Source organism: Chinchilla lanigera, unplaced genomic scaffold (genome assembly GCF_000276665.1).
Source record: "Chinchilla lanigera isolate Chin_1 unplaced genomic scaffold, ChiLan1.0 scaffold00106, whole genome shotgun sequence".
In the NCBI taxonomy this organism is placed as follows: domain Eukaryota; kingdom Metazoa; phylum Chordata; class Mammalia; order Rodentia; family Chinchillidae; genus Chinchilla; species Chinchilla lanigera.
Genome location: NW_004955507.1, coordinates 6133588 through 6204146, shown reverse-complemented (window position 1 = coordinate 6204146; position 70559 = coordinate 6133588). Strand labels below are relative to the sequence as shown.

At 41.8% G+C, this 70559-nt stretch overlaps 5 protein-coding genes across 15 annotated transcripts in view; 4 read left to right on the top strand and 1 right to left on the bottom strand.

Annotated features, from left to right (window-relative positions):
* LOC102024035 (acyl-CoA desaturase 1-like) overlaps nucleotides 1-10449 on the bottom strand; it is a 15138-nt gene extending 4689 nt beyond the window's left edge. Inside the window, exons 1-5 of one of the 2 annotated variants that reach the window (XM_005407698.2) lie at nucleotides 10039-10443; nucleotides 6428-6558; nucleotides 4865-5070; nucleotides 3040-3272; nucleotides 910-960 (exon numbers count right to left, since the gene is read on the bottom strand). In XM_005407698.2, coding sequence (XP_005407755.1) covers nucleotides 910-960; nucleotides 3040-3272; nucleotides 4865-5070; nucleotides 6428-6558; nucleotides 10039-10414 — 997 coding nt within the window. In that variant the 5' untranslated portion in view covers nucleotides 10415-10443. Of the gene's footprint in view, nucleotides 1-263; nucleotides 961-3039; nucleotides 3273-4864; nucleotides 5071-6427; nucleotides 6559-10038 lie in introns of those variants that run through there. The other variant, XM_005407697.2, reaches the window with a different exon arrangement.
* Nucleotides 10450-24876: 14427 nt separating this feature from the next.
* On the top strand, nucleotides 24877-26899 carry LOC102023724 (zinc finger protein 62-like). Its single transcript, XM_013506147.1, is given in 2 exon segments — nucleotides 24877-26538; nucleotides 26541-26899. Coding segments are annotated over 2 exon segments (1965 nt in total). The 5' UTR covers nucleotides 24877-24932.
* Nucleotides 26900-36994: 10095 nt separating this feature from the next.
* Pkd2l1 (polycystic kidney disease 2-like 1) lies at nucleotides 36995-58166 on the top strand. Of its 6 annotated transcripts, XM_005407692.2 has the most exons (15): nucleotides 36995-37405; nucleotides 37887-38000; nucleotides 48556-48683; nucleotides 49202-49455; nucleotides 50498-50722; nucleotides 50885-51113; nucleotides 51790-51960; nucleotides 52131-52312; nucleotides 52598-52718; nucleotides 53522-53620; nucleotides 53825-53946; nucleotides 55273-55399; nucleotides 56194-56303; nucleotides 56549-56672; nucleotides 57283-58166. In XM_005407692.2, the coding sequence occupies exons 1-15, from the start codon at nucleotides 37102-37104 to the stop codon at nucleotides 57340-57342; spliced, it is 2370 nt and encodes a 789-aa protein (XP_005407749.1). In that variant the 5' UTR covers nucleotides 36995-37101; the 3' UTR covers nucleotides 57343-58166. The 6 variants fall into 6 exon arrangements, with proteins under 6 accessions (XP_005407749.1, XP_005407750.1, XP_005407748.1 ...); XM_005407693.2 differs by lacking the exons at nucleotides 55273-55399; nucleotides 56194-56303; XM_005407691.1 differs by lacking the exon at nucleotides 57283-58166 and having other exon boundaries at nucleotides 56194-56635.
* Nucleotides 58167-59323: 1157 nt separating this feature from the next.
* Bloc1s2 (biogenesis of lysosomal organelles complex-1, subunit 2) lies at nucleotides 59324-65636 on the top strand. Of its 3 annotated transcripts, XR_264384.2 has the most exons (6): nucleotides 59324-59433; nucleotides 59809-59925; nucleotides 62705-62824; nucleotides 63590-63694; nucleotides 64732-64867; nucleotides 65155-65636. XR_264384.2 is itself a non-coding variant. In XM_005407689.2 (5 exons), exons 1-5 carry the CDS (start codon nucleotides 59379-59381, stop codon nucleotides 65184-65186), a joined length of 429 nt encoding a protein of 142 aa, XP_005407746.1. In that variant the 5' UTR covers nucleotides 59324-59378; the 3' UTR covers nucleotides 65187-65636. The 3 variants fall into 3 exon arrangements, 2 of the variants coding, with proteins under 2 accessions (XP_005407746.1, XP_005407747.1); XM_005407689.2 differs by lacking the exon at nucleotides 64732-64867; XM_005407690.2 differs by lacking the exon at nucleotides 64732-64867 and having other exon boundaries at nucleotides 59395-59468.
* A 2205-nt stretch (nucleotides 65637-67841) lies between these two features.
* Cwf19l1 (CWF19-like 1, cell cycle control (S. pombe)) overlaps nucleotides 67842-70559 on the top strand; it is a 30061-nt gene continuing 27343 nt past the window's right edge. For 2 of the 3 annotated variants that reach the window (XM_005407688.1, XM_005407687.1), the window contains exons 1-2: nucleotides 67842-67930; nucleotides 70511-70559. The exon at nucleotides 70511-70559 is cut by the window's right edge and continues 36 nt beyond it. In XM_005407688.1, the coding sequence (XP_005407745.1) occupies nucleotides 67908-67930; nucleotides 70511-70559 (72 nt within the window). In that variant the 5' untranslated portion in view covers nucleotides 67842-67907. The other variant, XM_013506213.1, reaches the window with a different exon arrangement.

The window sequence follows — 70559 nt, the reverse complement described above, 5'->3', positions numbered from 1 at the left end:
TCCTCATGCGTCATCCCGTTCAACACTCTTCTTAGTTATGGATCATATTATGCATGCCACATTCTCCATTCATAATTTATGTACTTTGTAGGTGTTGTGCCAAATAAGTTATTTTGAGCTGGGCATGGTGGTGTACACCTGTAATCCCAGCACTCCGAAGGCTGAGGCAGGAGGATTGTTACAAGTTCGAGACCAGCCGGGGCTACAAAGCAAGTCCAAGGCCAGTCTGAACTGCACAGCAAGACTCTGTCTCAAAAGGACAAAAAAAAAAAAAGCTATTTTTCCCTTCATCTAGCAAATCATGGGCTGCTATATTTAACAGACAGGTTCCCAGAAAATTTTCTAACATCTCTAGCTTGAGCTACCTACTTTGACCTCAGGACATGTCAAAGAAAGAGTTATCTAGGTGAAAGCCTTTACTTTTGGACTCCAGAAATGTTTCTAGGGTTTGAAAGGTGGACACCAACCTATGGGTGACCAATTGCTTGCCTGGAAGGCAGTGAAGGAGAGGAGAAAGGTGATAAGAACATAACAGAGAAAAGGCCAGTGGGATTAGAAGAGAATATCAGCTTGGCATCAAAAAGGAGAAGCATTGCTTTTCAATAGTTGTGCAATACTTGTGAACTTTACAAGAATGCTATACTGGATTGGGCCAATGTCATCATCTGTAGCATATTGGTAGTATTGTTCAGTAGTTAATCAACACACTAAACTTTTGTCCAGCTGGCATTTTGGAATAGGAAACCAGATTACTCAAAGCTCAGCCACTCTTGTAGCTTCCATCTCCAGATCTTTTCATCTTGGCCAAAATTGCAGCCTTGGATACTTTCTTCCGGTCATAAGCCAAACTGAGAGCAGCCATACAATCGATGAAGAATGTGGTAAAGTTGATGTGCCAGCGGTACTCACTGGCAGAGTAGTCATAAGGGAAGGAGTGGTGGTAGTTGTGGAAGCCCTCACCTGGAACAAAAGGAGAGAAGTGATGGAGCTCAGTAGACTGTCTTCCTCAGATCTCCACACCTCGAACTTAGCAGGGTACCTCAAATCTTTCAGAAACCTGCTGTTGTTGAATGAATGGATATTGAATAAATGGGTGAACCCAGTATCTTAGACTCTGAAGCAAACAGATGCTCTCGGAGGTAATTTAAGCAATGAGTCAAGAGGCCCTGGTCATCGCCCATGGCTGTCAGGAGTCTTTGTGGGAAGAAATTTTCTTTCAGAGGAAAAGAAGACAAGAGAAAACCTGCTACTGGCAAAGGACTTTATACTCAAAAAATGCCACAGCTTTAGTAAATTCCAAACTAGGACTCCACTGGCTCTGTGCATATGTGCATATGCTGGGTAGGGATGGCAGAGAAACGTCCAGAGGAAGAACTGTGGCTGTGCTCCTTATAAAGGTGAGTAAGCAGCACACCCTCCCCCACTGCACTGGTACTCTCTGTGAGGATGAACAGTTCCCAACAAATGGGCAGCAGCAGGCAAAAGTCAAAGGAAAGAAGGCCCAGAGAAGGGCTGGCATTTCCTCAGCCACTTCCAGTGCACCCTGGGCTGCTCTGGCTGCAAAGTCTCTGAACTTTGACCCTGGAGTGGGGGAGGTGATAAGCAGAACTACTCTGAGAATGCTTAGAGATTCCCTCTTACATCTGAGATTCTGAGAACTATTGGGATGGGCATTTCACTTTGACAGAAAGGAAAATAAGTTTATTCTGGATCTAGGACAATTTCTATAATGGATAAATGTTTGGAGACTCCACAGGAAGTCTACCAACTCTTAGCAGGACTCTCCCTTACAAAGGCTTCCAGCACCAACAACACTGGCCCTTAGTGGATAAGGTAAAGAACAACAAATAAGAGAAATTTTTAGACCTGTGAGAATAAAAATACCCCAGATAGAGTAGCAACAATATGAATAACAACGAAGTGAAGAAAGTTGTAGCAGGGAAACAACTCCAGCGGAGGCTTCTCTCAGCAGGTACCTTCTCTGTGCACCTGGTTGTCCAGAGTATGAACTGTGTGGGAGGGTAGGATCATGCCAAGTCTAAGATGATGACAGAGAATTGCTAACTTCCACAGGATTTCATAGCTACCTTCTGAGTGAGTGCTCACAGGCCTACAGGTGTGAGATTTAAATGGAATCAGAAATACATAGAGACAAGGAAAGAAAGGGGAGAAGATCCATGGGGTTGCAAGGAGGGCAGCAAGAGACAGCCCAAGGAAGACTGAAGAGAAGGTCAGCAGTGTCAGAGAAGATGAGCATAGGACTGTGCTGGAGGCAATTCAGGATCAAAGAGAAGGCAGAGACAGCTAGAAAGCAAAGAGTGAAGTGAGAGGGAGGAATGAGCAGGTTTGGAGACATGAATGGCAACAGGGATAGAATAAGAGACTGAGAGTCACTTTGAACTGTCAATCATTAAGAGATGTCTCAGTCCAGATTACTCCATTTCTATGAAAACCTCAGAATTATAGGATAGAAATGATTCACTTCACACATGGGTCAAGTTCGGAATATACACAATGGTAGGAAGTGCCAGAAAAGAGGCAGGGGATTCATGAAACTACAACAGAGAGATAGAAAATACTTTCAGAATGGCATACTTGACATTTATGAAACTACATTGTAGTTATTTTTTCTATATTTTATACAGTATGGTTAATTATAAAACAGTAGGCTGACTGTCCTCCTCATTGTGACCCTACCTCTCCATTCACACACAGGTATCTTCTGTCCCAAGCAAAACTGTGGCCCAGACCAGAAAAGCATGGAGAAAGGAAAATGCAGGAGAGTTCAGTATACAAAGTATTTGGAGATGGATTTAGAATCTGAACCAAAGACAGTATCATTTTTTTACACTCTTTTTTTTTTTTTTAACTTAGATCACTGTCTGCCTCTCATGAGGCTTTCCTAAATAGTGTCTCCTAGTTCTATAATGGAAAAAAAGGTACAAAGGAGTCATAAAAACAGACGTGTTTCTGGCTCCTAGTGGATCACACTAACCAAAACACCACTAGATGTGTTCTTACTGTAGACTGCTTACTTACCCATAGTTCCTAGTGAAACCAGGGGACTCTCTCGGGGGTTAATGTTCTTGTCATATGGGCGATAGCCATACAGATGGGCAACACTGTTCACCAGCCAGGTAACATTGAGCACGAGGACATACCGCAGCAAAGTGGCAACATAGAAGCTGTGTAGAAAAGTTTCTCCCCAGCAATACCAGGGGATAAGTGTGGGCAGGATGAAACATAGCAACAGGAGAGCAGGCTTGTAGTACCTGTATGGAGAGATCATACAGAGTCCCTGGAGAGAACATTCACATCTGCCTGTATTGTCCACTGTCACTGGGCTGGGCTGTGTCTGTCCTAGGCTGTGAGTATGGAGGTGGGGGGACAACCAAGAGGAAATGGAGTGGGAAATCTTTTGAGTGTGTAGTATTGGCATGTCACTTTTCCGATGATGCAGTACAGACACATTAACTGATTTTCCTAGAGTCACACAACCAGTAACCAGTGGAGCAACACCATCTCCTGGCTTGAATTCCATTGTTCTTTTCCATGAACACAGAGGCTGTGTTCTTCAAACAGGTCAGGGTCAAATCATAAACTCATAGCTTGGGTTCAGCTGCCTGTGCTCTTGTCTGTCTGTCTTCAGGCTCCTTTCCTTTAATATCATCTCTTTGGCACAATGTGTAGTAATTGTCATGCCTCAACTTCTTGCTGCCACCCCCTAGTGTTTGCATTGTTCTGCTTTACGCTCAGGTGGCACACTAATCCCTGGAGGTGCCCTTGATCACCTCAGGTAACTGTCTCTCCAGAGGCTCTATCCTCCTCATGACTCTCACATAAATCAGACCATTGACATTCCAAGGGAGTGGAGGACTTGCGTCCCTTTAGCAATCACATCTTTGACTTTTATGTCATTAATATTCCCTGCATCCAACTCCTTTGTGTTCCAGCCACTGCTTTCCTAGCCTGGGTCCTCCCTGCTTCCTCCCTTGTGTCCTTGCCTCTTCTCTCTGGCTCCTTTTTCCTTCCCTGTGATGAGTGGCCTCTGTATCACATCTGTGACTGTGCACATTGCTGCTCAAGAAGCCTTCAAAGGTTCCTTCTCACAAAATGAATCAAATCCTAGCCTGCGACCAGGACTCTACATGATGCCCTCAGTCTTTCTTGCAGTCCTTTATCCTGCCAAACTCTATACTTGAGCAGAAAGACTATGTTTCTGAAATCTGCCTGAGGCTTTAGTTCATCCTGATTTTTCTGTCTCGTGGTTTCTATTCAGGCAAACTTGTGAAACTCTGTATCCATGAATGGGTACTTAGTTCAAAACATTTTCTTGGGGCTGGAAATATAGCTCAGTGGTACAGCGCCTGCCTGGCAAGCACAAGGTCCTGAGTTTGATGCCAAAAACAAAAAAACAAAAACCAAAAACACTTTCTAGTGTTCCTCACTGAGCAATTTTCCACTTTTCTGTATATCTCACAGTACAGGAAATTTTCTTCATTGTATTATGGTCTTTGGGTGTTTCACATATTCTTCCACCCTCTAATAGCCTGCAAATACTTTGAAGGGAAGGACTCAGCTACATTCATTAATGTGTGTCTATCACAAGTCAATGAACATTTATTGCATTTGATGGGCTTCATTAAAATAATTTAAAGAGAAAGTAACTGGGTAATAAAGAAGGATTGTGGACCTTCAGGAAATTAATAAAAAAGACCACATCTAGTGGGTCAAAATGATGACTTTGAATGTGCAAACCCAAGAAATCACCAGCTTCTATTTTATAAGTCCTAATTGAAAAAGTGAGGTCCCCAAATCCAGGTACCCAGAGCCACATCCCCATCTCCATCCTGCCTTCACTCACCTCCTCTGGAACATCACCAGTTTCTCAGCTTTTAGATCAGACATGTCGAGCAACCTCCCCTTCTCTTTGACGGCTGGGTGTTTGCGCACAAGCAGCCAGCCCACGTGAGAGAAGAAAAAGCCACGTCGGGAATTGTGAGGGTCAGCGTGTGTTTCTGAGAACTTGTGGTGGGCACGATGGTCTCGGGCCCATTCATACACGTCATTCTGGAGAAGAGAGAAAGGGAATGTAGGTCTAAAGAGAGATATCCTCTTGGGAGAAGTCAATGCCTGGATGTCTCCAAGGGCCCAGGACTCTCAGATCACACTCACAAAGTCCTCAGGATTCTGGCCCCAGTGAAGGGATGGAGAAGCTGCCCTCTTCTGCACACTTGCCCCCAACACTTATGTGGAAAAGCCCCTTATAGACCCAACCCACAAGAATAGCACTGCTGCTTCCTAAAGGGTATATGTGAATGGAGGTAGCTCCCAGCACTCAGACTATTTAATTAGGAAAAAAAAAAAAACAGGCCTTCAAAGAATGTGGGACAGAGTCTCAAAAGGGCGCCTAACGCTCAGGCACAGACTGTGTCAGGGGGCCTTGCATCTTAGTGTGCTAGAGTATGGGTAAAGCTGCAGTGGGCACAATCCTGATGCCACCCCAAGCGACGGCTTACCCAGCCCAGTAACAAGGCCTCACGTAACCCGTGACCATGATCACATTTCCAGAAGACCACAGGGCTTCTCTGGGACTCTTTCCATTCATTGAAAAATGTACCACTATATTTCTTCCTACCACTTGCCCCCCAAAAAAATAACATCACAAGCTTCCAACTGAACGTTGCTAGGGCAGAAATGATTATGCAAAGGTAGTAAGCACTTCAGTATCATCAAAACAAGGAACACTTATTTGGTTTGATGTTTTCTTCTTCTCCCTTCACTGTATTCTGTCACAGACTTAGTTAACATGGCAGCCCCAGACAGAACCACAGGTTGATCTATCCAACCTTTCAGTGACTCAGTTTCCTCATTTGTAAAATGTAAAATAGCACCTATCAGCTAAGATAGTGTGAAGACATAATGAGTTAATCTATGAGAAGTGTTTAGCACACTGCCAGCACAGCTGGTGCTATTGAAGTGTTTGCTCATATTATCTGACACAACACAGCTCATGAGTTTGTGACACATCACCTTCTATCCCATTGTGCTGGGGTTCTATAGCTGTCACTGTAAAGTGTGGGTTTAATACTTTTTGATTGCTCAGGACCCTAACTTTGTACCATGGTCCTTTATGGCAAAAGATCATAGCAGTTACACTTGGTCGTAGCAAAGGGACCTTGGAAGCAGAAGTAACCCTATACCAGAACAGTTTGTCCCGTTCATCTCCTATTTGCTGTCCTGGAGACTGAAGATCCCCAGGTTTGGTGGACCTCACCACTGAGCCTGCACTTGAAGTGACAACAGAAGATTAGACTGGGCAATGGTCATGCTGCTGGGAGTCCTAACTAGGTATTGATCCCTTCCTTTTCACCTGGAAACATCAACAGGTTGGAGGCTGTAGAGCCGAGCAGTACCAGCTTCTTACCTGGAACGCCATCGTGTTGGCGATGATCAGGAAGATCTTCAGAGGCAGCCGCGCTTTGTAAGTTCGGTGGCTCCACAGGCGATGAGCTCCTGCTGTGATGCCCAGGATACTAACAGTGTAGTAGAAATACACTGCCAGGACAAGACAGTGGGAAAGTCATCAGCAGGCAAGTCCTACCGGGGACACACGTCATGGCCATTCTCTTGATGCCATGTCTGTGTCTTTTTACAGTTTTACGGATGCCTTCATCAAAGAGGCCTCAGCTTTCACTATTTGAAAAAATTCCACTGCCTCCTAGCTTCTGTATCTAGTAATGGAGCTAAGCTCAGAAACCCCTGAGACTAAGGAGGCTGAAAAGAAGAAAGCCCTCCACATAGTCATGTCTGCACAGTTGTTCAAAGTTCAACAAAAACATGAATAGTCTCATACTCATAGCATAACTTGATCAGGTCAAGTGCTAGTAATATGGCACACTGCCACTGAAGAAATGAGACCTGAGAGAGGCTAAGTGTTTATTCAGGGTCACGTGGCTAGTAAAACTGCAGCCCCAGTTTGAAGCTATGTTTTCTGTCATCAAGCAGTTCTTATTCCAGCTCTACCATTTGTAATCACCCCCACCCACTGCTGCCCCTATAGCCAGTTTCAGGGTCTTTAGGTTGCCAAATCCCTGCATCAGCCCAGACCCTCCATCACTGTTAATTCTAGACAATGCTTCAAGATGTCAAAACTGACAACAACAACAAAAAAGAAAACAAAACTGGCAACAGAGCACCCTCACATTGTCTTGCAGACTCAAGAAGTGCCATGTACGGTTTCTAAGTGGAAAGGGGATGCTGGGGATACTACCTCTTCCTCTGCTTAGATGCTCTAGGAGACAGAGACTGAGGCCCTGGGAGGAACTGTTAACAATGTAATTCCTAGGGGGCAGCTGGGAACAATGGATCCTCGGTAGCCACAAAATTTAGTTGTCCTTGGAGACACCATGCATTGTGACAAACTGTCCTGTGATCTTCTGTAGCCAGAAATAATAATTTTGTAAACAGCCTCCTTCTCTCCCTACCCTCCCTCCTACACCCTGTTCTGTCCTTCCTAGAGAAGCCATAAAGCCAGAATCTGTCCATGGACTATTCTGGTATACTCTTTTTGAACTGGGGTTTAGGCCCCAAGTGATCTGCAGCCTTCTGTGCCGATTGAGATCTTCTTCCCCAGTACAATGCCTGACCACCTTTCTACTGGGAAGAAACCCAAGGGAGCCAGAGTCCTGAAATTGCTGGAGGAAAGAAAGAGCTTTGGGTGAAGCAGACCCACTCAGCTGAGGTTCCAAGGAAGTACCTTCATTTGTTTCATGCTGTAGATGTCCCTAGCTCATTGCCTCTGAAAGCACATGTGACCCCATATTGACAGGGGAATTGGGATAAGAATCCAGCCACTCTGGTACCTGTTAAAACACACCTCTGGGCGTGTCAGATAGAAAGCTCAAGTAGTTAAACTATTCCCCTCCCCAGAGAAGGACTGTTAGTGTCCACATCAATGATTAAGCAATACTTTATAGCTTTCCCTAGGAGTGGAGAGAGGTGTTTTCAACATTGGCTCTCAGTTTTGCCAGAAGTAATTCTTCAGCTCTGCTCTGAGGGCTCTTCTGAGTAGCTCCAAAATGAAAGACACAGAACCATGTCATAGTTTCACAGTCATGAAAATGCTGGAATCACAACCAGTTGGTAATTCTGCATTTTCCTTGGGTAACACAAGAAAAGCTGGTAAACTCTAAAGGTGACAAGATGTCCAAACTGAGTCCTCTAGCTAACTTGTTCCTTAAAATCTTGGAGTTTTGAAATTGCCATTTCAAGATTGTCATTCTGTCATTTAAGTCATGATCAAAAGGCTCAGGAACAAAAAAAAAGGCTCAGGAACAGGAGTAAAATATGTCACCACCAGGCTCTTTATTCCACGTTTCTGCCCAAAGTCACAGTATACACCCATAGAAGGGAACCAAAAGGTAGCCAGCACTTCCTTGGCTGTGTAATATCTCCTTGTACTGGCATCTGAGGGTGACCAAGCACAGGCAGTCTGGTCAAACTCTGGATTGAGTAAGGCCTACAGGGACTGCCAAGGCTAGAAAGGGCTTGCAGATCATAGAGCTAGTCATGAAGATTTCACTCTTGGGAGGAGTGGAAAACAAAGTCCACAGTCTCCCTAGGGAATCCAGTCCCTGCTCTGGGTTCATCATGCTTCACCCAAGCTCTCTGGGCCTCAGAGCAGTGAGAAAACACAAGTGCCCCTCCCTTCAAAAACAGAACAATCCTTCCTTGTCTACAGATACACATAACTGCTGCACCTGGCCTGCTTCTAGTAGGTGCCTTTGTGGCAATGGTAACACCATGTAACCTAAGAACATACTCTTCCTACTGCTAAGAGTGTACTGCTGGTACTTGGAAAAACTGCAGTCATGAAATAGGAGATCTCAGTTGTGTTTCTCTGGCATATTTGCTAAGACAGGTGGAAGATCTTACCACAGGTCCAAAGGGAAGACAGTTAACACCTGGTAAACTAGCCACTTCTGCTCTACAACTGTGCCCCTAAGACAGAGCTGCCGAAAAGGATCTACACCTGAGACTTCTCTGAAAAACTTGTCTTCTGAAAAAGGAGTCCTCGTTCGCCACCCTGAAAGAGCTCAGTTGTACCCCTAGGCCTGAAGAGCTTCATGGCCAATATCACCAACTCAAACTTTGAGGGGAAGACGTGAAACCACCTGAAAAGCACATGTGTGGATCCAGAACACAGGCTCTGCTCTCAGCACAATCCACAATTCCAGAAAAAGGTTAGCTAAGGGCAGGTCATGGAAAAGTGGCAACTGTCTCCCTCATTAAAGCAGCCTGAAGGCTGGAGCTGCATAGGGCTCTTCACTCTGACCTGGCTGTCCCTGCCACGGAGAGATGAATTGGTGTTAGAAGGTGCTGGGACCTTGGCATGCCAGGGCCCAGGAAAGAGGGGTTGGGTGGGAAATACAACATGCAACATTTCTTCAATCAGATTCCAAGAACATTTGGTTGTCTTGCATACCTGAAGCAAAAGAGCAAAAACATCTCTGCAGTTAGTTTCTACAGGAGCTGTCTTAATTTCCCCTCTATGTCAAACCAGCCAGGTCTAGCCAAGAAGGCAAGCCCTTCTGTGTCACATGCTGTTCAGTGATCTCTGGTCCTCAGCAGTTTCCCCTTATCTTGTCCTGTGACTGGGCTCAACACACAGCTCCTAAAGCCCCTGATTTAGTGTCAGGAGTCCATGCCTCTCACAGGCAGCCAGACAAATAACTCAAACAGAGACAGTAAAGTTCTCTCACGGGCAGCTGCTTCTCTGTCCCTGTTCTTCCCCCTCAAAGCCCCTGCAGGTGGACTCGGGTCACTCCCCAGCACCCAGCTTAAGAAACTACCAGAAATGACACTCCTGCTTCCCAACCCTAGTGGGTGCTATTCCCAGTGCAATCAGCCTCCTGGGCCACCAGCGACATGGCTGGGAATTGTGGACAGACAGGGGCCACTGTTGTATATGAGACCGCATCTCTTAACAGCCGGCAGCAGCCTGGAGTACTAGCCAGAGACAGAGAACCTGCTTACCCCACAGCCAGGTATAGACTTTGCAGGTGGGAACCAGTGTTATCCCATACAGGGCTCCCACGTGCAGCAGACCCATCAGGATGATGTTTCTCCAGACATACTCCAGCTTGGGCGCAGGACCCTCCTCGTCCTCATAGTTAGGGTCTCGAATGTCATCTTTCATTTCAGGACGGATGTCTTCCTCTGAGTACAGGGACTTTTTCTCCACCTTCTCGCCTCCATTCTGCAGGCCGCCAGAGGGAGGCGCTGTGATGGTGGTGGTGGTCGTGTAGGAGCTGGCGATCTGGAAGGAGAGGAAGGCGGGGCAGAGGTGAGTATAGGGCCCTTTGCTCAGTAGTGTAGCTGGGAGAAGGGGCAATACAGGCACCCCGGTCATGTGAGAATGGAGTGTACCCCAATCTGAAACCGAGGGAAGTTTCCAAAAACTACAGACTGATTAGGAAGCAGATCACAGGGTGAAGGGGCAGAGAGGGTGAAAACAGTTGCACCCTAGCAACACACAAAGGAAACCCCACATATATACATAAATGTACAGCACAACTGAATTTTTACTCACAGTAAAGCTTAGGAAACAAAAATTGGGTAATCAAGGGCCCAAACTGCAATCCACATTCTTACCTGGTGAAGGCAGCATAACTCAGAAAAGATGGCCATGTTCTCTCTGGAACTCTGGACTGTCTCCCTCACCAGTAAGTTACCTAGAAGCTCAAAGGTTACCAGAATGCTCTGGATGTGGGGGCCATCGTGAAAGAAAACATGTGGGAGGTGATTGTTTTGGAGTAAATTCCTTCAACAGGCTTTCATGATGCAAACCAATCCAAACAGAATTACTCATTCTAAATGTCCTATGACCAAGCCGAAGCTTTAAAGCAGCAAATAGTTCCCCAAACAGACAAGGTTTCCATGAAAGCAGAACATTGCGATGTACCACAGTTAGCGTAATAAGGAAGTTCCCTGTCTTTAACTTTTACAAACAATATAATAAAAATAAGCAATAGTAACTTTATGTTAACCAGTCATTTTTTAAAGTGTCCTGCTTCTTTTGTTACGTCACTTATTGCTGTTCTGCTCTTGCACAGTGGGAGCTTTCATTGTGTTCTGCAGAGTGGAGGATTGCCCTGGTTTATGAATTACAAATAATATCCAGTTAGATGGATAACTATATTGGGGTAATTTTGCCTTTGTCAGTCTTGCCAATTACAGAAGGACTTGAAAGACACTGCTGAGGAATGCAGGGGGTCACTTGTGAGATCTCCAGTCTGTCACAGGGAGACTGAAGGATTGTACTTTCCTCACAAGGTGAACTCTGTTCCTTTCTGCATTTGCCCCCACCCCTACCCTTGCATCTTTTTGGCTTTTGAGTTCAGGGTTAGTGAGCTGTGAAAGAGCATTACACCCAGGAGCAGTGGTATAGGCCTATAATCCCAGTCACTCAGAAGGCTAAGGCACTCTCAAGGCCAGCTTGGGCAACTTAGTAAGATTTTGTTGCAAAATAAAGTTTTAAAAGGGGCTGGGACCCCCCAAATTCAAAGACCCGATCCAAAAATGGGCAGCTGAGATGAACACACACTTCTCAGATAAAGAAATACAAATGGCAAATAAATACATGAGAAAATGATCAACACCATTAGTCATTCGAGAAATGCAAATTAAAACAACATTGAGATTTTATCTCACCCCAGTAAGAATGGCTAGCATTAAGAAATCAACCAATAACAAATGCTGGCGAGGCTGTGGAGAAATAGGAACTCTTCTCCACTGCTGGTGGGAATGCAGACTGGCAAAACCACTGTAGAAATCAGTTTGGAGTTTCCTCAGCAAACTAGGACTAGAGGTTCCATTCAACCCAGCTATTCCCCTTCTGGGTATTTTCCCAGAAGATCTAAAAACATCATATCACAGCGATATATATGCACCCATGTTCATAGCAGCACAATTTGTAATTGCTAAATTATGGAAGCATCCCAAATGTCCATCCACTGAGGATTGGATAAAAAAATGGTGGTGCTTTTATGTAATGGAATATTACTCACCTATAAAGAAAGATAAACTCGAGGTTTTTACAGGTAAACAGTCACAACTAGAGACCATACTCATAAGTGAAATAAACCAGACCTCCATGTGTAAGCAAAGTATTGTCTCACTAGTGTAAGAGAACCTGAAAGAGTGAATAAAAATTAGGAGGTATAACAGACATTGTGAAATGAAAGGAAAATGCTCAAAAGTAAAGGGCAACTGGGGTGAGTGAAAAGAGAAAAGAAAAAAGGGGAAATTATGTATGTATGTATATACAGGATAGCTAAAATAGTTGTACTACTGACTTCTATGGCTTTACTGAAAGGAACAGTTAATAATTAATTATTTGATCAATCTTGCATGTCTCTATTTGTTTTCCTGAGAAACTACTTTGAAGATATCAATATGTAATACAGCAGCTATTGTTGATTTCCTACCACTTTGTCTTAACTCTGTATTGCTTATATTGTTCTTATGCTATTTTGTAAATGGATGTCTGTTTGTTAATATGTTTTCCTTCTTTTATTTTTAAAATAAATTTTTTAAAAAGGGGCTGGGAATGTTGCTGAGTGGTATTTATCTAGTATGCATGAGGCCCTGGGTTTATCCCCAGCACCGAATAATTATAATATTAATAACAATAATAATAATAAATAAAAAGCATATGATCTTGGGGCCATGTACCACAGGTGAGTTTGTGCTGTGAAGAAGTATGTGACCTTTGGGGGTTTGCAATGGCTGAGTCACTGGTAAGAGCTGAAGGTGTGGCAGAAATGGGACTGTGTTCTGTAGGACTGTGTGCCCAATCTGAATTGGGCAAAGAGGAACTAGCATTTAATGACAGTTACAGTACCCTGTAAAATAATGGATCTGATAACCAAGCTGGCTACTAAGTGACTAGTACATGGGTAGCATATATAACATGAATATTCTGGACAAAGGGAAACTTCTTGCCGCAGACAGAATATAGTAGGATAGCAAGAGGTTTTTTCACATTACTCAGATTTGTGTATAATTTAAAATTTATAAATTATTTATTTCTGAATTTTTTCATTTAATAGTTTTGGACCACAGGTGACCACTGGTAATTGAAACTGCAGAAAATGAATCCATTTATAAGGGACACTACCATATTGCAAGGATGTGAACTCCAGCTTTTGAAAATTTACAGAGATTTTGTATGCTTTCTCCTTTGTTGCTTTTCCTTGCTCTTATGTAGAGGAAAATCATTGGCCAAATTGGTTAAAAAGACCTAAGGGCCAAAGCCATAGCTTCAGAGTGGACATGGTTTGAGCACCTTAAAGCTATCAGAGGACTCACCGGCTAAAAACACAACCACTGTGGAAGGTAAGCCGGACCTGTTGATCATGAGAAACTGTCCCTGTGACAGACACACTGTTGAGGTGTTACATGACACAGATGTCCTTCAGAGGCTTTTATTCCAGCTTTGAGAAAGCCAAGATTCAATGTAGAAATGGGGGGCTGGGGATTTAGCTCAGCGGCACAGCGCCTCCCTGGCAAGCGCAAGGTCGTGAGTTCGATTCCCGGAACCAGAAAAAAGCAAAAAACAAAAAACAATAAAAACAAGTCAATGTAGAAACGAAACCTTTAATTTCCAAAGTACTGAGTTCTCCACTTTTCAGCTACACCTACCTTTTATATATCTAAGAATTAGACACTGGAAGTTGCAAATATAAAAAGGGCAAAATATTACTAAAGATAATATAGAACTATGATGACCTTTATGTGGAAGATTATATAAGAATAACACTATACTTTAGACATGCATTTGAAAATAGTGACTCTTGGGACTGGAGATGTGGCTCAGTAGCAGAGAATTTGCCAGGCATGATCCCCAGAACAGCAAAAACAAACAAAAATGAAACAAAAAAATTCCCAGACTTTGGACTGGGAATGTAGTTCACGCTTGGCATGCTGGAAGCCCCCAGCACTGAAAAAAAAAAGTCTCCTAAATTGGGCCCACTCAGTGGTGCCTATTGATGTACAATTCTAAAAAGATTGCAAACAAAAAAATTTATTTGCAGGGCCAGGGATTTAGCTCAGCGGCACAGTGCCTGCCTGCTAAGCGTGAGGTCCTGAGTGTGATTCCTGGTACTAAAAAAAATTTATTTGCTTTTTTAAAATCAGTCTTTATTAAAGGGAAATGAAAAGCATAAGTGAGTAATAAGAAAAATTGAATGTACTAAAGTTTTCATTTTGTTACTATCCTACTTTAAGGTGAAAATAAAGTTATTGAAATATTTATAGAAGGTCAAGCAGGTCAAATAACCTACATGGCTTCTTTCTTGGCATGATTCCACTTGCTGCCTACAGCTTTCCTGAGCAGATAGTCTATGTTCCTCTAATGCTGGAAGAATCTCCACTCTGATGGCATCACACATTGTCCTCTTAAGGGCACATTTCTCAGACTCCTAGACCTTCCTTAGAAATCAGGGTGGAATCCTTCATGACTCTACAACCCCTGCCTAAAAAATCTGCACTATGTGGTTGATGCTAAGGTCTGCCACAAGCATGGGCAATAGCCAGGCATCCCATAACTGCAGCAGCCTCTGAGTGCCTGGATAGCTGAGAATAATGAAATAAATCCCAGGGAATCAATTCCTTCGACAGTCTTTCTCTAGCAAGGGGCCCAAAGGCTCTCTTCTCAAGTGAAAGGTTTATACCTTTGCACCTTTGAGACTATAGTGGATATGATTTTGCTGATTTCTGAAATGCTCTTAAGGCATCTTTCTTATTATCTGGATACAAAGTACTTATCTTCCTTGTAATGCTAATCTTTTCAGCAACCAAACTCTTTGCCCCAGCTTCCTTTCTAGTAAAATTGCAAAGTCTGCAAATTATTCAGCTCTGCTATTTACTCCTGATTCTCACTGTAAAACTAGCTTAAAAGCAGCCAGCAGTATCCACGCCACAGCCTAAACATTGGGCTACCTGGCAATTTCCTCTGTGAGATCAATTAGTCCACCACCCTCCACTTCAGTCTCCTGCAAAGTCTCAGGACAAAGGTAAAAAAAACTTTTGTCAGAGTATACACACATGGCTTCTAGTTCAGTTTTCAACTGAGTCTTTGTTCCCAACCAAAACTTCATAAGCCCAGATTTTATAGGCTTCTTTTTTTGTTGTTGTTTTTTGGCTATATAGTTCAGGCTGGCCTTGAATTTACCATGTAGCCCAAGCTGGCCTTGAACTCATGCCAATCCTCCTGCCTCAGCCTCCTGAGTGCTATAATTACAGGTGTGCACCACCACACTCAGCTACTAATCTCCTTCTTATTAGCGTTCTAGTCCTCTGATCTCCGACCAGTACTGTGCATGAAGCTCTGCTTACCACAACTTAAGGATTCTCTATCTTCTTTCTCTACACTTTTCCAAACTACTCCCACAAACAAGTTGCAAAGGTTTCTAAATCACATGGTAAGGTACAGTCACAACAATAACCCCACTCCTCCTACCAATTTTCTGTATTAGTCACTTTCCTATTGCTGGGACAATATACCCAACACCTACAACTTAAGAGAGAAGTTTATTTTGGCTCACAGTTTCAGTAAGTTAAGTCTGTGTCTATAAGCTCTGAAATAGAAGCGACATGGCAGGAAGACATGGCAGAGGAATGATGCTCAACCCTAGTATCCAGGAAATAGAGGGAAAGTAGGAGCTAAAGACAATACACCCCTCCAAGTTATGATCCAGGGACTTGCCTCCTCTGGCCTAGGCCTTACTTCCAAACACAAGACTTTTGAGGGATGTTTTAGATCTAAACCAGCACACCTCTATCTAATCCTATGTTAATTCATATCATAGTTAATTCCTATGATATTTTACTTCCTCTGCATCTTCCCCTACTCTTTTCTTCTGCATCCACTTCAATCTCTCATGTCTCACCTGTGAGACAGTAGGACACACTTGATCCTAATTCTCTTCCTGGTTAGGGCACTTTTAAAAGAGTGACTGTCTTGATAAGCCAGTCAAGGAAGGGCCAGGCTATAAAGCCTTTCTGAAGAGAAAAGTTGGAAGACTACATACTAGAGGAAAATCTAGCTTTAGCAAAAACAGGTGTTTTGTCCATCCAGATGATCTTTGCAAACAATCAGACTTAAAATTAAGTCCACATCACCTGTAAAATTCATCTCTGAAAATAGGTAACATGCCCTAGGCTCTTTCTTGGGGAGGGTGAAACATTCTTTCTCCATGTATTTGAGATGTAGTATTAGTCACTTTTACATTCCTGTGACAAAAATAACTGACATATGCAACTTAAAGGAAAGAGGTTTATTTTGGCTCACAATTTCAGAGGTTTCAGTCCATGACCATGTGTCTCCCGGAAAGAAATATCATGGCAGAAGAGCCAGGGAAGGAAAACTGACTATCCCATAGCAGCCTGGAAGCAGAGTGAGAGGGAAAGAGCCAAAGAAAAGCATGCCTCTAGCGCAATACTTCTGGGCCCCCTTCTTAATAGTCCATTCAGCTATGAACTCATCAATGGGTTAATCCCTTTATGGTGTTAGGACCATCACAATCCACCCTCCTCTTCAAGTATCTTTTAATTCAATCAAGTTGACAAGATTGACTGCCACAGATCTAAATCTTCCAACTAAGAGTGAACTCTGGAAATTCTGATTCACAGTTTCATAGCTAACAATTGCCTAGAACAATAGAACTGGTAGTTGAAAGATAAACTGAAAGAAGAGAGAAGCTTTTGAGAAAGTGATGAATGAAAAATCTTAATGAAAGCTGTGAGATCTGCTTCTGATTGTATATTTATGTATGTCTACATATGCATGTATGTTAATATATTTGATAGTTTTCTACCACAGATACTGTTGTGTTGCTGAAATTTACAAAAAGTTCCATTTAATTGGCTTGAAAAAGGTAAGCACTTAAATAAAGAAAATATTCTCCCAGAAAAATAGAAAGGCATGCAAATGTGTTTTAGTTCAAGTTATCTGAGATAACCTTCAGTAAATAAAGATAATATTTAAATTACTGTTCAGATAACAGAAATGTCTTCAGAACTGTCAGCATTAATTATAATGCAAGCATGTTATTTGAACATAGGTTTACTGGTGAAATAAGTTATCTCTTAGATATGGAGGTTTGTAAAACTATAACACAATTAAGAGAGAATATACAATGAAAATAGTTTAGTCATGATAGTACAGTTTAGCCTGTACTAAAATACAGTTTAGCCTGATACAGTTTAGTCATGACAGTAGAAAGGAAAGGGAAAACTCATGTTTAACTTTTTAGTTTCTTTGCATCCGTGATTTTTTTTATACTTACCTAACTTTTCAAAAATCAGCATAAAAATGATAACCAATCTTGTTATCCATGAGTAATTAAAAATAATTGATGATAATACATAAAGTAGATGACTACAAATAGGATGAATATTTATACTTTCAAATCTTTCATTAAATATCTTCCTTTCATTCATGAAATCTTAAAGTTATGTTGAACACATTTTTGGTAGCAATGTGAATGTAGAGGGAAAAATTATTTCAGAGAATATTTTAGTGCATCTGCTATTGGGTTGTAGTCCTGATCTTTTTTTTCCTCATGTTTTTGGATCTTAAATTCCTGTAGATTCCTCCAATCCAATTTTTTCTCCTTAAATCACTAACAAGAACTATTCTGGTCCCAAAGCCCTCTAACCTAAAGCTGAACAGCTCCATGTAAATTTCAGAGGAAAACCCTCCTGCATGGTATGGAGGGTGCACAGAGGACTCACCAAAATGCCTCATGTCATAACCAAAAACATTCCAATTGCAAACCCATATTTAAAAAGTGACAATTTTTGTGCTATGGGCAGTTTTTCCCAAGATGCCAGAACAAGACTCTTCATCATTAGGAGATTCTTACATATTTTGATTTTTCCTTTCTTGTACCTACTTCTTTCACTTGGATAATACAATTGAGCACTAGACCTGTGATGTCAAATTCAAGTCTTTCCCTGATCTAAGAGATCTTTTAGTTTGTGCAATGGCTAACTTTAACAATACCTCTTACACAACTACTGTTCAAATTACACAAACAGTCCCTTTTATAGATTTGTATTTCTAGATTCTCTTCTTCTCCTTGTCTTAATGAAACCTAGCAATGGGGTACAAGGTAATAGAATCACTATCTACTAGCTGGACAGCGAGGAGTCTGCTCAGATGTTGACACATCTTGTTGCACATGGGTAAATACATTGGATATTGTGGTGACTCATTTTGAAGAAATTAACAAGCAGGTTCCTGTCTTAAAATGAGCAGGTTCCTCATCTAACTCACTCTGATTTATTTTATTTTAGCTGATTTGTTTCATAGGATCCCTGGCTAGGGAGCATACTCTAAACCTGTGGTGGTGAACCTATGGTACATGCTGCAGCAGGCTGTTTGTATCATTAAAAGTTCTGAAAGATTTGCCATCACTGCTCTTAAGTCTTGGTACTATCCAGCAGCCATAAGAGGAGTATTCCTGAAGCATTTTATTCTCTCAGAAATTTTACATGTTTGCATGCAACCATCTGTCAAATGGTCTTTTATTAGCCAGAATGACAAAAACTCAAAGAAAATATGCTCATAGCCAGGTACAGTGGTACATTCGTGTAATTCCAGCTACTTGGGAAGCTAATGCAGGAGGATCGCAAGTTTGAGGTCACTCTGAACAATTGCAAAATATAATTTAAACAAGGACTGCATATGAAATTGTTAAACAAAAATTACAGAAGGCCATTTTGGGGAGGTTGTTGCTTTGTTTTGTTGAGACAAGATTTCACTACACAGTTCAGGCAGGTCTTGAACCCACTATGTGGTTTCGGCTGGACTTGAACTCATGACAGTCCTCCTGCCTCAGCCTCCTGAGTGCTGGGATTACAGGTGTGTACCACTAGGCCTGGCAGTAGGCCATTTTTTTGGGCTGAGCTTCTGTACTTGGGTTCAACAGATCAGAATAAACCAAAATAGAGTTTACAGTAAATGCCACAGTGTCAAAGTGGAACTTTAAAGCAGACAGAGTCCCAAATAGACCACTTGCTCTTTAAAAATATGAGATTTTAGTCCACTGGAGTCAGCATAAGTCCCTTTTGTTTTAACACCTTGTTATGGTTTGAATCTGTGTGTCCCCCCCAAAGCCTCAAGAAGCCAAGGGGCAGGCTTTTAGAGTTTGATGGGTGTGAGAGCTACACCCACCCTGGGGTGGATAGTTTGCATATGTAAGGGAGAGGAAGAAGCTGCTTGAGGCCATTCCTCCCCCATTCCTGGCTTTTATTTTGTTGCTTAGCTGTGATCTGCCACCCTGAGCTGTAGGTCTCTGCCATGTGCCAGTCTGCCTTGTAATCTGCCAAGTATGGACTGAAACCTCCGCAAACTGTAAGCGAAATAAACCTTTCCTTCCTTAATTTTGTGTGTCAGGTATTTTGTCCCAGCAACAAGAGAAAAGTAACCGAGACAGAATTTGGTAGGTAATCTTGTGTTAACTAGTTTTTAGTAATAGTTTCCTTATTTTTACCTTACAAAACCCAGGTTCTATTATTACCCAGTAGGAGCTTTTATTCTATTTTCAAGAAATAGGCTATCCAATCCATAACCCAAAATTAAAATCAATTAGATCTATAAGTAAATATGTTATAATTTTGTGTTTTGACAAGCTCAAGAATCAAAAAGTTGGAGGATCAATTTTCCAAACTACAATACACATTCCCAAACAACTGAAGGTAGTATAACTTTAAAGACAAGAAAAGTCCTCCCAGGGGTTTTCTATTTTCTTTCCCACCAACCGGATAACTTCTCTAGTTATCTAGAGACCCAACCGGAACTTGTAAACACATGGTACTGGAGCCATTGTTTGGAAGCTCACCTTCTCTTGCAGCAAGTGCAGAGGCATTTTAGGTCTCAGATGCTGGAGTGGCTGTTCCTAGGTCTCTGCCCAGTCTTCTAGAACAGAAGGTCAACTTCTGCTTCAGATTCTGCTTGAGCACAGTAATTTGCCTCTGCACTCAGAACCTTTCTCCTGGTCTTAAATGCCAGAAGGCTGTCCTGGCCATGCTCAACCTCACCTTGCCTATATTTTCTTGGGATGGGAATTTAAATGACACAGTAGTGGATGACTCTATCTCTAATTTCTTCAGACACCTTTTCCCCCTTCCAACAAGGAGCAAGGTGCACAGAGCTGGCTGGCTTAGGCAGTCCCAAGTGGAGTGAGAGGCACGGGGCGGGGAGTGGGCAGGAATAAGAAGCAAGCAGAGATCTACTCAGGATGTAGGATGCTGCTGTCACCAACATCACACTGTCCATGACCCTGATGAAATGCTAATGATGATTTGCCAATGCTGGTGCATCACTGGCCAAGAAAAATTCATGCTATCACATCCTTGACACTGGCTCAGGCAATTTGTTGTTTCCTCAGCTTCCAGGTCCTCTCCCCCATCTGTCTTTTTCTCTTTCTAGGTTTCTCTTCCACTAGCCTCTGGGTCTCTACTCAGCCCTCCACAGTCTCTGGGGCACTTGGGAGATCTCTTTTTGACTAGCAACAGCACCTAGTCTTGTAGTGAGGGATGGGTACAGGCAGATCCCAGGAGCAAGGCAAATGGTTAGACACTTTGGAACCAGTGGGGAAGCCATAGTGACATCCAACGCTCACAATACTGTTCTCTCATTACCCAATAGATTGGGCAAGGAAACCTGGCCTCCACCTAGGCTGGTGAGGCAAGCACAAGGGTGTAGCTTCATCTCTCCACTGAGAAAGTGCCTGAGATTTGGGTGAACAATTGCTCAACACCTTCCTCTCCTCCTCCCCCAGCTCCAGGATGCTGACCAGGGACCTTGCAGAGCTCTGGCCACATCTGCACACTTGCATGGATCTGTGCACCACGTGTACACCACGCTCAGTCATGGGAGTGCTCTGCGGAGGACAGTCACCACTGGACACTAGTGGTCAATCCCATCTCCATGCTCATCTAAAATTTGCGTGGATGGTTTCAAGAGTCTTCTGATTGTCCAGGAGAATTTTAGAGTCTTCTATCTAGAAAGAGGCAGGAAGCACAAACAGATGTTTTCATCCAACTGCAGATCAAATACTAGTATGCGGACTAAGAATAGAAAGCAAGTATTGAGCTGGTGTAGGGGCTCATGCCTGTAATCTCAGCATTGAGGAAGCTGAGGCAGAAGAATTGCCATGAGTTTGAGGCCAGTCTGGGCTATATAGTGAGTCAAGGCCAGGCTAAACTGCATAACAAGAACTTGTCTCAAAATATCTAGAAAAAAGAAACATATATTGAATGATTCCTGCAAGCCAATTCATAGGAGTCATTTTCTGGACTCTTCACTGTGACCCTGTGAGATGTGTGCTTCATGATTCATCCTCCATAACAACCCTTAGCCCCCATCCACACCCCTCACTGAAGATTGTTTCCAGGGCATAGTGCTTGCTAGGCAAGTATACCTACAAATATTGAGCAATACATCAGCATGATTCCCTTTTGAAGATGAGGAAAGTAAGATAGGGAGAGATCAATAACTTGATCTTTTGTGATCGAGATAGCTAGTAAGTGGTGGAGCTTGGATTTGAACACAGAAATGTTATGTTGGTGTCCAAGTTTTTAACTCCAACTCAAGACTTTATTACTCAGCAAACTTGAGGTGCTCTGACCTCACAAGCATGGCTCCACCTTTTCTAGGCTTTAGGCAGCCTTAACAGGAGAGCTTGGAGCTAGGCAGGCTGTACATTTTCTCAGTCTGCTTCCATAACCAGATCTCTCCATTACTGGACCATTTCAAGTCCCCCACCCCCACAAAAGAAGAAGATAAGGAATTTTGTGCAATGACTGGTTTCTCAGGAACACAGGTAGCATAGGGGGACAGAGTTCTGTCCTCTGCTGTCAGGGACAGAGCACCTCCATTCTAGGGCTGACTTCCTCACCAGTAGAAAGGTGCTGGATAAGGCTAGGTGTTCTCAGAAATGAGCAGCTCCTCTGGTGACTGCTCAGAAATGCAGGGTGTGGAACAAAACTCTACATGTCCTGCTCCTTGTCGAGTCCACTCTACAGTACCTGATCTGCTTAGTTCCCTTACTGACTTCAGGTTTGGTCTTTTCCTAGTCTACTCAAACTGCTAAAACAAAATACTGTAGGCTTTCACAACAGAAATGCATTTCTCACAGTTCTATGGAGGCTAAGATCTAGGTCAAAGCACCATTAAGTTCCACACTATAGTGATATCCACAATAGGACACAAACCTATATTTATATGATTTCAACAATATATAGAAATGAGGAAGAAAAAGATGTGTTTAGGCTGAGATTCTTCTGAAATTTTGTGAGATACCAGTTAATTCTGGGTTAATCGTTCTGTGAGTTTAAATTTCTTCATCTACAAAACTGGAATTATACTTCATGTTTTGCAAGGTTGCTTCAAGTATTTTATAATGTATTGAAATTTAGTGCAGTATTAGATACATAGAAAGTTATTATTTACTTACATAGTCATTTATTAATTATTACAATTAATACTTGTTATTATTTCATTAGCATCCAGACCCCTTCATTTTAGTATTTACGGCAGCCCATGACTACTCTAAATATGCTCTTCCAGCCTTAATTCCTACCTTCTACTTGATATAATTCATACCTTCATCAAGCTGCATTGTAACCAATTTCCATACTTGATCTTAGTCATAAGACCAAGAAGCAATAACTCCTACTGATTTTTACACATGATTCATAGTCTCAACATTTTCTTCTACTCCACTTTTCCTTTCAAAATATTATTCTTGACTTGCTGTTCCACTCCTAGTCATATACCCAAGAGATGTGAAAACAGATATCCATACACACACAAATCTTGCATATGAATTTTCATAGCAGCCTTATTTATAACAGCCAAAAATGTAAAGGTTCATCTACTGACTAATAGATAAATAAAAAGTGGTATATTCACACAATGGAGTATTATTTGACAATATAAAAGAATGAAATATTGGCACATGCTACAACCTTGAAAATAGAATTCTAAGTGAAGGAAGTCAGTAGCAAAGCACCACATAATGTGTGATTCAGTTTATATGAAATGTCCAGAAGAGGCAAATTCATAGAGACAGAAAGCAGTGTATTTGTTGCCCAGGGATCATAGAGAGGCTTAAAGAAATATTTGCATCTGTGCGAGTGTGTGTGCATCTGAGTGGGTGGTGATGGCAAAGGAATGCAGCCTTGTTTTTGGAGTATGAAACATTTTTAAATTGATTGTGGTGATTAACTTGTGACTATGCTAAAAGACATTAAATTATGTGATTTAAAGGAGTGAATCCCTTGTACATTCTCTCAATCTGCTTTCATGACCAGGTCTCTCCATTACTGGACCATTTCAAACCCCCCACCCCAGCCACACCACCCCCATAAAAGAGGAAGATAAGGAGTCCTGTGCAATGACTGGCTTACAAGGGAGAGGCACCCTAGACTGCCTAAGTGGAGGACAGAGGTCTGCCCTCTGATGTCAGGGACTGACCAGAAGCTGAAAGAGCATATGAAAATTTATATCTACAAAAACCTTTTATCCAGTCACTGCAGACCCTGAATTGTCAGCTTGTTCAAATAAACAACCACATTGAGACATACTGTTAGGCAACCAACCTCACGTACTTGTCCATCCACACTACATGTGACATCCTGGTATTGGGACAAGAGGTCAGAGCTGCAGAAACTGCCCGCATAACTCTGAGGCTTTTCTATGACATTGGGCAGCAAGGAGGGAGGGATAAAGGACTAATTAATCTGGCAGAAGAAATTACAAGGCAGTTAAATATTGCAGCTGGGCATGGCTATTGTTGGGGGCTTTTAGCCAGATTTATGTTGAGAATCAAGAGCACAGAGACCAGCGGGATTACTTAAAATGTGAGTTTGACCAGAAAGGAAACTCCAGTAAAGCTGTGGACTGCAAAGACAGAGATGAGGCTATCTTGATTGCTGAGAAGAAACAAGAGAAGCCTGGGGGCATCACAAGAAGCAGCAGGTTCCCAGCCTTTGCAGCCTCAAAATTGCAAAAGTGAAAGACTTTGCTTTGAGGAAAAAGCCAGAGAGCTCCATGTTCCAGAATGATGACAGTCACACTACGGTCCAGAACGGCAGCAGTGGCCGCAGCAGTTTCCAGAATGGCGGTGGCATAGAGAATTTGTTCCTCAGAATCAGTTTCAGAGGGCTCAGTGATCCAGGCATTGAAACCCTACAGCCAAGGGAGAGGAAAGCCTGGCTAGAGCTGCAGCTGGCAGCAGACCTTGGCATCATCCACATGGCACTTGTTTTAGGCACATGCAGAATGCAAGACTTTGGAGGTTAAAAAGGCTTCCACCCAGACTTCAGAAGAAGGCCTGGGAGGCCAGGCAGCGTGCCCCTGACAGGGCAGTGTGTGAAGCTATGAGGGTGAAGCCAAAGGTGCAGTGGAGAACCCAGAAGTTTGGAAAAACCAGGAATGTGGATCATCTAAAGAAACCTGCAAAGCAGGCCTAAGCAAGAAGCCCTGGGAGCTACAACCACTGGAAGTTCCATGGGGCAGAGCTACACAAGGCCTTTGGAGCTCACAACTTACCACAGATTGCTTCAGATGTTCCACATGGAACTACAGTACTTAATGTTTGCCCTGTTGGATTTTGGAATTGCTTTGGTCCCAATGCTTTGTATCCCCCTGTTTATAACTTTTGGAATGGAAATGTTTATCTTGTGCCATTGAATGTTGGAAAAGTTTAACTTTCTTTTCATTTGTACAGGGGCTCACGTATAAGAATGCCTTACATCTTGGAGGAGACTTGGGACTTGGACTTTTTTGCAATGATGAAACTGTTAGGACTTTGGTAAAGGTAAACTAAAATGGTAAATAAAGGTAGACTAAAATGCCTTTTGCAAGGATACACACAGGGGAGAAACCTTATGAATGTGACATCTGTGGAAAAACTTTTAGTAATAGCTCTGGTCTGAGGGTCCACAAAAGGATTCATACAGGTGAGAAGCCCTATGAATGTGATGAGTGTGGGAAGGCCTTCATTACTTGCAGGACACTTCTAAACCATAAAAGCATCCACTTTGGAGATAAACCATATAAATGTGATGAGTGTGAGAAATCCTTCAATTATAGTTCTCTTCTCATTTAGCATAAAGTCATCCACACTGGAGAGAAACCTTATGAATGTGATGAATGCAGTAAGGCCTTCAGGAACAGTTTGGGCCTCATAGTGCATAAAAGGATTGACACGGGAGAGAAACCTTATAAGTGTGATGTCTGTGGCAAAGCATTCAGCTCTAGCTCAGGCCTTACAGTTCATAAGAGCATTCACCCAGGGAAGAAAACCCATGAATGTAAAGAGTGTGGCAAATCCTTTAGTTATAACTCCCTCCTTCTTCAACATAAAACTATTCATACTGGAGAAAGACCTTATGTATGTGATGTATGTGGGAAAACTTTCAGAAACAATTCAGGCCTCAAAGTCCACTGGGGATTTCATACTGGGGAAAAGCCATAGAAGTGTGACGTGTGTGGGAAAGACTATATCTCACGCTCAAGTCTTAAAAATCACAAAGGTATCCATCTAGGGGGAAAGCCCTATAAATGTAGCTATTGTGAGAAATCCTTCAACTACAGCTCTGCCCTTGAACAGCATAAAAGGGTTCATACTAGGGAGAAACCTTTTGGGTGTGATGAGTGTGGAAAAGTCTTCAGAAACAATTCAGGCCTTAAAGTACATAAACAAATCCACACTGGGGAGAGACCTTACAAATGTGAAGAATGTAGGAAAGCATACATCTCACTGTCAAGCCTTATAAATCATAAAAGTGTACACCCTGGGGAGAAGCCCTTTAAGTGTGATGAGTGTGAGAAAGCCTTCATCACATACCAAGCCCTTATAAATCACAAAAAAACTCACCTTGGAGAGAAGCCCTACAAATGTGATGTGTGTGAGAAATCTTTTAATTATACCTCACTTCTTTCTCAACACAAAAGGGTACACACTAGAGAGAAACCCTATGAATGTGATAGATGTGAAAAGGTCTTCAGAAACAAGTCAAGCCTTAAAGTTCATAAAAGAATACATACCAGGGAGAAGCCCTATGAATGTGATGTGTGTGGAAAAGCCTACATCTCACACTCAAGCCTTATTAATCATAAAAGTACCCACCCTGGCAAGACACCCTATACATGTGATGAATGTGGTAAGGCTTTTTTCTCAAGCAGAACTCTTATAAGCCATAAAAGAGTCCATCTTGGGAAGAAATCCTTCAAGTGTGTTGAGTGTGGATAATCTTTCAGTTACAGCTCTCTTCTTTCTCAGTACAAGAGGATCCATACAGGGGAGAAACCCTATGTATGTGATAGATGTGGGAAGGCATTTAGGGACAGCTCAGGCCTCACAGTGCGTAAATGGATCCACACAGGTAAAAAACCCTATAGATGTGATGAGTGTGGGAAGGCATACATCTCACACTCAAGTCTTATCAACTATAAAGTGTGCACAGTGGGAAGCAGCCCTATAATTGTGAGTGTGGAAAGTCCTTCAATTATAGGTCGGTCTTTGACCAGCACAAGAGGATCCACACTGGGAAGAAACCATACCGATGTAATGAGTGTGGGAAAGCATTTAATGTCAGGTCAAATCTCACCAAGCATAGTAGAATCCATACTGGAGAAGAATCTTTAAATGTGATAAATGTGGAGAGTCAGGGTAGCACATCCCAGATGAGGATCTATGAGGGAGGGATTGCTTTGGATGGGACAAGGATGAAGATGCCGCTATGGGAGGCAGAGCTTACCAAGTCTCAAAGAACTCATACGGAAGAGAAACTGCATGAATGCAAGAATTTCTGAGGTCCATATTCACAACTGGTAATTTTCATAGTATAAATGAAACCATTCTACATAATCATGAGTAACCAGTTCTGTGATTTTCACACAGCCAGCAAGGAAGGCTCCAGTTTCAAGACAGTTGAGCCCTTTTGGAATATAAAATAGTCCACACTGGGACTTTAAAGTATCAAAGTGATGGCATATTTTTGAAATTCTAAAAATAAGCAGGTATTTTTGGACCTAAAATATGTAGATGAGGAAAGGACTCTATTTAGAAATCATGTCACCATATAAATTACTTGAGTAAATTTTTTTAGTAGAAATGTAGATAATTCAGACATAGCTTTGAATCCCTATTGTACCTTGATCAGCAAAAAGGAAAAAACATCTAAGAAGGGCCTCAAGGCAACAGGCAAATTCAGGGAGAGATAAGCTTCAGGGAATAGAAATGTGTTAGTGATTATGAATCACATACAATAATTGAATGATTTGGGGGAAGGTAGATGACCACTTCTGAAACAAAATTTGGATTTCTTTGTAGGAAAAGAAAAAAACCCAAACTATCATAAATCTAATTTGAAGTAGGAGTCACTTATCAGAAATGCATATTGAAAACCAGAGAAAGACCCAGCCAAGAAAGAGAACTACAGACCAATCTCCCTAATGAATATAGATGCAAACATACTCAACAAAATACTAGCAAATAGAATGCAGCAAATCATCAAGAAAATCATACATCACTACCAAGTCGGATTCATTCCAAGAATGCAGGGTTGGTTCAATATTCACAAATCTATAAGTGTTATATGCCATATCAATGGAGCCAAAGACAAAAAACACATGATCATCTCAATAGATGCAGAAAAAACTTTTGACAAAATCCAACATGCATTCATGATAAAAACTCTACAGAAAATAGGAATAGATGGTCTTTACCTCAACCTGATCAAAGCCATCTATGACAATCCAACAGCCAACATCATTCTAAAACAAAAAACAAAAAACTGAAAGCTTTTACTTTAAAATCAGGAACAAGACAAGGATGTCCGCTGTCACCATTCCTGTTCAATATAGTTCTGGAACCATTAGCCAGAGCAATTAGACAAGAGAGAGAAATAAAAGGAATAAGGATAGGAAAGGAAGAAGTAAAACTATCACTATTTGCAGATGACATGATACTTTACATGGAAGATCCCAAAAACTCCACAAGAAGACTCCTTGAATTAATCAACAAATTCAGCAGTGTAGCTGGATACAAAGTCAACACTCAAAAATCAATAGCATTCCTATACACAAACAACAAACAGAGAGAGAAATTAAGGAAACCATACCTTTCACAATAACATCCAAGAAATTGAAATATTTAGGAGTCAATCTAACAAAAGAAGCAAAAGGTCTATTCAGTGAAAACTATGGTACTCTGAAAAAAGAGATCAAAGAAGATTTCAGTAAATGGAAAAATATTCCTTGCTCATGGATAGGAAGAACCAACATTGTGAAAATGGCCATACTCCCAAAACTGCTGTACAGATTTAATGCAATTCCCATTCAACTACCATTAGCATACCTCACAGATCTCGAGAAAATATGCCTTCAATTCATCTGGAACCATAAGAGACCCAGAATAGCAAAAGCAATCCTGGGCAACAAGGACAAGTCAGGTGAAATCACAATCCCTGACCTGAAATTATACAGCAAAGCCACTGTAATAAAATCAACTGGATACTGGCGAAAAAATAGATGTGAGGATCAATGGAACAGACCGGAAGACACAGCCACAACCAAAAACACACTCAGCCACTTAATCTTTGATGAAGGGGCCAAACAAACCCACTGGAAGAACGACAGCCTCTTTCATAAATGGTGCTGGAAAAATTGGCTTGCCACCAGCCAGATACTGAAAATAGACCCAAGCCTATCACCATGCACCAAACTCAAGTCAAAATGGATCACAGATCTCAATATTAAAACAGAAACACTAAATCTATTAGAAGAGAAAGTAGGTAAAAACCTTGAAGACATAGGAGTAAGCAGAGAGTTCATGAACAAAAACCAAACTGCATGGGAAACACTTGAAAGAATCAACAAATGGGATCTCATTCTACTGAAAAGTTTCTGCACATCTAAAGAAATCACAAGCAGAGTCAAAAGAAAACCCACAAACTTGGAAAAAATTTTAGCTGACTGTCCCTTGGACAAAGGACTTCTATCTAGAACATATAAAGAATTAAAAAACATCAGCCCCTGCAATTCAAAGACCCAATCCAAAAATTGGCAGCTGAGATGAATACACACTTCTCAGATCATGAAATACAAATGCTAAATAAATACATGAGAAAATGTTTAACATCATTAATCATTGAAGAAATGCAAATTAAAACAACATTGAGATTTCACCTTACCCCAGTAAGAATGGCTAACATTAAGAAATCAACCAACAACAAATGTTGGTGAAGCTGTGGAGAAACAGGAAACCTTCTCCACTGCTGGTGGGAATACAGACTGGTGAAACCACTGTGGGAATCAGTTTGGAGTTTCCTCAGCAAACTAGGACTAGAGGTCCCATTCAACCCAGCCATTCCCCTTCTGGGTATTTTCCCAGAAGATCTAAAAATATCATATCACAGTGATATATGTGCACCTATGTTCATAGCAGCGCAATTTGCAACTGCTAAATTGTGGAAGCATCCCAAATGTTCATCCACTGAGGTTTGAATAAAAAAATTGTGGTACTTTTATATAACAGAATATTACTCAGCTATAAAGAAAGATAAACTTGAGGTTTTTACAGGTAAACGGTCACAACTAGAGACCATACTCATAAGTGAAATAAACCAGACCTCCATGTGTAAACAAAGTATTGTTTCACTAGTGTAAGAACCTGAAAGAGTAAATAAAAATTAGGAGGTATGACAGCCATTTTGAAACAAAAGGAAAATGCTCAAAAGTAAAGAGCAACTGGAGTGAGGGAAAAGAGAAAAGAAAGAAGGGGAAATTATGTATGTATGTATATACAGGATAGCTAATGTAGATGTGCCACCGACTTCTGTTTCTTTACTGAAAGGAACAGTTAATGAGTCCTTGATTGATCAATATTGCATGTCTCTGTTTTCCTGAGAAACCACTTTGAAGATGTCAGTATGTAATACAACAAGCATTCTTAATTTCCTACCACTTTGTTTGTAACTCTGCATTGTTTGTGTTGGTCTTATGCTATTTTGTAAATGGTTGTCTGTCTGTTAATGTTTTCCTCCTTTTATTTTTAAAATTAAAAAAAGTCAGACATGCAAATTAAATTTACTATGCTAATACTCCAGTTGAGCGAGTGACACTTTTTAAAAGTTTCAAATGAACTCCCTCAATGACTAATGAATGTATGATAAATGAAAGCTTAGGTCGTATTCATACATTACAATAAACTGGTCTATCATGAAAGGGATTTGGGCACCTGTAATAGTTAACAGAACACATCTTCAGTGTGAATTTGCACCTTACAGAACTGATTCAGAGATTCCTGTGAGTGGGAATGTTGGGAAGGAGGACATTTTATTACAACAGCTAAAATTCTAATAGCTACCAGTAATTGAGAGAGAATAAAAATAAAACTGTAGTTCTTTATACTTGTATTAAGTGTTTGTTTTGAAATTCATTGTAAAGATTTCATGTACCATATATGTACTGTAGGTTGTCACTTGTAAAATATGAATACTTTGTACAGGGCTCAATCTTTGTCATGAAGGCCAGACAGTTGTGGTGAGGTAAGGTGGAAATCCAATAAAGAAATTCTTCAAATGTAAAAATAAAAATGCCTTTTGCATAAAGGGATGTGCATGAGTTTTTTACGGTCAGGGATGGAATATTATGATTTTTGTCTAGATGTCCCCCCAAAGCCTCATGCAGTCAGGGGGCAGGCTTCTAGACCTTATGATTGATTCATAGTCCAATACTGGGATTATGAGTATGAGTGCTACACTGTCCAAGGGTGGGTAGCCTGCATACAATATAAGGGACAGAAGAGGCTTGCTCTCTGCCACTCCTCCCTTTTTTCTCTTGCTGCGTTTGCTGTTTTCCAGCTCCATGAATTGCTGCTCTCTGCCATGGGCCACTTTGCCTCGGAGCCAGCTGAGTATGGACTGACACCACCACAAACTGTGAGCTAAATAAACCTTTCTTCCTCAATTCTGAGCATCAGATATTTTGTACAAGCAACAAGAGAAAAGTAATGAACACAATGACCCATCAGTCCCCTGCTGTTGCGAATACAGAGTTCACTCATTTAGCTCATGTTTATGAACAACCTCAGGGCCCCAGATAAGAGTAAGAGCTGAAGTTCCAGGAACTCTTCTTGGGCAGTACCCTTCAGAAAGAGATCTCCATGGCTCCAGCTAATGGAACTCAGCACAGAGCACTAAAGACACCAGAGGAAATAAATGGCCAAGAAAACCTGAGAGAAACAAAGAAAAATTCCTGGGGGAGGTAGTAATGTGAAATCCCATGAGGCCATTGCAGTTAGGTGTGGAGAAAAGCAAGTGACAGTTCAGAGGCAAAGGAGGAAAAGGGACTCTAAGGTGACACGTCACTGACTAGAACTGTTGTGGATGGCTCCTCTAGGACTCCGTGCTACAGAGATGGTACTCTGGGTCTTCTTCTGGGTAGTCCTGATCCACAAGAGAATAGTGCACTTGTTCAACCCAGCTCCCTCAGGGTGATCACACATGAGTCTGTTCACATTATGCACAGAACCATCCCTGACCTCTCCCTCTCACCCTTCTCCACCTGCTTTTCCACTTTTGTACACAGAACTGGAGTATAATGTAGGTATGCATGTGTTGAAACACACAAATGTATGTGCACAGGCCAGTTTGCAAGGACAAGTCTGCGGACTAGGGGAGTAGCCTCTATCAGGCTATCACTATCAGTAGAGGAGTAGCCTCTATCAGGTTATCACTGCAGATCAGAGAGTGAGTGTGAGTGGGACAGCTAATGTCTCAGCAGCAAAGTGTGCAAACTGGGAGCTCACAGCTTGTGCAGGAAAGACCTGGGGACAAAAGTCTTGGGACAAAGGTATTAGGACAAGCTAGGACTGAAGATCTCTGCAGCAGCTTGACCTTGTAAGGATGGCTCTTTCTGACTCAACCACTCCTCTTTTCCTCTGGAGTCCTGCAGGGAATCTTTCCCCAGCCTTGAGAGCCAGCCACACCTGAGCCTTCCATCTAGGATGCACAAGGACAAGACAGGCAGATATAGGCCCAGGGCCTCCAAAGACAAACTGATCAGCTGAAAGGAAAGTCTTGCCCTGACTCAGCTTCTGGCCAAAATGAGAAGCAAAGAAGAGCTTATTCTAGCTCTGCCTTTGTGATCAAAGAGAGACACCCTCACTGACTTTCTGCAGTGGCCAGCATGCCCAGAAGGAGGTTCTAGCTGTCTTCCAGAGTACAGTAAGATAAATGTTTAATTTTTGTTACTTTATGCATTTATGTAAGAATAATATCCACAAAAATTGGATTCTGTTATATTGTAGGTGTATATGCTAATATTTTCCATATAATACATGATGAGCATTTCCTCACAATATTAAGTATAATTTAAAACTATTATGGATTTCTGCACACCAACCCATCATATTAATGTGTCAAAATTTAGTTAAACTTTTCATCTAATGTTGAATATTTAGCTTTTCATTTTAAACTTTGAAAAAAATTTCATCAGTGATGCTAATGGAAATACCAAGATAGATTCCTAAGGTCAAGGAATGAAAGATTAAAAATCTTGCCTCTGAATTTCTATTCAGGAATCATTTAATTGCTGGGTAGTCTTCCCAGCTAATTTGGCTCTTTCGTGAATGTCTGTTTCTTTTCCTGGTTCTCAGCAGATGACCCAGTTCAGGAATGGAAAAGTGATTTGATCCATGTCTTCAGCAAAGGATCACCTGCAGGGTGTAGGCTTAGCTCAGCTCAGCTCACATGCCAGTGGCCACAAAGGCTCCCAGTTGATGCAGCTCAGCCTTGCTTACTTGATCTCTTTGGTCATATAACTTGGTCTGTTCTGTGCTTATTAGCAGTAAAATGGTTTTGAATCTCAGAAAACCTTGTTTGCTACAGGCATAAGAAGGCAGGAAAGAAAAAAAATCATCATGTTTCACCATAGCCACAGAGAGTAGATTTTCTGCTGTGCATCCTCACAGCTCCCTGTACCTTTCCCTTGCAGTACTCTGTGTGATTATACATCATGAATTATTCACACATCTGTGGTACCTGCCTTCTTCATCACAGTGTAAGTTCAATGAGGCAGGGCCATAATGGTCTTGTTTGCTGCTTCGTCCCTAGAACTAAGCATTGGACCAACTATATAAATGATACCCAGTACATACTTGTGCAATGAATTTAGACTGGAGTGAGAACTCTGCACAGGAGAATGTGTCCCCTTTCATGGACTCCTCAGGGGCTAGAATAAGGTGGTACCTTAGGTGACTTCCCTTAAGCCCTGAAATTGTGCTAAGAAAGTGTATTCCAGTAAAGGGTCTGTCCTAGTGCTTCACCTCTCCTTTCTGCAGGCCTTGAACACTCATCCAGCAAGGCCTTAGGTGGTTTTTGGTGAGTGGCTCTGAGAGTAGGAAGAAGCACCTTCTTCTAGGGAACTCTTCCCCAAGGTGCTGGCCTGCATTTCCTTTCTTTCTCATGTCTTTCGTGATCTCCCCACACCCTGCAGAAAGTCTCCCTTTTTCTAGCCTGCATCCTCACACTTAGGTTAAGAGCTCTCCGCCCCCACTCCACTTTGTACACCATAAACTACAGGTCCTTCCTGGTGCAGCTGGAACACTTCCCAGAAGTGGTAACGCTGATAGATTGCTTAAAGCATATGAGTACATGATGTCTGGACCATACTCAACAGGAGGACATGATTGTGGCCACAAAATAAGTCACTATGGGTGAATATTTGCTGCTTTAATTTTATTGTTGATGGCATCATCTATCTCAACCTGAATTTTCTTTGTTCCCTCCATTATCAAATCTTCCACAGAAGGTATGAACAAATGGACATGCATATCTAGAAAAACCCTCTAGAAATGCAAACAAAGCTGAAAATCTCATTTGGAAAGGATTCTGTCGGAGATATAGAAGGTGCAAAATGTATTCTAGCAGGACTTGTCAAATAAAGGAGATGATAAGAAGGAAGAAAAAGGATAAAGAATAAATTTTGATGAGAAGGTGGATCATCTCCAGCCCCTGTGAGGTCCCTGATGAAACTGGAAAAAAAGTGTTATTTTCTTGGCTTTCTGGAAGAAGTGGGTGCTTTTGGTTTTGGTGAGCTTCAAAGTCTGTGGTGTGATTATAAACTCCTACAGGATCTCTCTCATTCATAGAGTTCTTTCAACTTTTCTCTAGCTCAAAAAGCATCATTCCATTCTGCTGGTACCAGCTGCTGGGATTGGTATAGTGTAGGCAAGAACAGTTCTATACCTATGTCCATCCGAGACAACGTCAGCAGTGTCCCGCCTGAAGGTATCCACCTTACCATGAACAGCTGGTTGAGAGGAATACATATAAAAAAATAGATACTATGGGAGATTTAGTTAATTTACTTTGTTCTTCAGATAACAGTTTATAAAGTCTTCTACATTCTAGTATTTCAATCCTAAAACAGTCCTTCAACCAGGAATGGTGGCACATGCTTGTAATCCCAGCACTTTGGAGGTTGAGGCAGGGGGATCACTCTGAGTTTGAGGCCAGCCTGGGCTACGTAGTGAATTCAAAGCCAGCCTGGACTTCACAGTGAGTGTCCTTTTTTGAGATACTATCTCAAAAAAAACCAAATAAACAAACAAGCAAAAAAAATAATCCTTCAGATTATCAGGACAGAGTTTGTTATCAACAGTTTGCAAATAGGTAAACTCATCTCAAAAGTAACTTGTCTAGAAACACATATCACTAGTAAGTTGCTGAACCAACTGCTAAGCACAGAAATTTAATTCAAATTCAAAATTAAGACTCTGAGGTTTTGCTAAAGTAGTCCAAAGGCAGCCTGTGCCTCAGATCCAACCCTGCCCAGCACTGGTTGTCCTTTTTTAACAAATAAAATCAATACTCTGTAGGGTCTTAAGGACATGGAGAAGTACTGGACATGAAATCATCAGGAGATTCCACTTGATTACCACATTTGCAACTTCTAGAGGAAATTTAAGCACTACAGCAATGCCAAGAACCTCCTGAGAAAATCTCTCAAGCTATGTTGCATAACCTGTCTCCTGGGGCCATATGGGCTAAACACTAGGGGAATGTTCAACACAGAGCAGGAAGTTCAGGACAGGTGAACAGCTTGGACTGGCCTTGAATGCTCAGCATGGGGAAATTTGTCATTTGATGAACTTCCTGAAGCCCATTCAAAGCTCAATTGATCATAGGCCTCCTCCAGAACTGAAAACTACACCAAGGGAAACAGAAACCATCTCATTTCTCTCCCTGCTTCTTGGGGCTTCATGTTCCTCATCCTTCTCCAGAGGCCTAAGACAATGGTTCAAAAGACTCATGGGTGAGAGGTACTAGCATGCCTTTCCTGCCCACTCAGCTGATAGAACACAAATGGTTGATACTGGCCCAGCTCCTCATCTTTTTTCCCTAAGAAAATAGGAACCTTGGAGTGCATCTCCCTGGCTGGTACAATGGAGAGATGGATACTTGCTCACCTCTGAAGGATCCCTGAAGGTTCTAGGCAGACAGAAAGTTCAGTTTTCTAATGTAGGCCTGGGGCAGGAGATTCACGTGGCAGACTTAAAGATATGCCACTCATATTTTCAACCCTGTTTTAGAAGATGGAGTACACTGATTGCTCAAGAGGCTCAGTCTTGCCTTGGATTGTCTAGGAACAAGATCTCTTGATAGGCACACTCAAGACTGGAGACCTCCACCAGGTTGATAGTTGCTGAACTTGAAGGTGATCTTCAGTCTGGTACAACTACAAAGTAGCTGTGGGTGGGCAGCCAGGAAGTGGAAGAGGATAGTTCCTTGTAGCTATCTAGGATGAGGAGCTGCAGGGTGATCAGCAGCACATGTGGGGCCAGTATCATTCTGGGGGCACAGCACTTGCCTGTAAGATCAGTCAGGATAGGTGATGAGAGGCCAGAGCTGGGCACAGGCAAGGATGTGCTTAGGGGCCCAAGTGCTCAGAGTCTGAGGTGGAAAGAAAGCAGACAATCCTGTTATCCTTGAGCTTGTGCTCAAGCTTATAGTTCTAGATCCAGTGCTAAACAGAGACCTAGGAAATTATGGGTAGGTCAACGGGGTCACTCCCAAGTCCCAAGTCATATTGTCCATGCCCTTTGCTCTCTGGCCCATCCTCCCCATCACAACATAGCCTTTGCCTAACCTAAGCCCCATAGCTTTATGGCGCACTCTACTATGTGTATGCCTCATCTGTAAACCATGAGGGAAACTCTCAGAAAATGTTCCAACCACCTCAAACTCTACAGTCTCTTTTCCATCCCCATCAGGGATCAGAAACTTTGTCCCTTAAGATTTGAGACAGGAGCTCTTTCCATCATTATCCTTTTTTCTAGCTATGGGGGCAGGATGAGGGAGGAGAGTTGCCTTCTCTACTCAGTAGGGAATAGTTAGAGGAGAGACTGAAAAAGCCCAGGGCACCAGCTGAGCCTGGTGGGGATACAGCTCTTCTCAGTCTCCCATCCCTGGCCTCAGACCAAATTCCATGTTGGCTCTTTCAGGAGCTTTTGGTGGAAAGCCCCACAAAGGACTTCCACAGCCTCTGTCTTCTCTCCTCCCCACAGTGTCCTTTTATAATCTCTTCCATAGCCTCTGGACATTTTTCCTCAGGCACCATCTGAACACACAGCAGTCGCCTCTGTCACCCATCCTTCCCTCCACTCCAGCTGCACATCATTCTCACCCTGCCCTCTCCCCCTCCTCTTCAAACTCCTGACTACTAGTTCCCTCACAACTCTTTTTTATCTTCTTGTTCTCTGGAAGGGAGGGAGGGAGGGAGAGAGAGAATAAGACCAATAGGATTGGTGGCCATCCTACCCTGTTGTCTGCTGAGAGAGAGAAAGAGAGAGAGAGACTAAGACTGATAAGATTAATGGCCATTTTACCCTGTCCCCGTCTCCTCCCTCCTATGGGAGAGCACAGCTCTCCCACTAAGGCAAGAGGCAGAGGCCAGTGAAAGCATCTGCTCTCAGACTCCTTTGGCCCTCTCTGCTGGCTCAACTACCTATGCCTTTGTCCCCTGTTTCTCTAGGTGAGAGTGAGCACCTGTGGGGCCAGCTCCATCCCTCCTTCTCCATGGATGTGATAGAAAATCCTGAGGGGCAGGAGCTGCAAAAACTGGGAAGTGGAGCCTGGGACAACCCTTCCTACAGTGGCCCCCCTTCTCCACAAGAGACACTGAGGATTTACACAATCTCTAGTGCGGCACCCCCTCAGCCCCAGCCCAGGAAGCCTGAAGATGGACCCCAGGAGAAGACACACAGGACCCTGGTATCCAGCTGCTGCCTCCATTTCTGTCGCAGTATCAGAGGTACTGGTTGGGGGAGATCTCTCCTGAGGTACTGGACTGAGAATAAAGGGCCACAAGGTTTTTGTGGGGAAAGGTGAATCCCATTGTGTCTGTGACTTACCTGTTAGAGCTGCTTGCTCAAAACACAGAGGCCAGTCTCATGGTCTGCTAGACAGAGCACCTGGCACACTCATTACTTTGGTGCATTGTGGGGTATGTGAGAGCTAGGTTGAGGCAGAACATGAGGTGATGAGACCCTAGACGCTCCCACATGGTACAGGTATCTCTCTTTTATGACTCGGTTCTCTGTGATCCAGTGCCATCACCCTGTCTACCTCAGAAAGTTTGGAGGAGGATAGCAATGGGTGTGGGTAGTATCACCAGATTCTGCCAGGGAATGGGTAAGGGGCTGTACTGGAAATAGGGTGAAGCCTAGGGTGGGACAACAATCTGGGAAAAATGCTGCTGTTGGGAACCCTGCACATCTCTCCAATGTCCTTAGGACTTTGGGGAACAACCTTGACTGAGAACACAGCTGAGAACAGAGAACTTTATGTCAAGACTACCCTCCGAGAGCTTCTGGTATACATCGTGTTTCTAGTGGACATCTGTCTGTGTGAGTAGCCTCTGACTTTGTAGACAACATGTATGTGTAAAGTATCTATACACACACATCTGCAGGCAACACCTGTGGGGCAGCATCCATTTGTGTGGGCAGACTGCATCCTGGGAACTTCATATATCTATATTTAACTTCTCTGCTTAAGATATTTCCTCGAAAAAGAATTTGTCATAGTGGAAGAAGGTAAACTGTTAGAAAAGTTTTTAATGTAAGTTATTTTGTCCAAACTTACAAGTTTTTAGGTTCAAACTCCTGACACTGACTCAGCAACCACTGCTTTCTGTTGGAAGATAGACTTTTTGCCCCTCTATAAAGAGAAATCACCCCTCTATGCCTGGGGGTTTTGCATGGTTATTTATTGCTTACATATTATCCATGTTTCTTTAAAGACAGGAAGAAAACAACTGAGCTCAGATCCCTATGAAGAAGGCTAGGATACAGTGGTGACAGCAGTCCCATGAGAGAGCCCTGCAACACACACACAGATGCATAGGCAGCTGGGGAATCTTCTGCTAGGCTCTAGCTATTCAATAGAGTTGGGAAGGTTTGGTCACGAAGGTCACAGAAGCAGGTGGAAAGATTAAAGGGTAGACTATGGGAAGATAGAGTGAAAGAACCATAGGTAATAATAAGTTGAATCACATAGGCCATTCTTTCCTACAGGCAGCATAGTGTTAAGACCATATTTGTGAGATCAATGGCCCAATCAGGGTACACTTCATGGGGTCCATCCCATCCTTTTCAGCACATTTGTTCATATTTTTGATTGCTCTTTCTAACCACCTGATAGGAAGGAGGGTTTCTCTGCATCTTCCATTCTCATGGCAGCCACCAAAACCCATAGGCAGAGCCTTTCTCTACCTGTAATTGAGATGTCTCTAATTCCCATCAGCTTAAGAATAGGGTTAGGAGGTATTTCCCCGTCCAGAATTACACCGTTTTGGAGTTTAAATAAAATAGTCCACCATTACTGTGTTAAGCATTTCGTGCAATGTCTTTCTGGAATATAGTAAGGCCTATTATCTTCTAATCACAACTGACATTGTAATATTATTCGGCAGTGTCAAGAACCCAAACCCTGATGGAGACTGAAAATAGTGAAATTACATAATCAGATACCCTTAAACCTCTGAAAACCAAAATTCCTCTGGAGCTGTAGTCTTAATAAACCTTGAAATCATTACAGCACCTGCTTAACTGTTTTGACCTTAAGAATTGAAGTCTGCACTCACAAAGTACGAGTCTCACAAGAATATTATGAAACACAGCTAGATGTGGTAGTGCACACTTATAGTCCCAGCCCCCTGGGAGGCTGACGCATAAGGATCAGAAGTTCAAGCTCAGCCTGGGCAATTTAACAACTTAGAAAGACCCTGTCTCAAAATTGAAAATAAAGAAGAGCTGAGGGGTAGAACTCAGGGCAAACACCCTTGATTCAATCCCCTGTACTGCAAAAGCAATGACAAAATTTCATGAAACAGAATTTGGAGACTATATTCTAATTGTGTCTATAATAATTAATAAAATAATCCCCAGCTAGTTTTCTGGCTCCCATCCTTTTTCTGCCTCTTCCTTTTTTCAACAACTCTTCCAGCAATATGCAGCTTTGAACAGGGTCTCAGTAGGGCCACTTTAGTTCTTTCCCGGGTCCTGGCCTTCACCTCCTGACTTCCAGCTCTCTGTCAGCCTACTTGAGCTCTAGCCATCTGAAGTTAGATGATGTATTCTCAGTGGAGATGAAGGAGCCTCTCAAGAGTGTGAAAGGAATTTTTTGGAGGGGAGAAAGCATTGGTAGATATTACAATAGCTTTAGGCCTTCTGTAAGGTGACAGTATATAAACAAGCATAGAATCTGTCTGTGATATTAAAATTTAACTGGGGTGAGGGATTATTCAGAAGAATATGTTTAAAGAGGATCCTGGATGGATAAATTATGCAAAAAGGGTTAAGAAACATGAGACTAGATTCACCTAATTTTTCTGGTCAGTATGTTGCTTGGTTCATATGTTGACCTATGCTTAAGGATATGGAATATAAGTCCTTTCATGCTTAAGGATAAGAAATACAAACTGGATCAATGCAGGCAGCGGTGGTGTTGTTCTATTAGGATGCTATCCTCTAAGAACTAGAATGCCATGTGTGGGCTATGTCCCTCTGTCTGTGTGCTTGACCCTGAGAGTTCCTGTGACTGGCTCAGGTGCTCCAGGATTGATGTTTGTTGTTAGGGTAAACACAGTGGCCTAATGGAAACTCAAGAGCACTGAAGTCAGACAGACTGGGTTTGAATACTACTTCTGTCACTGATTGGCTCTGTGACGTTGGGTACCTCCTTGTCAGTAAAACAAGAATACTAATAATGCGGAGATAACATGTATACTCAAACTCAATTAATGGTAGTAATTATCTTTGTAATATCTAATGGAATTTTGAAACATTCACTTGGCCCTCTATACTGGTTATAAAAAACAAAAAGAAAAAACTTTTCAAGAAAAAAGCCAACTGGAAAAGGCTATATACTACATAATTCTAACTATATAATCTTCTGAACGAAGCAAAAATATGGATACAGTAAACGTTGGCAGTGGTTGTCAGGGATTACAGAGAGGGAGAAAGGGGAGGGAAGGATAAAAACATGATGCACAGAGGATTTAAGAGCAGTGAAAGTACTCTGTATGATACTTTAATGAGAGATGCACATCATTACACATGTAAAAGTTATAATACCATAAATGAACCCTACTGTATACTATGAACTTTGGGTGATAACAATGTGTCAGTATAGGTCACGTGTAACAATGTGTCCTTCTAGTGTGGGATTTTGATAGTAGAGGAAGCTATGCCTCTATTGAGGTAAAGGGTATATGGGAAATCTCTATGCCTTTTACTCAATCTTGCTGTGAACTTCAAGTTGCTCTATAAAAGTAGAGTCTACTGTTAAATGCGTATTAAAAATAACTCTTATGGGCATAATTAATAATAAAGTACTGTGTATTTCAAAATAGCTAAAAGAGGATTTTCAATGTTCTTACCATGAAGAAATAGTAACTATTTGAGGTGATGAATGTGCTCATTTGCCTGATTTAATCAATATATACAATGTATACATATAATAAAACATCATATGGTATCCCCAATATACATAAAATTATTATTTATTAATAAATATTAAAAATGAAATCCTTTTCAAAATTTGTAGTTAGCCCCACATGAGGGACAGTGGTGTGTGTGTGTGTGTGTGTGTGTGTGTGTGTGTGAGACTGGAGATTGAAGCCAGGGCCCTTGTTCATGCCAGACAACCACTGAACTACATCCCAATCCCTTTTAAATTTTATTTTGAGACAGAGTCTTGCTAAGTTGCCCAGTCTGCCTTAGAACCTGCAAACCTCATGTCTGAGTAGCTGGAATTACAGACATGTACCACTATATGCAATTCAACAGTACTCATTTGAATAACATCCTTTTAGAGGCATTAGACCTTTAAGGTATTTTTTCTAAAAGGCCTCAGTTTCCTCCTCATCATCATCATTAGTAACAACACAAACCACAACTCTTTATTGAATAACTTTTTAACGTACCTAGCACTATGCCATTTCCTTTATCTCATTAACTACTCCCAAGGAATCCACTACATTGGTTGTTATCAGTCCCATTTTATAAATCAGAAAAAGTTTAGATCTGTCAAATTTAGCTTTTGCAAGTCCACCAGTTTGGTGAAGCAGGAAGCAAATAAAGCAAGTACTGGCTTAACTCAGATCTGAGGCTTTCAACCACCGTAGCTTACTATAGTCTGCCTACATTGAATGTGCTACATGCTACTTCACTGTCATCCATCAACATCCTATTAAGGACAACTTCCTGTGTACCACCCTAACAGAAGCAGAATCTTAAGCAAATTTTACTCACTGCATTTCTTTCTTTTTATCATTGCATTTAAAAGATGTTCAATCATTGAAGAACATTTGATATATAAATCATCACTATCATACCAAAGATATCTTTACATATTACCAGTCACATCATACACTTTCACTTATAAATAAATGATAAACATTCCCCCATGTTTCTATGTAGTTTATATATTTTCATTCTAGAAATTACAATCCCACTATGATTAACTAAAACATTTCTCTTATTTTTTAATATTTTCTTGTTATGGATAATTGTATCTATACTTACTTTTTCATTTTTTTTTTTTTTACTTTTTCAGTTTTGCTTAATTATTTCCTTGGGGATTTGCAATGGGGGTAATTACAAGGCCAAAAGATAGAAATATCTCCTAAGTACTTGCTATGTGTTGTTATTTTGCTTCTGCAAAAGATTATACACATTTATTTGTCACTAATGCTGTAACACCACAATTTTGTTTTAATCTCACCAAAATTGGACACTCACTGGTAATATTTAGTACTAAGAATAAAATGGTACAATTTATCTTAAGTTTCTTATTTGTGATTACTAGTGAGGATGGACAGTTTTCTCATGTTTTACTTTATAATATATATATATATATATATATATATACATATTTGTATAAATTGTGTAAACTATGCTTCATGAGAGAAAGATTAGGAGAGTAGGGAGGAAAGAGGATTTTCAGGGAAGATAGACCATTAGATTCTTTGTCAGAAATCAATCACAAGGGCTCATTTCTACCATCTTTTTTCTGGGAGTGAAAAGAATAGTTAACCAAGTTGGACCTTACCTGCACAGCAATTTGGCCATTGGAAACTGTGCCTGACAGCCAAACTGATCACACTTCTTCTCCTGTATGCTTTATTCCAGGAATTCGGTGGGCTTAAAATTCAGGGCTAATTGGAGTCTTATCTGGCTAAAATAGAGCTATCATTTTATGCAAGTAATGTGGGAAAATTATCAGTCTTCTCATAATAATATTAATTGTGCAGCCCTCGAAATCTTACATAGACTTTTCATATCCCATTTGACCCTGGCAGCAGTTCTGTAAGGGATAGATACTATTATTTCCATTCTGAAGATGAGAGAAATGTCATTATTTGAGGAATTACCTGTCATACTGAATAGTTCCTGATGGGTGCTGTACCAGTTGTTACTCAGCAGAGAAAGGGCTGGAGAATGAATGATCTTTCTGCCTTTTCCTCCTGCTTTCTTCCATATCACTAACATGATACTGATGAAAGGGCTTCCAGTCGTTTGTCTTTTTGGAGTAATGGCTGTGGCCTTTTGTTGGTGGAGGAAACACTGACGGCCTTTGTGTTGAAACAATGGCCGTTTATTTTAGGAGTCATTTTTATCTCAGAGACACACCTGGGGCTGTTCCTGTGTAGGAGAAGCACTGAGCCAGGACAGGGCTAGATCTGGTTGGTATGGAATCAGAGAGGAAGGCAGAAACCCTGGGCCTCTGATGACTCATTTCTACCCATCAATCAGTGTCAACTGAGTGTTCTTATCCATGCCCCAGGCTGGAAAGAAATGCCTGCCTCTATTCATTGCTTTTGTTCAATGGGTTTCAAGGTTCTTTCCAGTTTAGTAGAATGCACCATCAGGAAGGATGCAGTGAACTTGGCAGCCACTAACAAATTGCCTCTCTCTCTCTCTTTCTCTCTCTCTCTCTCTCTCTCTCTCTTTCTTCTCTCTCTCTCTCTCTTTTTTTTTATGAGACAGGTTCTCACTATGTTGTTGAGGCTGAACTCACTATATAGCCTAGGCTGCCCTCAAACTCTTGGTGATCCTCCTGCCCCAGTCTCCCAAGTGCTGGGACTGCAGGTGTGCACCATACCCTACCCCTGCAAGAAGTTGTCTTTCTTAACTAAGCATTTCTACCATTGACAAGGAAAGGAACAGAAATGTGTTGGAGGTCAGAGTGTTTGTGAATGAGCACAGAAGTGACTCTAATGATAGCAGAAGCTAACTGGCCATACAGAACTACGCCTGTGGTGAAGGTGCAAAGGGAGAAAACAGAAGAGCATAAGGCCTAGAATCAGGCCATCTAGTTTAAGAATGATGCTATTGAGCCAGTCAGGGACTACCAGAGGGACAAGGGACAAATTCTTTAAAAGGTAGGGCAAGAGGTGAAGCTAAGTTTTAGAATACTTGCTTAGCATGATCAAGGCCCTAGGTTCAATACCCAGCACTGCAAGAAGGAGAAGAAAATAGAGAAAGGTCAAGGAACACAATAAGAGAATGCACAAGTCCTGCTCTATAAACCTTCCACGAGAACCTGTGGACAAACAGCAGCAAGAGAATTCTCTATATTCAGGCAGGACTCTCATAATATATTCAAGTTGGTGACTTCAGCTTTCCTGAAACAATTCACCCTCCTTCCCAGACACCATAGCTTCAAAAGTTTTAGACATCTCTCATGACATTGAAAGTCTTGGGCTTTCTGGACAACACATAATGTTATTTGGGGGACAGAACTTTCCAAATTGGCTCTGAAAAAGACCGTCCATCTTTCTCAAGACCTTGACCTCTTGGTTTTATTGCTGACTTAATAACTCTTCAAGCATTCTTAAATGATATAAGAATTGATAAGCTACCAGCTAAGCTACACTATATCTGTAAGTCAGTTGGTATGCTCCCTTGCATCTGTATTCAAAATCAGAGAATTCCCTGCAACTAATCACAAATGTACCGTGTGTTCTTTTTCCTAGTTTTAGCTCTAATCTTCTAGACATCTGGTTTCCATATTCCTTCCTATCAGATAATTTGTACAATGACTTAGCATACATTACTTTGTTTAGGTCTATTCTTCCTGCTCTGCCAAAATCTTGGAGCTACCAGAAACTTTAGGGAAATCACTAACCAGTTCTTAGATTTTTTTCCCATTTCTCCATAGTGATCCCCTTCAGCCTGACTGCATTTCCTTTAGCAGAAACTCTTAAAACTCTTTGGCCCTGAATTTGATTTCTTAAAAAGAAACAAGGCAAACATGGCTATAGGTTCTCATGAATTTGAATCTTCTGAAGTAAAATCCTGGAAGACTTGCTAAGGCTCATGTTGTTATTGGGGCATGTGAGAGTGACCTACTTCTTTCAGCTATCATCTCTGTAGGGACACTGTTGAGAAACACACAGGTTTTCTACAATCCTCCAGGGAATGCTCTAAGAATCTAACCCTTCCCTCATTTTCAAGTTACAGCCTTCTCTTGCCTACTACATATTCAGAGACACATGGGGTATTTAAAACCCAACTTGAAATGATCCAAGAGCATTAATCAAAGTGTGTGGGAAGGATAGCAGCAAAGAGGGGAATGAAAGGGGAATTCCCAAGAAGAAGACAAACAACTATAAAGGAATTTTTTTTTTAAATGATGGACTATTTTTTTAAAAGGGACAGGGCTTGTATACCTAGTAAATAATTTTACCCAAAAGACCTGTCATTAGATTTACTTTTCTAAGGGTAGAAATTTCACCTGATCAAGTTTTTTTTCTCTATGCCTATTCTGATTTTCTTAGAAAAGTTCCTTTTGCAAAGTACCAATCTGGCATGGATAGATTTATGTAAAACTTCCAGTTAGGATGTTGATTTATCTGTAAAAACAGAACCAAAATGGCAGATACTTAAATAAGATAAAAGTTTATTTCTGTTTTGCATAATAGTCTGGGGCGTAAGAGCCCTGAACTAATATGGGACTCCACAGTCAGGGGTCCCAGGTGCTTTCTTCCCCACTGCTTTGTCAACTTCAACACACCGCTTCTATCTCATGCTCTAACTGCTGCACTTGTATCCATACTCCAACGAGTAAGAAATAAGTAAGCAGAAAAGAAGGCATTTCATTTCTTTTTAAGGACATGGCCAGAAGTGGTAAGTGGAAGCCTGTCACTCCACTTCCATTCAAGTGAATAGAACCTAATTAAATAGTCACCATACTTAAAAGCAAGGGAAGCTAGATAACATAGGGCTTAGTTAGGCAGAAATGTGTCCCCAAAGAAAAGTATATTACTGTGATGAAGGGGATGGAAAAATATTGGAGAATTACTAGGAGTCTGTGCCAGACAAGGTAGGAAGTAATTGTGTCCATAGTTTTGTAATGAGGAGAGCATCAGTTAATAGAGCTTATAGAAATTAAGGCATTACACTTGAAATAATCTTCCTAAGACAGATTGACTGGAGAGATTGATAAAAGCTGATTCTTTTCTACCAAAATAGGACATCACAGTGCTTAGCCAAACTATTGTTTAACTATTATCAGAAGGTGTTGGGGAAGTATATGAGGAAATAGTTTCACGACATTGTATTTTATTTAACAAGAAAGTAAAGCCACACAATTGAGTTGCCCATACCTCTCTCAAACTCAAGTTGTTTCTATTACCAAAGCCAAGCTGTGTCCAATGTGATAAGAAATAGGCAGAGTTGTTTCTGAGAACCCAACTCATGAAGTGAAGAGAGGGGTTCGAGCAGAAGTTATCAGAGAAGCTGCAGGATCAGTTTATAGGATTGGTGGTCCAGGAATCTACCAACTCTTCGGCCATTGGAAAATGACCGAACAGAGCAAGCTCTTGCCACACAATGGCTATCAGGGCTGAGATCAGGGACAAGAGACTCCCAGATTGCTAGAAAAGTATTTTCAGTGCTTCTCTTTGGAGCTATACAGCAGAGGAAGGAGCAGTTGGCATTTGATCGTCAAAAAAATTAAAGGTGGGGGGCTGGGGATTTAGCTCAGCGGCACAGCACCTCCCTGGCAAGCGCAAGGCATGAGTTTGATTTCCGGTACCAGAACCCACACACACACACAAAAATTAAAGGTGTAAAATTTCCAACATAGGAGTAGTGAAGGCACATAAAGGAACTGTGTACTTGCTGGCAGAAGCACCTTGGCTCTTTGAGATTCTTTGTCAATCAGTTGGAAAAAATATCCTATTCCTGGCCAAAGAGAGTGCTGATAGAAAAGAACAGCTGTATTCCATTAAATAGTAGTTGGGAGCAGGGAAGGAAGGCTCCCCCCATAGCATGTGATGGCTTACATGGCAGTCCCTTGAGAGAGGGAAAGCACAAAGAGACATAAAAAACATAAATATAGTAAAATATAGACTATTAGAACTGTCCAAGAAAAAAATTAGACTCTTTGTGTAATGATGATGAAATACTACCTGGTCTCTAAATCCCCTTCAGAGCAGTCTCATGTGGTCATTATTTAGTCTCTGACAATCTCCTGAAATAAATACCTCAAAAAGCTAGTGATGTATTGACATACAGTGTTGGCATTTGACACACTGGGTCACATTCCGACTTTTCTATTCCTGGTCTAATGTTGCCTTTGAAATACATACAGAAATTGCATTCCTGCATTGGGTCGCAAATGAAAGAACCTGGAAGGCCAGCCCTCCCATCTGTGTGACCCTCAGCGTATGTTCCTTTGCTGACATTCCCGGGGAAGGATGGGTGTTTGTGAAATGTTCCACTGCATGATGGAAAGCTCTAATGGCAAAGAAGTGCTGCCTTTTGTGGTGCCTTAGTTTTAGCCTCTTAACTTCTCTCCCTTGCATGTGGTTCTGTCCTTGGAGTAGTACAGAACTAATGTACTGTGGTAGGCAGATTTGCAAGTGAATCCATTAGTCATCTATCTTGGGCAAATGATGTAAGCCTGCAAAATGGGAACAATAATAGCATCACCACATAAGGTTGTTGTTGCATTAAATGAAAAAGCATATCAAGTACTTAGCACAGGGCACATGAGAGGTGGTTACTCTGGTTATTTCTTTCCTTATATAGAGGAAAGGTGAAGGTGAGGTAGATATGCTGAGTCTTTGTCAGATTTAGAAATCTCTGAGCAAAGTGTGCCAGATAGACAAGATGGTTCTTCATGGTAGTAAAGCAGGGATACTTACTAATGGGGAGTTGAGGGAGGGAGAAGGAAAGACCAACAAGTTGTTTTCAATCTTCTTCTACCACAGTGTACTGAGGAACGTACTCCTTTTGAGTAGCTGTCAGTGGTTCATGTGGGTTATAGATTCAGTGATTTTTTTTTTTTTTTTTTTGGCCTGGGAAGGGAGGGTTTCTTATAAGTGGTCTTATAATTTGTAAAATTTTCCCAATCTCAGGGAGGTTCTGAGATCCCTCAGAAGAGGTGTGTTTCCCTCTTTCTCACTCCCAATCTAGAGAATCACTGAAACAGACACCAGGAAACCCACTGCTTGACATCGCTATGGAAGAGGAATAGGACGGATTGATTGCAACAGTGGCTCTAAAAATGTGGACCCTGGACCCATATCACTTATATGAGGGGAGAATTTATTAGAAATGAACATATTAATCCTATGAAAATGTATAGAAGAGTAAGAAGTAGAAAACTGAGTCAAGAAAGAAAAGTGAAATTCAAGAATGACAGTGTCAAGACACAATTACTGAATAGTGTACAATCTTTTTGAGGTGATCTTGTAGACACACCCTTCCCTAATACATGCCTCAATTTACCCAGAACCACAATCAGCCTCCCCAGCCAACTCTAAGGAGTAGATCTGATGGCTTCCCATCTAGGTAGTGTTTCTGATTTCCAAGCAGTGTGCTTCTAATTCTTCTGGGGAATGAAAATGGAAACTCTGAGGATACAACCTCTTGGGTTGTTTTCCAGTGACCTACGGAATGACAAGCTCCAGTGCCTACTACTACACCAAAGTGATGTCTGACCTCTTCTTACATACCCCAGCAGTCACTGGAGTCTCCTTTCAGGCCATCAGCAGCATGGCAGACTTCTGGGACGTGAGTATGAGATCTCTACTATTCCCCTTTAATGGCCTGATACCACAAGAGAGAGCTAAGGCCAAGTCAAATGGTCAAGCTGAATTAATGGGTTGGGCTAGAGTGCAGGTGGAGGTGGGTGAGTGATCAGGATGTTGATCTGGGGATCAAACCAGAAATTAGGTCAGAACTGGAAATCAGAAGGTAGGCTAAATTTCAAAGTAGTTTTTCATTTCCTTTTGTTTCATTTTGGTTTGGTTTTGTGTTTGTTTTTTGAAACAGGGTCTTACTCAGACTAGCCTTGAACTCATGGCAATCCTCTTGCCTCGACCTCTCAAATGCTGGGATTATAAGCATGTGCCACTGTGACCAGCCACAAAGTAGATTTTAAATGTGACAGGTCAAGGTCCATAAGTCAGTTGAAAAGTTTAACAAAAAAAGACTGGAGATAAGTTGTGAGTAAGGGTAAGGGTAAATGTCATTCTAAGGGTAGGGGTCAAGAGGAGCCTTGGTCACAGCCAACCCAAATTGTGGTCCAGTTTTCCCAGGGCCCACTTCTGAACAGTTTATACTGGACCAAGTTTTACAACAATCAGAGCCTGGGCCATGGCTCCCACTCTTTCATCTACTATGAGAATCTGCTGCTGGGTGTCCCAAGACTGCGGCAGTTGCGGGTCCGCAATGACTCCTGTGTGGTGCACGAGGACTTCCGTGAAGATATTTTGAGTTGCTACAATGTCTACTCTCCAGACAAAGAAGAACAACGCCCCTTTGGGCCCCTCAATGGCACAGCGTGAGTGCATTTCCCATCAAGGTCACGGGGCTGCCCCTCTGAGCCTGACAGCATCCCAAGGAGGAAGGAACCATTTCCACTGAGGCATAAAAAGCATTGAGGTTGGGCATTTCAGAGGGCATCACCCTGAGTGCCAACTGTGATTTTCTGGAGACCTGGTGTGTGTCACTCAGAGATAGGGCTCTGGACCTGTTCCCACACACAGATCACTATCCCACTGTCCTTCAGGAAGTCCTCCCAGAAAAAGCTTCTCATGGACCAGTTTGCCCAGGGCCCATTGTGGGTGTACAGAATGAATGAAGCTGACCCCGCCACATGAGTCATGGTTGGAAAGTTTGAACATGAGACTGATGGAGAAACAACCGAAGGTTGAGGGTGGATGAGGGAAGAAACAGAAAAGCCTTGGCAGAACAGGAGAGAAGCGGGAGGAAGCAGGAGTCCAGGATAAAAACTTGGCAGGGACTTGTGGGGTCAAGCAGCCAGTTTCACAACTACAACAGTCAAATGATCTTTTCTGAAATTATGGTCCAAATGTTTCCCTTATAGGGACTACCTGAGTTTGGGCCAAAAGTGGGTCTTGGCTTTGTTATCCAAAGCTTTGGGAAATGTAGTGAAAAATAAGACATATTTAAGTTTCAGTATTTCCACAACATAGCTATTTATCTTGGAAATCACTGAGTCTGTTTTCTCTTCTGAAAAATGTAGTTAATATTTTCAAACAGTTATTAGCATCAAAATAATACATATGAAATATATGTGTGATGCTATACATTTGTATTATATACATATCTCATGTAGTAGATATCTCTCATGTAGTGATATATCTTTCATATATACTATATATGTGTGCTTATCACTTATAATATATACATATGTATCCATAGTGTGATCACATATGTAAACACCATGTGTGTGTATAGGAACATGATATATGTGATATTATAATGAAACAGATGATCATAAATTGTTGCCATCATCTTGGGAGATGGGATTTTGGACTGGCTCAGATCTTCCTCTGCTCAGATGGATTTTTCTGTGGCAGGTGGACATACCACTCACAGGATGAACTGGGGGGATCCTCCCACTGGGGCAGGCTCACAAGCTACAGTGGAGGTGGCTACTACCTGGACTTGCCAGGATCCCAACAGGCCAGTGCAGAGGCACTCCAAGACCTTCAGAAGGGGCTCTGGCTGGACAGAGGCACTCGTGTGGTCTTCATTGACTTCTCAGTCTACAATGCCAACATCAATCTTTTCTGTGTCCTGAGGTGGGTCCCCTTTCCCTACTGTATCCCTCCAGCTGTGGTTCCTGGTCCCTGTCTGTTGTGTTTCAGAGGTCCTTCCCCAAACTTGTACCACGTGGTGACCTGGGGAAGAGAGAAAGTGGGAGGTACTGTCCCAGGCCCCGCTAGCCATTTCCCTGCCTACAGACTAGTGGTGGAGTTCCCGGCTACAGGAGGTGCCATCCCATCCTGGCAAATCCGAACAGTGAAGCTGATCCGCTATGTCAGCAACTGGGACTTCTTCATCATTGGCTGTGAGATTATTTTCTGCATCTTCATCTTCTACTATGGGGTGGAGGAGATCCTGGAGCTCCACCTGCACCGGCTTTACTACCTTACCAGCATCTGGAACATATTGGATCTGGTGGTCATCTTGGTGAGAGACAGATACCTTGGATTTGGGACAAAGATAGAGAAGGAGGAACCTTCACCTTAATAGCAGCTCCAAGTTCTTCCTTTCAGAGCTACAAGCCCTCCTTAATTTTAGTCAGATCACTGTGCTATAGCTGCCTGAGCAGGAGGCCGATTGCCCCTGTGCTCAGCCCTTAGGGAACACTGTCTTGCTCACCTCCGCTCACCTGTAATCTGTGCCCTACTTTATATGCACTTGATATTCTTCTCTCTTCTGTCTCTTATCTATACGACCTTAAAAATAAGTGTCTTGCCTTTTTTCTTGTCTCTTTTTTCAAGTATTGTATCGTTTCATCTTCACCTCATCCCTATTAAGAGGATACATTGATTTCTTGACCTAGGTATAGAAGTGATAAGGGTGGGGAGAGTCGTGTTTCTTGACTCCAGTTCCCTATGCCTCTTTCCAATCTATAAATCTGTCACTGGCTCCAGAGCCTTCTTATGGGTTCTAGAACACTTCAGCTGCTCCCCAGTCATCCTGTGCCATTTCATTGGCACCTGAGCTGCTGAACCCCCCTTAGGGAAGGAAGTTTCTTGTCCATCAGTCTTACCTTCTCCAACTATCCCCTAAGATCTCATATTCTAACTTCCACTGAGATCCCATTGACTTCTCTAACAGTCCCATGATCTGTTTCTCACAGCTCTCCATTGTGGCGGTGGGCTTCCATATATTCCGAACCCTCGAGGTAAATCAGTTAATGGGGAAGCTCTTGGAGAAACCAAACACATATGCTGACTTTGAGTTCCTGGCCTTTTGGCAGACTCAGTACAACAACATGAATGCTGTCAACCTCTTCTTTGCCTGGATCAAGGTAATTGGAATTCCCCTGATAGTTCGGCCTCAGGGTATTCATTGTCCCTTCTTTAATAACAGTCTCATTTTCCTTGTCTAGTTTGACACCTCCTGTGAACTCCATATGTCCATGGGGTGGATTTCTCAGTACTTTTCACTTTTTCTTTCACTACCTGGTTTACCTTGCAGATATTCAAATACATCAGCTTCAACAAAACCATGACCCAACTCTCTTCCACACTGGCCCGCTGTGCCAAGGATATACTGGGCTTTGCCATCATGTTCTTCATTGTTTTCTTCGCTTATGCCCAGCTTGGCTATCTGCTTTTCGGGACGCAAGTGGAAAACTTTAGCACTTTCATCAAGTGCATGTGTGTGCCCTGCGCCTTCTCACCTTTGCCTGCCTAGGATTTGCATAATCTTGGGGAAGACGGAGTGGGGAGGTGCATGGGCATGTCTGTACTTAAAGTATCTGGGTGAGAGTCTCTGAAAGCTCAGGTATGTGCTGAAATAATTTACTCACCTGCTGGGTTGCCATCAGATTGGGACAGAAGTGAACTGAGGGATCCATTTGAAGTTAATAAAGTGGGATAGGGATGGGGAATGGGGCCGGGATTTGGTTTGGCTCTGGATAAAGCCTAGATCTGGTCTCTCAGTTTTACTCAGTTCCGGATAATCCTTGGAGACTTTGACTACAATGCTATCGACAATGCCAACCGCATTCTGGGTCCTGTCTACTTTGTGACCTACGTCTTCTTCGTCTTCTTCATACTGCTGGTGAGGGTTCTTCTGAGGACTAGCAACACAGAAGGTCCAGGTAGAATTTTGACCTCTGTCCCACATTTAGGATTATGGTGAGATAAGCAAATCAAGGATCAAGAGAGGTAGTGTGCATGTTAGGGGCAGGTATTCTTTTGGGTCTTCTGAGAGATGGCTAATATAGTCAGCATGGCCCCATAGTAAAGCAGTTTGCAGAGTATATGGGAACCTGGTGACTGTCTTGAAAAAATCAAATACCTACCCTCCAAGGATGAAAGAGGAGAGAAAACTATCTCAGAAAGAGAAGTAGCTGCCTGTAGAACCTTTTATGCCTATTCTCCAAGACAAGATACCATTCCTTTGGGGCATCTTGCTCTTTCTACTGTCACTGCTTGATAATTGCTCATCTGTCTCTGTCTCTCTCTCCTTCTCTCTCTCTCCCTCTCCCTGCCCCTGTCTTTCTCTCTCTCTTTATTTCAATACCTGAGCTAGATTTTTTTTATTAACACGGCCAGAACATTTCTTTATTTTATTGGTGAATGAGGATACCAACACAGATGGAAGATAGGTGATAAAGACAGCACAACTGTACACTTGTCCAGAAAAACTTCTACTTTCAATGATAGGTAGAACCTTGTATAGAGGTCTGTGGCTTATGTTAGATTATGTCTGTTGTTATTACAACAACTGAAAATAAAGACATCAGGTCAATGCTGAGAATACTGGCCCCGTTAGAATATGTGTCTAGGACATGGGGTGAGTGGGGTGAATGCTTTTATTGAACCTGAGGGTAAAATCACGGTCTCCACTTCATTCTTTAGAACATGTTCCTGGCCATTATCAATGACACGTATTCAGAGGTCAAGGAGGAGTTGGCTGGACAAAAGGATGAGCTGCAGCTGTCTGACCTACTGAAACAGGTGACTACTCAGTCTTCTTAACCACACTTCTGCATCTATATCTGATTTCAAGGCTCTGTGCCATAGTCTGTTCTGAGTGGTATAGAAGCATATACTTCTGTGTCTTCAACATGTCCCCGAAAGTCTGGCATCCTTTGGGTGGAGAAGAAGGCCAGGGACAATGAGGGGTCTATGAAACTGCTGTCTGTCTCATTTTTCTTTCAGGGCTACAACAAGACCCTATTAAGACTGCATCTAAGGAAGGAGCATGTTTCAGATGTGCAGAAGGTCTTGCAGGGTGGGAAGCAAAAGATCCAGTTTGAGGATTTCACGAGCACATTAAAAGAGTGAGTAACCAGAGATCCAGCCTTCTTTGATACTGGCCTGTAAGTTCTTGATCCTCATCTATACATCCATATAAGCCTTTAGTCTTGGAATGTGTATCTATGATCTTGACTTGTAAGCTTCTGACTTTGGTCATAGATATTTGATACCAACCTTCAAAATTGTGTCCTTGCTTTAAATAGAATATAACAATATACTATTTAATATATTAGTATACAACAATACTATATGACAATAGCATATAACATTCTTGACTTTAACAACAATTAGAACTAATTTAACAATATAATATAATTCCCTCATTATTGTATAAACACCCCACTTCTGCAAAACATTGAACAAATGTATTTGTGAGACCCAGCTGTGGGCCAGGTCCTGAGTAGGGGACAAGACAAAATAATTAAATGAGACAAAGTCTTTGTCCTCTAGTTCATAGACATGTAAACAAACCCAATCACAGAATAAGCTAAACAACTGAAGTGACTGATGTAAAGAAAGGGAGCATAAAGTAACAAGTTATCAATTCCCTTTGAGCTTAAGGGAAGGCTTGTTGGAAGAGGTAATGTCTGAATAAAGTCTTTAAAGATGAATATCTTACAAACAGACAAACAGAAGAAGTCCATTTTAAGAAGAAATGAAAGCATACACAGAGACGTAGAGGTCTGAAGTCAAGCAGCATTGCTAAGATATAAAATAAAAGATGGGCCATAACAGGAGATGAAGCCAGAGAAATGGGCAAGGGCCACACTGGGGAAGTCCTCAATCCAAAGAACATGTGCCCAAGAGGGATTTTTAAGCAGATAAGGGGTGCACTTGCACTGGACTTGCTCTTTCTCCTGTTTTGTTTTGCTTTGCTTTGCTTTTGAGACAGCGACTGGCTATGCTGCCCAGGCTTGTCTCAAATTTTTGGACTCAAGTGATCCACCTCAGCTTCCTGATTAACTGGAACTTTGGGGTACCATGCATAGGTATTAGACCTCCATTTAAAAATATTAGCAATATTATGGAGGTTAGAGTGAAGGGAAGCTGGGGGAAGGGGTGGCAGGTTATTTAGAGGCAAGAAGACATTGCCATAACCCCTGCAGGAAATCATGAGGCCCCAAATCCAATCAGCACAAATCAAGACAGGAAAAAGGCACAGATTTAAGTGATTTCTTAGGGGTAAAATTTCTAGACTTTGGAGATACTAGCTTTCCCATATGATCCTCTTCTTTCCCAGAGGTCAAGACCCTTACCTCTTAAAAGAGTCTAGCGAAAGGGGAGTCCATACTTGGAGCAATCACAGCCCCCAAAGTGTAGAAGTCATTTCATTATCGTGTTCTCCTCAGACTGGGGCACACAGAGCATGAGATCACTGAGCTCACGGCTGCCTTCAGTAGGTTTGACCGGGATGAGAATTGCATTCTGGATGAGAAGGAGCAGGAACAAATGCGACAGGACCTGGAGAAGGAGAGGGTGAGAAGCACTGGTTGATGGGAAGAAAACATAAAGATGTTGTTCTCTGTCCCCACCCCCAACATAGCTGGAACACAAACCCAAACTGAAAATTCCCCTGTGGATGAACAGGAAGGAACTCTCTAGAATAGTGCTTCTCAAACTCAGGCATATTAAATATCCTAGCAAGCTTTTTAAAATTATTGTACTCAGGCCACACATCCTAGCAGCTGTGAGAATTTAATTTAATCAGAAGCTGTGAGAGTGAGGTTCAGACATCAATAGTTTCTAAAACTTTACAGGTGATTTCAATGCATATCCAAGATTGAAAGCTGTTGTTCGAAAATATAGTCTTAGGGAAGGAGATCAATTTCCCAAGAATCCCTGACAAATCTCTGTGAGGACTTGCCTTCTCTTAAGAATTTTCAAACTCTAACACTCAGTTGGTCCTGCAGTGTTTGCTCTGTCCCTGTCTAGTTTAGAGCATAAGAGTCAAGAATAGCGTAACCACAGTCTAGAAAAAAATACCAAGAATTCTGGTACTGTCCCTCCTTTCCCAAACTGAGTTGGCATCTAGCAAACACCTCATTAATCAAATCTTCAAGATGCTCATGTTTAGTTTCTTTGGGAAGAAGCTCTCCAGAGATGGACCAGCACCATCATACTGACCATATTGTCTTGAGTCTGAAAAGGAAGGAGAATAGCAAGAACTTGATTCCACAGCTTGACCTTGGGAGCCCTTTAGAACAGGTGTTGGAATAGGTACTGATGGCTTCTCAGAATCATCTCCTTTCTCATGTTTGATTTCTGATTAGGTGGCCCTCAATGCTGAGATTGAGAACCTGAGCCAGCCCACTGTGTGTGGCAAATGGGCCTCAGAGGCTGCCAGAACAGGAGGCTGGGTTTCTGGAGAAGAATTCTACACGTATGTGCAGCCAGGAGGACAAAGTTGGCTGTGTTTAATACCCTATTTTAAACTTCCCACAACCTTCCAATTCCTTGCCCTTGCCCAGGGAAAACATCTACCTCCCTGTGATTCTCTTTACATAATTGGGCCTTACCTTCCCTTTCCCATCCAGACCGGCACTATTCTGTCATTCTTGTCCCTGTAAATATCTAGTGCCCCCTGCCATATTTCTGCTTCCTTGGTCTCTCTCACATCCTACACAGGCTTACAAAGAGAGTTCTGCAACTGGAGACTGTTCTGGAAGGAGTCATGTCCCAGATTGATGCTTTGGGCTCAGAGCTGAAGATGCTAGAGAGGGAGGAGCAATTGACTCCCTCCTTGGGAGTGGTGAGTGGCCCTTCATTTGGATCCTGTTAGTTCCCCACAGCTGAACTCTAGTCAGTTAGGGTTGTGGGGAGAAAAGCACTTTTGAAAGACATTTGTGTTTAGGGTCCTGGAGAACCAGGTTCATAGTAGTCACTGTATCAGTGGAGGTGAGTTGGGAGGGGAGGCCTAGAAGTTGGTTGCTGTGGCCTAATGACTGCCTTAGCTTCCAGAACAGGTCTGCGTCTTAGCCTGTTTGGGTTGCTATCATAGATTTACTGGCTCATAAACAATAAAAATTTATTTCTTAGAGTTTGGGAGGCTGGAAAGTCTAAGAGCAAAGTGATAGCAATATCTAGGGAGGATTTTCCTGATTTACAGACAGCTGTCTTCTTGCTATGTTCTCAAATAGTAAAAAGAAAAGAGAATTCTTTTATAAGGGCACTAATCCCTTTAATGAGGGCTCCATACTCATGACCTAAAAACTTACCAAAGGCCTAACCTCCTAATACCATCATCCTGGGGGCATAAATATTTTATCTATAGCAGTTTGGGTTTTCTTGAATCAGATCCAGAGAAAGGGAAAGTGGGACACAAACTCCTTCAAGTGACCTGTTTATTTTTCTTTCAACAGGAGGAACAAGCCACTTGGGAACACCTGCAGCCAGCCCCAGCTGTGGCTCCATTCCTTTAGGGAGTTCAGGGTAGGCAGAAGAGGAGTCCTAAAGCCTTTGAAATCAGACTCTGTTTTTCTCTCTGCCTCTCTCACAACCCCTCTCCATATGCTCTCTACTTCTGCTACCCTGAGGCCCATCATGGTTACTGCTGAGTCCAACCCTGTCTGGCCTTTTGAGCCAAGTTTCTGTGTGTCAGTTGGGCATCATGTTTAAGCTTGTGACTCAGTATTTGTTATGTAACCACATAGTTCTGTAGAATAATACTTTCCACTGGACTTCTTATTCTTTGTGAACTTAGTGAAAAAAAGTGTTGTAGTGTTAAAAATGTGAATAACAAGCAAAATACATGAAGGGAGAATAATGACTCTCACTAAGATCCTGACAGCCATGACTCATAAAGATAGAAGGCAAGAGAGTAGACAATATCTAGACGTCTTCCTATTTACCAGTAAATCTTACACTTATCCTTTGTGCATCTGGAGACCTACTGTTACAACCCATAGGTTTCTTGTCTTCCCCCAAAGAGTTTCTCTGTAAAAAAGAATGGGAACTGTTAGGGTCAGATTCCAACACTACAGAGGAGTTAAAGTGAGGCCCCTCCTCTAGAAAAGTCCATGAAGGTTCTTGTGGTGGAGGCTGCGCCTGGCATTCCACTAAATGCTAAGAACTCAGACAGCTGTAAATCAAGAGACAAAAATGGAGGCTGAAAGGAATCATGGGAGGAAATAACCTCAGGATTCAGACATTTTTGGACTAATATGTGATGGGCTTTGACTCTAGTTTTTCATAGGACAATGCAGTTTCCCAGGTGACTATCAATAAAACTCCTTCAAAAAAACAAGTGTTTGCATTTGCTTCTGGTATTAAAGACAGAAGAAAAGAGTTTGGAACTGTGAGCTATCCATGTACTTGGATTGAGGTGGGTTCATACTTTCTGCAAGGTATACACTGGGCACAGGGACAACATGAAGGAGCAGGGCTGCCATGGCAGTCCTGAAATAAAAACTTCTGGTTCATAACAATGTTTTTAGATGGTAGGTACTACCATCTAAACATGACTGTTTCATGAGGAAGAATGGAGACAGGTAACCTAGGGAAACAGACGTAATCCTCAGGGTAGAGAGTCAGCTTGAGGGACTAGAGGCAGGGGTAGGTAGTGTGTGTGTGTGTGTGTGTGTGTGTGTGTGTGTGTGTGTGCAGCTGGGGACACCAAGATTTTAGGTGTACAGGAGTCTGTGTCCTGAGACCTGCTCCCCCACCACATGACCTTTTTTACTCCTGATTTTCTACCTTCTATTGCTCTATTTTTCTCATTCAATCCCTTCACCCACTTCTGTTCTCTCATTCCATTAAGTACTCTAAACACCAAAGGGATCTGTGGAACAGCTAGAGGTAAGTAAGGTAACCAGTGTATCCTCATCCCTAAAAAGTCACAATTCAACAGACTGTATCAACCGAAGAGAAGTAGGTGCCTGCCTGCAGAATAAGACATGGGATCCAATAGGTGGTGTTAACTCGGGACATTATTTAGGATCAAGAATCAAAGGCCTGAATCAGTTTTCCCAAAGCCTACATAAGACTTTACCTAGAAATCATGGATTCCCTGAGCAATCTTTTGTGACAAACACTTGCCAGTACTCCGAGTGTCTCAGGAGGAGTCAAGTCAACCTGTCTCCGGGGACATTGGTCAACAGGACACTCGATGCTCAACTAAACCCAGCTGGGTGGTGGGTGGTACAAGCCAATGACCGCTGTGAAGTGACCGGGGTGAGACTCTCCAGGGATAAGCGCATCTGCAGTCCCATACATCGTGACTCTGCAATCAGATCGATACACTATAGCCTCTTAGCTTCAATTTTGGCTTTCGGGCTTTTACTTTGCTGGAATTCATTGTTTGTGACTCGACTGTGGCGAGACCCTTAGGATCACGACACTGCAGCACCGACAAGGAGGCCGGGGCACTACGGCCGGGTCACGTTCAGCGCGCAGTCCAGGGCGCAGACTCTGTGCGCACGCGCAGAATCCCAGACCCGGAAGCAGCTCAGGGCTGGGCATGGCGGCGGCAGCTGAGGGCGTCCCTGCGCTGCGACGGGAGGAGCCGGCTAGAGGTACCGTACCCGCGTGCCTGGAGATGACGCATCCGGTGGGAGACCTGGGGCTCCGGGCAGGGATCCAGGACAGCGGGGTCGTGTGTGTGGTTGGCGGGAGCGGGCTGAGAGGAGGGGCACGTCTGTCTGTCCTATCAAGGCGACTGAGGTGGTTTGGCTGGAGGATGGGGTCTGAACGAGCAGTCTGTGCAAGGGAGCAAAGTTGGCGTGTCGGGTGGGCAAAGACGAAGTGAGGGGCTTCAAATTCTGGCGGATGGAGAGTGGCGCGTACTTGATCGAATTGAAGACGGGTCGAGAGGGCTGTAGAAAGAGGCTGCTTTGGCTGGACTGGACCGGGTGTAGGGCAGATCACTTACCCGTTCTCCCTTGGCCCAGACGATGCCGCCGTGGAGACAGCCGAGGAAGCAAAGGAGCCCGCCGAGGCTGACATCACTGAGCTCTGCCGGGACATGTTCTCCAAAATGGCCACGTACCTGACTGGGGAACTGACGGGTGAGGCGCGCTCTGGGTTCGTTCAGGTAGTGTGCTCGCCAAGGAGGTGCTTTAGCAGCGTCGGGCCGCAGCTCCCTCCGGTACCCAACTTGCTGGTGAGAAGGTGGAGAGGTGGTGAATGGGAGGAGCTTCATTCCTTCCCTGGAATGAAGTTCAGACACCATGTGCAAAGACACGAACCACTTTCAGAAACAGGCAAGAATATGTACTTGATACAACTCTGCAGGCACGTATGCAGCAAAGAGAGATGGAGGGAGGGAAGGGATGGGAAAGGGAGACAGGCGGACAGGGAGAAAGGGACAAAGAACATGAATTTAATACCTGGCAATATTAACCAAGAAGTACTTCTTGGGGCAGTTGTATTTTGAGCAGGGCTGTGAAGAGAACAAATGGTGAAGAGGGAGGAAATGTTACAATTATTGGTCGGGGTGCAGTAAACAAGGAGTTTATTTGGCTAAATCAGATGTGTTTTCTGGGATGAAGAGAAATGAAATCGGGGAATGGGGGAGTGACCTGCAGATTTAGGTTGACGTGAGGATTTGGTGAGCTACTCTTCGGGACATGGTTAGTTTCCAGTTTACCCAGTTTGTATTTCCAGGTGGACATATGGCCTCTGTGTGGAGAAGAGTCAGAAAGTGGTCTGGTTTAGTGTGGCCTCTCGTAAGCATTTATTGTGTCGTTTCACTTCCCCGGGAAATCGCTGTGAACTAAAATTGTGAACCAAATTTATGAAAAAAGCCTTGGAGCTTTTGGAGGTTGTGAGTTTCTGATTTATCAGTGTGGTTATTTGTTTATTTTTGAGCAAGAGAAACCAAGTAACAAAATCTAGATTTTTGACTACTCTAAAAATCCAAAGATTTGGTAATACTAATGACCCATTTGTGTGCAGTTGTATTTAACTAGAGTTGAGCAGATGACTTCTCTAAAATGACTAGTATGATTCACTTTGTCCCCACTACTCCCTATTTTCTTCCCTTTACTAAAACCTATTGTTTGTTATCATTTATCCCTATTCCCTTACTGTTAATTTTACTAGTTGTAGTACAGACATGGTTTCATGTACCAGGACAGACACTGTACCAGTGTCTTTATCAGAATTGGTAAAGGAAGTGATAGACTAAGAGGGAGAGAGCACTTGTGGAAGTGAATAATTTTCTTATATATGTTTAATATGCAAACATTTGATTTGCTTCACTTATTTACATTATCTTGCATGTTTCTATCTTTGCTGACTTCTTCCTTGTTTCAGAGAGACCAGAACTTTATAACAGTGAAAGTACAGATACAGAGGAGAGAGACCAGAGATAAATGATCAGTAGTTTAGATGAAAAGCAGTGATGGTCTGAGGTAAAATTATGAGAAAAGGAATGGAAAGAGAGTGGGTCCAAGAATGTTACAGAAGTAAACTTTGTAGGACTTGTTGAAGTGTATATTGAGCAACTTAAGGTACTTCTGAGGTTTAGGCCTGGGTGATACCATCAACAAAATAGGGAAGCTGGAGAAACGATGTTTACTGTGAAAATAGTGTTTTGAGGTTTGGCTGCTTGTAGATATTATTAGAACACTCAGATGAGTGGCACATGTGAGTCCAGAACTCAGAGCCTGATCAGAGCAGGAGAGAGCAATTTGTGGGTCACCAGCATAGTGGTAGGAGAGTAGAAGCTGTACAGGATATTACCAGGGAACAGCTTAGAGTAGGCCTCATTAGGACCTAAAGTCTTAGAGGATATCTGTATGGGCCAATTAATTTGTTTTTAACTGTGTATTAGACCAAGAATCCCTAAGGACTTATTTCTTACAAAATTAACTTAAAGCAAATTATTTCCCCATTATTGTCATTCTTACATGCAAAAATGCTTTAATGGAGAAGAAGCTAGCATAAGCTTGGGAATGTTTGGGGGATGTAAATATCAGTTATGTGTCACAGCTGAGAAGTTGAGAGCTAATGGTTAAAGGGGTTGGTTGAGAAAGGATCTGGCATAGACACCTAAGAAGATTTTGTCTTCATTGTTGTTTTGCAGTTTTTTAATTTTTAAAATTAAAAAAAAGACAAAAAAAGGAAACCTAAGAAGAACAGTCAGAAAGAGATGGAAAAAGAAGTGTAGTATAATAATATAGCAGCTGCTAGGCATGGTGGTGCATGCCTGTAACCCCAGCACTCAGGAGGCTGAGGTGGGAGAATTGCCACGATTTCAAGGCCTGTATGGGATACATAGTGAGAGTTCAAGGGCAGCCTGAGCTGTATAGAGAGACCCTCTGCCTACCCCCAAATACTATAGCAGCCAAGGGAAATGAGGATTTCCCCAAGAGAATGAAAAGGTACAGGAGAATAAGCTTTTAAAAAATGCCATAGGTTTGGTGCATTAATGACCTTAAAACTAGTAATTTTTCTGGGTGGTTGGGGCAGAGAACAGACAATGGTTTACAAGAATGAATGGTAAGAAACAGATGGCAGTGTCAGCTACTATTTAAAAGTGTCTAGCAGTGAAGATCCTGGGCCTTATTGAGCAAATGATGTAGGTGTAATGCGTAAAGGGAGTGCTTTGGAGCTGGAGGAACCCTAAATATATTTCTAGTTGGAGGGAAATATGCCAGCATGGAGAGACAGGTTGGAAAGGCAAGTGAAAGAGAGGTCTGAAGAGGCAAAAGGTTTGGGATCAAGAGCACAAGAGGAGGAGTTGTCTTTGTCCTGCCTTGAACTACTGCTTGACCTAATACTCCACATTCCAATGATCTAAGACACATCTCAAGGGCATCATATCTTCTGTTTGTTTTAAAGCCACCAGTGAAGACTATAAGCTCCTGGAAAACATGAATAAATTAACCAGCTTGAAGTATCTTGAAATGAAAGATATTGCTATAAACATTAGTAGAAACTTAAAGGACTTAAACCAGAAGTGTAAGTAATAGTTTTTATAATTAAAGGTGTTTGTATTAAATGTTCTTTTGTGCTTGGAGCCAAAGAAAAGAGGAGGGAACATGGCACCCTGTCTCCTGGGGACACCTTTGCTAAAAATGAATTACAAAATCAAGGTGAATTTCTTTCCTTCTGAAGATTAGCATTGTAGTATGTTTTTTTCTGCCTCCAAATCTTGATTTTATCAGTTTAGTCCTGGAAGGGGTGGAAGAAGAGGGGTAACTAGATTCTAGTAAACTGATTGACAATCAGTTCCATTAAGGACTGCTCTATAAACAGAAAAACAAAATCTATAGATGGAAAAGGCTAATCTAGACCATAGTTGGATTTATTTTTCCACTGATTTATATTTGTGTTTCTTGTTACAAGAGCAGTGGCAAACTTATGGCACACATGCCGCAGCAGGCTGATTGTATCACTGAAAGCTCTAAAAGGTTCGCCATCACAGCACTGGCCCATCCTCCCTCAGTATGGCAGTACCCAAGAAAGTGAATCAGTCAAGAAAGGCTGAGGAACAAGAAATTTTGAAAAGAAGAAAATTAGTAGCTTTCTTTGACTAGGTCACAGTTGTGCCCAGTTGTGAGTTATTGTCATCTAAGAAGTCATCCGCCCTGCTAACGATGAAAATCATGTCACTCTACCTAGTCTGTTTGAGTCATAGCTGAAGAGACATTAACATTCTTACTTTCTGCTCTTTTTTTTATACTTCTTGTTGAAAATATATAAACATGTGGTTTGTCTTTAAAGACGCTGGATTACAGCCTTACCTCGATCAGATCAACGTAATTGAGGAGCAGGTAGCAGCTCTTGAACAGGCAGCCTACAAGCTGGATGCATATTCAAAAAAACTGGGTAACCATTTTTCTATTTTGATTTCATAGAGTCCATCTTGCCAGTGATGTCCTTAACTAATGTAGCATTTGTTGTGTGCACATATTGATCTATTAAAATCTAATAAATACTTATTATTAAAAATGACATTTCCCAAATACTTAATGACCTACTGGGCAGTAGTGTTTTGCCTGTGTTATGTTTTTTATTCTCCTAGTAATTTGTGAGTTAAGTACATAATATTTTTATTCCCATACTATAGGGAAAGAAAATGTGGTTTAAGAGGCTAAGTAACTTCCTTAAGGACACAAAGCCAGTAAAACACATGGAAGAGCCATATTCCAAGTCAGGACTGTTTGATGACAATGCTCAAGCTTTTAGTTGTGATTCAGTATACTGAATCATTTTTAATAAGGTAGATATATATGTCTTTAAAGTGGAATAGTCAAACAAAGATTTTGTTTTTGAAGGGTTACTTTTTTACTTTAAGAAAAAAACTAATACTTTTTAGTGTTGCTAGCTGTTGTGGATGCTATATTCCTGGTGAAAATTAATGAATTTGTTTTTATCCTATACACATTATTTTATTTTCATCATTGACAGCTGGTGACTTCTTCAAGTGGTTTGTAGCAGGCTAAATTTTTTTTTTTTTTCCGGTACCAGGAATCGAACTCACGACCTTGCACTTGCCAGGCAGGCGCTGTGCCACTGAGCTAAATCCCCAGCCCCCAGCAGGCTAAATTTTAATATCCATAGTGAGAAACAGTCAGTTTCTTTGACTGCAATTACATTTACTACATGTTTACTGTGAATCTTACCATGTAGAAGACATCCCACTGTATGCTTTTTTCTTTTTTGAGACAGGGTCTTGCTATGTAGTACAGCCTGGCCTTGAACTCACTATCTAGCCTAGGCTGGCCTCAAGCTTGCAGCAATACTCCTGCTTCAGCCTCCCGAGTGCTGGGCCACTGTGTACTTTTGAAGTTTGAAAGGGAAAAAAAAAATCTGTCACAGCAAGTTTATATGATAACTTTTTAAAATCTCTATATCTTTCCAAGTTACTTTCCTGGAGTGAGATGTAAGGATAAGAGCATAAAAGGGGAAACATACATCTATGCATCCTGAGTATTCCAGGCTGATTTCAGAAGGCACCTGGGATTGCCAAGGAGTTTCTGGTGTTTAGTAAGACTCCAGGTGGGTCAAGTACCAGGAGATATGTTCAGTTCTGGGGAAGCTTTTCAAGCAGGTACAATATTGACATAGTTAGAACTTAGTGACCTTGTTTTGGTTCTGGGTTTGTACATTTGGCTCTTTAATTTCAGGTTGTGTAGATCAGTGATGTGTATGTTTGGGCAGGTGATGCAATGAAGCTAAAAGATTTTTAGAAATATAATATGCATATCTGAACTTGTTTGGAAATACTGAAAGTGTCTGTGAGAGTCAGTGTTAAAAGACATAATGCTTTTCTTTTCCCCATGCAGAAGCCAAGTATAAGAAGCTGGAAAAGCGGTGAAAAACTGAATTTTGTAACATAAAGCCCTCTTAAATGTGGAAGAATGTTTTATAGCAACTGAATCCTGAGGCTGATGAAATGTCAAAATTCCTCAAAAGGAAACTTTGCTGGTCACCCCAGGAACATCCCAATGTTGAATAAACTCAAAGACTGTGGATACTCCTGGACCTTCTTTGAGGCAATATCTGCCAGAAATTCACACTTGCAACTCCTTTCTTGTTACTTGAACGCTTCAGCATCCATTCAAGACAGACACTCTCTCAAAGTTCAGGATAAACCTGCGCTTATCAGTAGAATTGAATGAGAGGACCTATTTTCTCTGGCAGTGGTTGATTATTATTTTCTTAAATGGCTGGTTTTTGAGTTACTGTGTAAATGGTTGGGTTTTTTTTATTAGCAATGCTAATGTTATTAACAAGAGTCTAAATTAAAAAAGGAAAACAAAACAAATGTGGTTTCTGTAGTGTTTTATCTTTTGAAACTCAGTAATTTACTTTTCTATTACATTGCAAATAACAAAATGTTAAAAAACAATTCTAAGCCGACTGAGCAGAAGTAATGAAAGTACTGTTTTGATAGCTTGGTAAGTGGAATGGGCCCCTCTAGTTTCTTCTGTGTGTGAGTCAAATGTCTCAGTGGGATGGTGTCAACATATGTTCTTTTTGAAATGGGGGACTACCACAAATTTGAGGCTGGCCTGGGCTACATAGTGTTGAAGACCATCCTGGAATAGATAGTGAGCCTCCCCTACCCCCAAATGTGATGAAGACAAGATGTATACATGTTGGGTGAGAAGGTGAAGATTGTCATCCATGAAATAAAATATTTTAAAAATATTTCATACTTGTGTCTGTGGGGTAGGGGTGCTTCTGGGAACCGGATGGTTATCCTTTTACACTAACAACATGAGAAGATAAAAGTTACTGAATGACCAGTTTGGAAGAGAACCAACCTTATCAAGAGCAGAATGTGAGAAGCCTCCAATTCCATTTCCAAAGGAGTTTATTTCTGTTTCTGTTTATTCCCACTATGTCTATGCCAGACCCCATCACTTGTCCTTTGCTCCTTTGTACTACTGTGGTCCTATCTCAACTGTCCTATCCCATCTTCCACACTGTACCACAGCAATCTTTTAAAATGTGAACTAGACACATTGCTCCTACTTAGAATCCTTTTGTGACTTTCATGGCTTCTGCAAAGGTCAGGTTTATATCGTTATGTATACAAGGCCTCTACTTTAAAAAAAAAATTGAATTCTACTTCCTATATTTACAATATAATTACAATTCCTATAATTACAATTCCACTCCTATTTACAATATATTCAGCTATCTTTAGCTACATTCAGTTTTCACAGATGAGAGTTCATAAACATTAGAATAGATGTGGATATACAGGAAATTTACAAAGATAGTATAGAATTCTATAGGTGAGTTTCTGTATCTATTATTTCCTCATCTTAGATTTATTGCCTGAACATACTTGGCAAACTTTCAGTCTTGATTGCCATTTGGGGTAGCGCTGTATTAGCCAAAAAGTAGGGAAAAAAACGCCTGCTTAGCGTGCTAGTAAAGAAGGGCATCCTCATTTATGAGGTAAAGAAATTAGTATTTTCTCCAAAAGCATTGCACAAATTGTGGGGAAAACCATAAAAGCTTTGGGAGTTCTTGCTTAGAGTTATATTTAATTTTGACTTACTTGGATATCCATCTGTCAGAAATTCCTTTGTTTCTATTCCTCATTGTACACTTTGTCTCCTACTAATTAGCCTGCACTCCTCAGAAAAGTCAAGGTAAAAAACTAGCAAAAAGTTTGGTAGAGTTTTGTTAAGAGACTAGATATACAGCCAAATGGAAGTGTGAAACCTAATTGATTCTTGAATGCAGACAAACCATAGGTATAAAATCAACCTGGGAAAACAACTGAAGAACTTTAAATATGGATGTGTCTTAGGTGATATTATGAATTAATGTTAATTTTGTTAGACATGTTAATAGTATTGTGGTTATGTAGAACGATGATGTTCTTATTCTGATTTTTTTTTTTTTTTAATCCTGGTATTGGGGTTTGAAGCCAGGGTCTTCATCCTAAATTGTCCAGGCTGGGCTCAAATTTAGGATCCTCCTGTCTTGGTCTTCCAGAGCTGGGATTACAGGCATGCACCACAGCAACAGAGTGTTGTCCCTATTACAAGACAGATGCTGAGGTATTATGTCTGCACTTTCAAAGGACTCAGCGAAAAAAATGCTTGGGCACTTTGAGGGAAAACGTGCACAAGTTTGACAACGTGCTGACACTGAATCAAGGTGATGGGCATTACTCTTAAATGTGTAATAGGTTTAAAACTTTATAAAAAACGTGAATGAAACGGGTCAGCCTCACTCACTAAACTAACATGGTTAGGTTAGGTTTGGGCTCGACATTGTGCCAGGAAATTACTTGTAGCTGACTAACTTCAATTGCTTGGGGTGGGGGCGGTATTTATAATTGGTTTTCTTTTGGTCATTTCCTCTTTTTCCCTCTAACCCTTTCCTTTCTTCTTGATTCTGCTCGAGGCAAACCGCCCAAAATATTTCTGTGCCTCGGCGCTCTCCGTAGATACTGGACTCTCATTGGCTAAGGTATGCTGACGTCATATTGCAGCGCGGTGGCGTTTTCCTAGGAACGTGGGTTCGTGTTCCGGATTGTAGGTGACTGTCCCAGCCAAGGATACTGGAACTAATGGCTCAGAAGCCTCTACGCCTGTGAGTGACCCTGAATCGGAAGTGCGTGCGTGTGTGCGTGTGTAAAGAGAGGCGGGGTCAAGGGGTCGCAGAGCTGCTCTGAATGTTTGCCTGGCCGGAGTCGGTCTCTTGCAGGCGGTTTTCGCCTTTGAGAAGGGTTTTTCTGCGACAACCCCTGGAAGAGGCGTAAGCTTCCGGAGTCAGGGGTCCTGCACCTTGTGCGGTCCTGGCCTGTGACACGTCATCTCCTCTTCATTTCTCCCCTCGCATCATTTGTTTATTAGCCAGATGTTTCTAAATTTGAAGCACACTAATGGGCCCTTGACACTGACAGAAAGGGTAGAGAGTAGCTTTGCCCTGGCGCACTCAGGGCGGGGGAGTGGGGTGGTGAAAGTGTAGGGGAAGATGGTTCCGCGAGAACTTTCTTCATTCAGCAAGTATTTATTGAATAACTGCGGTGTGCAAGGCGCAGTGCTTAGCATTGCACAGATGGAGTTCCTGCTCTAGTGGAGCTTGTATAGAGAAACAGGTATTAACCAAAGAGTACAGATACACGATAAAATTACAAAAGTGGTGTGGTAACATGGTTCTGGGAGGATGTATAGTAGTAGTATTTGGCCTAATGGTAGGAATCAGAGGAGGTTTCCCTGAGAAAAATGGGGTTTAAGTCCTTTTAAATATTTTTTTGTCGTTAAGCTAGAGAAATCATTAAAACGTTTATACTCCTCTGAATGATCAAATCTTCGTTTTGGACAGTGATTCTGGCTGCAGTGGGGAAATAAGTTAGAGCAAAAGTAGAGGCCAGATAGGATTAGATAGAATGATGAGGAAAATTAAGGAAGTGAAGGTTTACTGAGGAGATGAAATCAGTAAGGCCCGTTTGATTTGATTGTGAGTTGTGATTGTTCAGTTATAGATCTCTTTTCTTCAGCGGGATAGGGAACATTAGAAAGAGGCCCAAATGAAAAAAATATATATATGGGGTGTGTGTGTGTGTGTGTGTGTGTGCGCGCGCGCGCGTGTGTTTCTGTCACTGGGATCAAAACCAGGTCTTCACACATGCTAGACAAGCACTGCACCACGGAGCTACATCCTCAGCCTGTAGATAATAAATTTTGAGTGCCCTTATGATGTACAAACTGGACACTACATCTCCCAGAAATAATTATAATTCCATATAACAGTCACTATGGGAGAAGAAGTGAAGGATCCTGTGAGAGCGTTAAGAGCTGGTAACTAATAGGGACTGGACGGTTCCATAAAAGAACTGGTGCTCAGAAATTAAATCAAAAAATTTAACAGTTTATGACAGCACATACTGTGAGATGCTATATGGGCTTTTGAGATTTTGAGATGAGAGTGACTTTCTGTACTGGTTAACGAAGTTTCAGAGATATTTTGAGCCCTGAAGGAGGGGGAAAAAATTTAGACTCAGGGTGGTAGGGTGGGACTACTAGGAGAGATAATATCTTCTAGGGAATGGCAGAGAGAGTAATTAAATCAACAATATTGGAAGGTTTCAGCATGATCACACACTGATGCTTACATGTTCCTTCCAGTATCTAATAGAAGCACAATGGTCTTGGTAACTGAAGTCATTTTTTCTCATCTTTAAAAACCTACACAAGAACAACCAGATCAAATAAATGTGTAGCTTCTGTGTGTGAATGAACATTCCCTTTTGCTTCATATCTGAATGCTGCACATCAGTTTGGATTGAATATTGTGTTTGTGTATTTATGCTTTGATTCATAGTAACTTATGTTATGGAATTGATTTGCATTGAACACAAACTAGAGAAATAAATGGCTGAAAGAGCCAAAAAAACAAACCAAGATATTAAGGAAATGATGTAAGAATAGGAAAACCATATAAATCAGAATTAAGAGTCTGATGCACTACCAACTGAGCTAGCCACATGCCCCATAAATCAGAATTAGAAAAGCTGAAAAATAGTAGAAACCACTTCACAACTTGGAGCAAGTTTGCCTTACCAGTCTTGCGTCTTGGCATGTTATTTCCCGCCCCATATTCATGCCTCTTGTCATAGCCCTTTCTGTATAAACTTATCATAGTATCTTCCCTACCCTGATTGTAAACTCTTTGAGGATTTAACAGAGTCTTCCTCCTCTTTATACTACTCACATATTCTTAGCATTGTATTTAGAATTTTGCCCATAGCTTAATGTGTCAGTATGTGTTTGTTGAATGAATGACTGAACCCCTTCACTAAGATAGAGGCACTGGAAATAAGGAGAGAATGAATGTGGAAAATGTTGGAAAAGAGCTTGATGGGACTTGGTGACTAGATGGCATTTTGGACTATTGGTGACCTGTCCATAAAACTTGGGAATGAGAAGAAGCTGGCTCAATTGTGAAGGAGATAAAAACCTAAAATTTAGATATAGTGAGTTGGAGGGTTGATGAGACCTTCATGTGGAGCTTCTCAGTGGTTAGTAATAGCTTACATGTACTAAACCTTGTAAGGACAGCAACTAGAGCACTTATTTATCTAATCCAGAAGACTACTACAGACATACCAAATCTGGCAGGCCCATTTGTGTTTCTTGAGTCACCATACTGTTTGTCTGTTGTTTGCAGCTTGGCTTGTGGAGATGTTGAAGGAAAGTTTGATGTTTTATTCAATAGA

Bases quoted from the DNA above. Each gene is read 5' to 3' on its own strand.
- Bloc1s2 (XM_005407689.2), top strand. From the start codon at position 59,379: ATGGCGGCGGCAGCTGAGGGCGTCCCTGCGCTGCGACGGGAGGAGCCG. The intron at 62,825-63,589 runs GTAAGTAATAGT...TTGTCTTTAAAG, and splicing joins AAAGGACTTAAACCAGAAGT to ACGCTGGATTACAGCCTTAC. The intron at 63,695-65,154 runs GTAACCATTTTT...TTCCCCATGCAG, and splicing joins TGCATATTCAAAAAAACTGG to AAGCCAAGTATAAGAAGCTG.
- Pkd2l1 (XM_005407691.1), top strand. From the start codon at position 37,102: ATGCCTTTGTCCCCTGTTTCTCTAGGTGAGAGTGAGCACCTGTGGGGC. The intron at 51,114-51,789 runs GTGAGAGACAGA...TGTTTCTCACAG, and splicing joins TGGATCTGGTGGTCATCTTG to CTCTCCATTGTGGCGGTGGG. The intron at 53,621-53,824 runs GTGACTACTCAG...TTTTTCTTTCAG, and splicing joins TGTCTGACCTACTGAAACAG to GGCTACAACAAGACCCTATT.